Source organism: Eleutherodactylus coqui, chromosome 9 (assembly GCF_035609145.1).
Source record: "Eleutherodactylus coqui strain aEleCoq1 chromosome 9, aEleCoq1.hap1, whole genome shotgun sequence".
NCBI lineage: Eukaryota > Metazoa > Chordata > Amphibia > Anura > Eleutherodactylidae > Eleutherodactylus > Eleutherodactylus coqui.
Genome location: NC_089845.1, coordinates 100,290,234 through 100,361,853, shown reverse-complemented (window position 1 = coordinate 100,361,853; position 71,620 = coordinate 100,290,234). Strand labels below are relative to the sequence as shown.

General features: G+C 47.3%; 2 protein-coding genes across 3 annotated transcripts; one reads left to right on the top strand and one right to left on the bottom strand.

Moving 5' to 3' along the window:
- The first annotated feature begins 16,132 nt into the window (after window positions 1-16,132).
- On the top strand, window positions 16,133-28,300 carry ADCK5 (aarF domain containing kinase 5). Of its 2 annotated transcripts, XM_066578130.1 has the most exons (15): window positions 16,133-16,191; window positions 18,206-18,297; window positions 20,760-20,906; window positions 21,470-21,545; window positions 21,628-21,828; window positions 22,151-22,291; window positions 22,373-22,486; window positions 22,630-22,761; window positions 23,092-23,175; window positions 24,154-24,235; window positions 24,339-24,417; window positions 24,487-24,578; window positions 25,184-25,433; window positions 27,391-27,492; window positions 27,814-28,300. In XM_066578130.1, the coding sequence occupies exons 1-15, from the start codon at window positions 16,177-16,179 to the stop codon at window positions 27,917-27,919; spliced, it is 1,713 nt and encodes a 570-aa protein (XP_066434227.1). In that variant the 5' UTR covers window positions 16,133-16,176; the 3' UTR covers window positions 27,920-28,300. The 2 variants fall into 2 exon arrangements, with proteins under 2 accessions (XP_066434227.1, XP_066434228.1); XM_066578131.1 differs by lacking the exons at window positions 16,133-16,191; window positions 18,206-18,297; window positions 20,760-20,906 and having other exon boundaries at window positions 21,633-21,828.
- Window positions 28,301-28,971: 671 nt separating this feature from the next.
- Window positions 28,972-54,162, bottom strand: CPSF1 (cleavage and polyadenylation specific factor 1). Its single transcript, XM_066578132.1, has 37 exons — window positions 54,094-54,162; window positions 49,874-50,018; window positions 49,566-49,593; window positions 49,351-49,484; window positions 49,195-49,275; window positions 47,122-47,273; window positions 46,848-46,994; window positions 46,611-46,750; window positions 46,159-46,269; window positions 45,719-45,812; window positions 45,313-45,400; window positions 44,929-45,051; window positions 44,794-44,849; window positions 44,564-44,654; window positions 44,326-44,400; window positions 44,106-44,186; window positions 43,798-43,887; window positions 43,620-43,721; window positions 42,724-42,865; window positions 41,921-42,099; window positions 41,550-41,686; window positions 41,159-41,333; window positions 40,315-40,518; window positions 39,881-39,967; window positions 39,666-39,803; window positions 39,435-39,587; window positions 37,453-37,569; window positions 36,786-36,876; window positions 36,542-36,626; window positions 35,632-35,773; window positions 35,181-35,333; window positions 34,803-34,979; window positions 34,652-34,718; window positions 34,517-34,564; window positions 31,275-31,560; window positions 30,281-30,422; window positions 28,972-29,187 (listed from the first exon to the last, which is right to left on the bottom strand). The coding sequence occupies exons 2-37, from the start codon at window positions 50,015-50,017 to the stop codon at window positions 29,140-29,142; spliced, it is 4,308 nt and encodes a 1,435-aa protein (XP_066434229.1). The 5' UTR covers window position 50,018; window positions 54,094-54,162; the 3' UTR covers window positions 28,972-29,139.
- Between the last annotated feature and the right edge of the window lie 17,458 nt (window positions 54,163-71,620).

Sequence of the window (71,620 nt, the reverse complement as noted above, 5' to 3'; positions counted from 1 at the left end):
GACCTACAAGATCAGTGACCCGCCTACTAAGTGGGCTGTTCCGCTTGGCGCGGCGTCCGAAGCGTCTATAATTAGCGAGTTGGAGCAGGTCAGCAGGCTTGTAAGGCTGCCTGTCCACGGGTGAATGTTCATTGCGTTACCCGCTGCGATAATCCGGCCGCGGGTAATGCAGTGAACGCTTTCCATAGTGTTCCTATGGAAAGTGCAGCCGCGGTGTCCACGAGCAGAGAATCATAGCGATTCTCTGCTCATGGGATTCAAATCGCGTCATGCCACAATTTGCCGCGGTGAGCCTACCTTTTAGATAGGCTCACCGCAGAGAACTGACGGCGCCTCCTCCCCCGTGGTGAAATATCGCTGGCGTGCACAGGGGGCCTAAAGATGCTACTCAGCTGGAGCACATAGAGGGGCAGCATTTGTTGGGAGCATCTGAGGCTGACACTTTAGGGCATCCAAGGCCACAAAACCTATGGGGCATCAGAGAATGGCACTATAGGTAAATTTGAGAATCTGTATAGAGGCATCTATGGGAGCATACGAAAGATGTGTCTGTGGCAGGCACTATAGGGGCATCAAACACCTTGAGGCAAGCGTCTTTCAGGGGTAACTGTGACACGCTGTTACTACAGGGGCCAACAAGGTGTGCACTATTACTACTGAGGCCACTGAGAAAGGCATTGTTATTACTAGTCCCACTGAGAGGGGGTGCAATAACTATGGGGCCACTAGGAGGTAAAATCATATGTGGTGATAAGCTACACACCTAGCAATGCCTCCTGCCTTTTTTTTGTAAGTGTGACCAGCAGTAAAAAAAAATTTCCCAGGTGTGTCCCTAGGCTGAAAAGGTTGGAAACGCTGCTCTTAAGTTATTTGACTTTGGGCTAGATCTGACCCTAGACCGCTACGCTAGAAATGGTGAGAACCAGCTGATGCAACTTGGTCAGGAATACTATAACACGGTGCTAAAGGGTATAGACAGAGACATAGTCAAAGAATACAGCCGAGGACCGATGAAGCTTGTGTAGTGTAACATGGTGCTGAAGGTGTGAAAGCACAGGAGCCATCATTGCTGGGACGGCTGCCGGCCGCTTCATCGTCCGACAGTCATCCCGTGTAAAAGAAAGCCACTAGCGAGAGTAGCCATACAAAATGCAGTATAGGTAAGTACGGATCACATGCAAACACATCTCTGCATATTATAATGGAAGTGTTCTTCCAAAGTGCAGCATGTGCATTATAATACTAACATACTGCAGGTAAAAAGGATCTAAAGTGGAAGTGTTAGGGCTCTCTCACACATGCGCCTTTTACCGCGGCGTTTGGAACGCCATGGTATAATGCCACCATTGATTTCGATGAGGCCTCGCTGACACTGAGATCAATGTCTGCTTTATTTTGCCGTGTTTAGCACACCTCATCACCCATCACAGTGATGCGGTGCACTAAAAGCCACTGTTAGACGCAGGAACCTGCATCCGAAAACGAGAGTAAACTTGCAGCGTTTTGCCGAGCACATGTGTGAGTGTGGCCTTAGTATCCCACAACATCTAAGGCTAGGGAGAGAGTAGTCATCATGCAGCCAAACAATCAATGCGATGGTGACGCACATTTCACTTGAATCCTTCATCTGGAGATGATTTTCAAAGACGTGCTACTGCCAAATTTAAGTTCCAGGTAGCCAATGAATGTAAGTAATGCGCACCTGTTATAAGAAGCTGGCCTAATGTTGCTTAAAGGAGTTTTACCACAATTTAAAATTGCTTCACAAGCACTCTGTCCTTACTGGTTGCTTCTGACCAGGACATGTGACTGTTGCAGCCAATCACTGGCTATAGAAGGTTGTGAAAGAAATTGTCTAGAATCAAACCAGGGACCTCCTGCCCTCCAGTCAGTGGCTCTCACTACTGAGTAATCCAGTCTGTGGACAGTACCCTTGTATTACTATCAGCTTTGTTCCATGATCCTGGTTATTTAGTTCCTGCCTCCTGGTCCTGACCCCGTCTGTCCCTGCTTAGGGTCACTATAAAAGCCTGGCCCTGCAACTGCACCAGGGCGTCATTAATCTGCTTCACACCACAGTTTGATCAAACACCACGTTGCCTGCTCCTCCGCTATTTCTGCAAGACCTCCCGTTGCTGACTTCTGGCTCATCCTTGACTAATGTCCGGATCTGCAGCCATTACACCTGAGGCTCCAGCCTCACGCCCGAAACCATAGTGTATGTTGAACACAAACTTGTTTTCCTTCCATTTCGACTGATTTACTTGACATATATTCATATATTTTTGTAAAGAAGATTGCAAGGCCTGAAGATGAAGAAGGATCTGTCATTGACCTTTCGCTCACATAAATGTGTGGGCAGACAGATTGCTAAATATGGACTTTGTCTTAGAAATGTATTAATAAATAGAACTTTTTATGATCTGTTTTACTTCATTTGATCTTCTATACATTTAGACCTTGACTAATCTTAGGAGTACTTATAGATTACCAATTAATGATCTCAGACAGTGCGTCACCAAAAGACCAACATCCCTGCACGTGCTAAAAGGTGTAACAACTTATACATATGTTAAATCAGGTGACTTTGGGTCACCTGACTTTAATGTATTTGTCTTAAACAATTATATATTCTCTGGCTGTTTTTACAAATAAACAGAATCATTTGCGATTTACACAAAGAACCAGACAGAAGGTACTTGTGCCGCGAATTGCAGGATAAAACTGAAGGCAAACGGGAGGCCATGGGAGGGAAGGGAATCCTGCAAGAACAAGTTTTCAATTGCTGTGGGAGCGTCTCCCAGCTGGAAGGTATTTTTATGGAAAGTGAAAAAATCTGATAGTTGTCTGTGTTGGAACCAGGAGAGCGTCTTCTCTGGATGGCTGGCCTGGAGTGTGCGCAGTGAGGATAAAACCCCTCCGTGGGGGGGGATCTCTGGGCCTACTATACCTACTCCATACTCTCCCAGTCTACCTCACCTTGAAAGATGAAAAAAAATCAAGTACTTGATGCGCACATTTATTTGGAAGGGAGGGAGAAATGGAATACTGTTTGACATCTTGGGACAGCCAAAACTTAATAGTGGGCCTAAAGGGGTTGTCCCATTGTGTGAAGTGTATGTGTGCACTTCTGTACGGCCATTACAATGCACTTTGTAATATACATTGTGCATTGTAAATTCGCCATACAGAAGTTATATACTTACCTGCAGGGGTGCCCCCCCCCCCCCCCCGCGCGCGTTGACGTTCCCGTCATCCCTGAATACGACTATTTCTTCCAGCCAGCTTCTCCAGGAGTCACACACGAGCAGTAGAGATCCTCCATCCGTGGATGAGCCTGGTATTCTTCACTCATGTGCAGTAGCTCTCTTCATTCCAGGTCTGCTGCGGTGAGGATTACAAGTGTCCAGTGGTCCATGCGGGGGAGGGGGATACTGCTGTCAGCATGGCGGTTGGGTGACTGCGGGAGGGGGAAGGTGTTACTGTCAGCATGGTAGTCGGGGTGCCTGCGGGGGCAGGGCTGTCAAAGTGATGGTCGGGGTCCATGCGGGGGGGGGGGGGGGTTGTGGTGCTGTCAGCGTGGGGGGAAGGGGGGTGCTGTCAGGGTGGAGGTCGGGGTGGCTGCGAGAGGGGGGGGGGGGGAGGTGCCTGCACGGGGTACTATCAGTGTGGAGGTCAGGAAGCCCGCAGGGGCTCTGCCTTTGAAAGTAATGATAAAGATCACGATCTTCTGCTACTGCTTTGACAGCTGTAGCAGAAGATTCCTTCATCATCTCCCCAGCATGTCCCCTCATCACTGGACACTGTAACACTGCTCTCACGGTGTCCAGTGATGAGGGTACATGCCGGGGAGATAAAGGAATCTCCTGCTATAGCTGTCAAAGCAGTAGCAGGAGATTGCACTGCTCTCCCATTGCTCTGAATGGAGCCGGGCGGCTGCCGGCTCCATTCAAAGCAGTGAAGGGACTCGCGGAGGGAGAGAGCTATATTGGGCTGTCACTCACAGCTAGATATCGCTCTCCCCCTGACAGCATGCGTCTCTATAATGACGCCGGTCTTCTAGTCATGTGACCAGTGTCATCGGGAGCGCACACGCTTAGGAGAGAGAGACAGCAGTGCATCATGGAAACTACCGAGTGGCGCCATCTTTGAAAAATTCTTCAGGCCAGCTCTATAAGGGGAAGAAAAAGAATAAAAATGTTAGAAGAATATCGATTTGTATGTGTAATGCAGGGCATTAATGGGGAAAAAAAATTCAGTTTGGGCGGCGGGACAACCCCTTCAACCTTCCCAATATAAGACTATACAACGTAGCGACATTAACACGTATAATTATTGACTGGGTACAACATACTTCCCTATTCGGAGATATGGACATGGAACAGAAATTCCTCCATGGGATTGCACTTCCTAATTTTCTACATCTCACATATCAGAACATCCCGAGAGATAACCTGCAGAGATAACCCCCTATTGTTATTAACATGGCAGGCATGACAAAAATTACGAAAACTGACCTCTTCACATCCGAACTATTCTACGTTCTTAACATTACTAAATAATCCCAGTTTCCACATCAATGCACCTCGGGGAGAATTCCTACGATGGAGGGCTGGAGGTATACTGAACATAGGCTGCATATTACAAAACAAAGAAAGCCAAAAGATGCTAACCCTTTCAGAATTACAAGAAAAATACCCACAAATTCACATAACTCTTTTTTCATACCTACAAGCCAAAAGTTACATTGAAAAAGTGCTCTCTAATGTTCGACTACGGAAGGGATTGGTGCCTGATAATATTTGTCTGACCCATCCCCCATACGTGAGGAGACACACAACAAAAATATACAGTCTCCTCCATACGCCCATAGATCACACTACTTCCCCAACGGCCATTAATAAATGGATCGCTGATATTCCGGATTCGACAACATCCCGGTTATCGAAGGCCTTGAAATATAGCTTGCAGGTTCTCCCCTCAAGCTGATACGGAGAGATGACCTTACAGGTTTACCACAGGGCACACATCACCCCCTCAGGGGATTTAAGATGGGAGCATTCACAACCGATAATTGCTTTCGCCGCCGGGAGGCGGGGTGGGTCTCCGCCACTGTTTGTGGGACTGCCCTGTAGTTCAGACCTTTTGGATCAGAGTGCATAGATTCACTACTACACATCTAACGTCAGCCTGTCCATTTAACCCGACAAGGGCAATTTTTGAACACTTTAACCAGGACGAAATCAGATGTACATCAGGCAGTCGAAAACCATTACACAAGGTAGCCATGGCAGGGGTTAAAACAGTCCTACAGACGTGGGTTGACCCCCCCCCCCCCCCCCCCCCCGTTACGGCTCTTTATGGAAAAACTCTTTCCTCAGGCGCATGGATTGGACGGAGGCAACATTAGCAAAAGAAGCACAGGTCCAAAATTTCTTTGAAACGGGAAAGCTACATTGAGATGTTGCCTCGACGGGTAAAAGAAGCTATTAGGGAGTCCTTTAAACTAACTTACTGGTACTTGGAGAAAATGATGGTGGGAGACCCCCAATAAACACCACATAGGAGTGTTCTGTGACATGGGTCGGGAGACCTGGGCACCAAGGTGTGGTGGGTGTGTCTCCCCTATACCAAATTGGAGATAATAGCAAGAGGAGAGAAATAAAACACTCAAAAGACATCTAAGAATAATTTTGGTGTAAGGCAGGTCAATGGTTACTGGTTATTAGAGGCCTGGTTGAGGGCCTATGTTGTTGCCCCCTTCCCCAGTGTTCCACCCCCCCCCCCCCCCCCCCCCAATAAAGAAAAAAAACATCTCTTTTCCCTATATACTTCCTGATAAATCTTATATGGGGAGACTTTGGTATGTATGTATCTAAACTGGATTAGATGAGTTATATGGAATTATTCTCAGGCACAATTGTTATTTTATTGCGCATTCATACTCATAATGTCATTATAACACAACAAATATAATTCTAGTTTATTTTTGTAATGCCGAAAAGAGTTTAATAAAAACATTTAAATATAAAAACAGGCCAAAAGTATTTAGATACACTCCTAGGTGGCCCAAGAGTGATGCAGAACACCAAGAACCATGAAAGCTCTGTATAAAGCCGGCTTCACACGGGCGATAAAATTGTGCGAGATATCTGCATTTGGGGACGCAGAAATATGAACCCCATTCTTTTGAATGGCATCATACACATGAGCGATGTTTTCCCACATGGCAGCGAGATGCGACGCTATGCGGGTAACAAATCGCAGTATGTTCTATCTGGTTGTGTGATCTCAAAGCATCCATTGAAAACAACAGGAGAAACTCCACGATCCTCTGCCATGGCTGCGATAGCTGCGGCGGAGGTCCCCTTCATCCCCATATTGCAGTCCTATATCACGCTCGTCAGTGTGAAGTTAGCCTTACAGTTTGAGAAGAATTGGTGAAGTTCCGGATCAGTTCAAACAAATTATGGTTGTCCAACTGCAAGCTCAGACATGTTAATGCATGATGTTCACAAACACCCGTGCAGCGTGGCCAGATCTACCATCGGGACAAAAAATATAATAAGCCTCATTACTTTTCAATCAGTCTTTGTAATAAACTGTATAAGTGCACAAGAAGAAGTATACACAATACAACCTGGTGGTTAGCAGGGTGCCGATCATTAGAGAGTCCACAGATCAAAGTGTGCCTACTGCATAATACAGCTCACCCATTAGTATACTGAGGGGAGGGACAACCTGGAAACCTTCATCAGAAGGCTTAACTTGTGTAAGGGCCAATGAAACGCACCTGTGCCAAGTACTTATGTGGTACGGGTCCGCCATGATGGCATTCCCCATGGATACAGTGCACAGCATCATCACGCACAGACACCGAGCAGGTCATAGCACGGTAACTGCAGCCATGACTACCGAGAAAGTTTAGCAGTGCCAAACCAACCATATTGCAAAGTCAGCAGGCGTGCGGATTGCACTAATGTTCACGCACTACGATGGCTGAAGAAACTCACAAAGCACAATCAAGTCGGGAATTAATATAATGATCCGCTCATGTGCTGACTTTCCAACATGGCACACCTTCCTCAGTAGTCATGGCTACAGATGTCCTCAGCATCCGGGTGTTAAACCGACCTAATTGTGTTGACATTGGGGCTGTAGCACACGCAGTGAGGCTATCTTCTTCTGTAAAGCGAATGAAAAAAGTTGGCACATCGGAAGAAAACCTTTGAACGGCAGCAGTAAAAAGTAATAGATGGACTTTGCATTTTATTTTTGGATACCTCTGGTGTCTTGGACGTTTCTCCATAAATGACTATCAATGATGGTTTGGTGGGAAGACCAAGTAGCACAGAGCAGCATGTGGTGCGTGGGGAACAAGCTTTCTGGCTGCAGTAAAAAGAATATATGGCAATCGTTAAGGGGAGTTCCAGGGATAATACTATTGATGACCGATCTTCAGGATAAGACATCATTATTTAATCGGCCGGGGTCCACCTCTCATGACCCCGACCGATCAGCTGATTGTGCACCTGCTGACAGTGCGGCAAATACACTGGGGTTGGAATGGAAGCTGCTGCTCTAACCCCTATGTAGTGGGCGTTCTTTGTAATTGCAAGCGCAGCTCTAATTGACATCAATGGGAGCCGTGTGTGTCGTTACAAGCGCCGGCCACTACACAGGCATTGGAGCATCTGTGTATCTGCAGCGCAATCAGCTGCTATCTTGGGGTCCCGACTGGCGGAACCATGGCCAATCAACTATTAATTACCTATTCTAAGGATCAGAAATCAATAGTATTATCTCTGGAAAACCCCTTTAACCCTTTCCAATCCACTGTCTGACGTCTTTCAACATTCTGATTGAAGCCTGTACAGCTCCGATGTCGGAAAACGTCCGGCAGTGTATTCTTGCTGTATATTACTGGTCGCTCTGTTGTCGGGGGCCTCTCCGGCATGTCACATACTGCAGTACTGGCTGTAGCCAGCAGATGGCGCCATTGTAAAATGGCAGAAAGAAAGCCACTTAGGAAACCCTGAATCCAACATTGGATTGCAAACGGTTAATAAACTTTCCATTTTGTTCTGCATAGTGCTGAGAACAGACATATTTTGCCACACTCGATGTTGGATTTCCCACCTTGAAGGAGTTTTATAATCCTTTCCAATGGATCAGCAGACTACTCTCGTCAAGCCATGTTTTCAATTAGCCAAATTCAACAGCTCATTAAAAAGTTGCTTCACACCGGCGAGGGCGATATCGGGCAGTGTATCACGCCCTCGCCATCCATGTGAAACCCCTAGATGCGAGGTATTTTCATGTGAAAACAGCCTCGCATCACCGCGGGGAATCCCTTCACCCTTGCCGCGGCTGCAGGGATTCTCCACAGGGATGAAGGAATACTCTGCCGCGGAGTTCTACCACTGCTTTCAATGGGGCGGGCGCTGCTGCCACCAGCCCCATTGAAAATAATGGTCAATATCGCAAAAAGATTGAACATGCTGTGATTTTTTTTTTCACGCAACATTGCAGATTGGAATGAAACAATTGAAAGTCATTGGTTTCATAATTCTGCGTTTCCACTCAGTCTCGCGTTGCGCGGAAATCGTGCGATTTATTGCAAACGTGAAGGCCCCCTAAAGGGAATGTGTCATCCAGAGTTTAAGTTCCTAATTAAAGCTGAGGTGTATTCATTATTCTAATCTGTTTTTATCTTCTGACTTTTTTTACTTCTAGCCTCTCTGTAAGACTACAGGGGCGGCCATCTTGACTGAAACAAAGTTAAAGCGTATTTGTACTTGTACTGCAAGATGGGCTCAACGGAAATTCTATGAGACCGTCTTCAGCAAATGTGCGGAGACAGCACTCAGGGAAGAGACAACACAGGGCGGACAAAGAGGGAAACAGATGCGATGCAGGCGGAAGAAGAGGGGATGAGTCCCCATGAGGGATCCTGCAGAGGAATCCGACCCGATGCCCCCTGCGAACCTGTCTGCAGTCTTCTTTGTCTGTAATGCGGATGTGCCGCAGATGCACATGCGCAATACAGATAATGCTGCGCCGTCGCTAGGCGATTACACGGATTCTGCAGCCCATCTGCAGCTACAGCTGCGGACAGGCCACGGATCAGACGGCTTCCATTGAAGCTTCAATGGAAGCCGTCCGCGTGGAATCTGCACTGAAATAGAATATGCTGCGATTTTCCTTCTGCGAGCAGAAAAATCGCAATTAATTTCCGCTCGTGGACATGGAAAAGCGTGTGAAACATATGCAAGTAATACATACACAGTTTACATATGCCTGTTTGACTGAGTCCCTGGGGTTTATTCACAAAGGGAAGCTTAATATGCGGGTTTGCAAAGAAAAACCTCACAGCATGTCCTCACATCACCCACCAAAGTCATTGTATGCGTGAAAAAATAATGCACTTGCACGGCATGTATGTGCAGTTTCTTTAAGCCAAGTCAGCCACTGATGAGGGGCAAAACCCCCGAAATAGCCTGCCGGGACACGGTTACCTTTATGCCCTGGAGAAGACTCTGAGTTTGGCTTATATTCCTAGTCATTGTTACAAGACCTGTTGAAAGGTCTGACACTGACTTGTAGGAAAGCTGCCTTCCACTAGGTGGCGCTGTAGAGGCATTGTTCCATCTTTCGATTTGTAGTTTTTTCCCACACCCCCATTGACTTCAGTGGACGTTTTATATGACATTAATTAGGCCACTACTTTTTTTTTATTTTTTACACATTTGTAAAAGAAATTTCACTCAGATGAAACTCGCATGTTAAAAATGTGAAAAAGTTAAAACTGATGTAAAACACACTTATATTTGCAGTAAAATCGGTCAGTTTTGCACTGATAGAAATCGCACTGACCAGTGTGAATTAGGCCGCTTTCACGCAGTGGTGTAAATCGTGCGAGATTTGTGTGATGCAAAATGCACAAATCTCGCATGAATATGACCCTATTCTTATGAATGAGGTCATATGCAGCAGCGTTTTTTTCCTGTATTGCATCACGCTGCAGGAAAACAATTACGGCATGTCCTGTCTTTGGGCGTTCCCTCGCACCGCCTGTGAGGTTTCCCGTGGAAAACAATGAGAAACCCTTGCCGGTCCACTTTAAGCCGCGCCGGAGGATCGCAATTGTGCTGAAGTGATGGTTGGTGTTTTTGACACAAAACCGCCTTGTATCTGCGGGGACATCGCACGTGCACGAGGTTCACAGCCTGACATCTCGTTTGGCCGTGTGAAACTAACCTAAGGGTCCTTCTACATGGAGTGCGAAATCGTTGGAGCGAGCAAATGATGAGAAAGCCATTCGCTTAACACCGTCAATAGTTTACATGCGCAGATAATCGTTTATAATTTTTCCGTAATCCGTGCGATCATTCGGTCATCTGACTTTTGGGGGACGGTGCCAGGAAATGGGAACGGTCGCTTTTTACACGTAATGACTTGCAAACGACAATCGCTGGCCGTGTTTACACTGAACAATTAGCCGTCAGTTTCGCACAATCCAACAATTTTTTGAGCCCTTATCGTTCCATATAAAATGGCCCGAGGCCTCGCGGATTCCTTAGCGTGATGAACTAATTACCGAAATGCTGCTCCGGCGAGTGCCACGTCCCACAGCTAGTACTACAGATACCGGCAGAATTCTGGATCCTCATGTTCTGTTTAAAGCCAGCGTCACACAAACGTACTTGAGCTGTGTTTTATGCCTGCGATACGTAGTGAGCAGCGCCCATATGTAGTCTAGATTTTCAAATTATCGAGCCCTTCACAGTATAGACAGCTAAAAGTACCAATTTTTATTAATCATGTATTAAAATCTTAGGGCGAACACGGACGCACACACATATAACTTTATGGTGGGAAATCCCCCTCAGAGATGCATTGCCATGCATAAAGCTAGATGTTATACGGCATACTTTAATCTGGGGGGAGGGGTTTTTTTTCTTTCCACCATCAACCTAAAAGACCACTTCGACTCTTACAAGCAAGTCAATGATAGCTTGGCTTACTTGGTACCTTGGTTGAATTGGCACAGGGACACCTCAGTGGGTATATTACAGTATCACCCTCAGACTTGGGGAGGAATTAGTACCTCCTCAGGCTAGGGTCACATAGGGCGGATTTGTTGCGGTTTTGCTGCGGTTTTTCCGTTGCGGTTTTGACGCAGAAGAACTGCTTCTGCGGCAAAACCGCTTCAAAGGTTAATTTGGGCTTGCGGATTTTGCTGCGGAAAAATCTGCAAGCGTTTTTTTCCGCAGCGCTTTTTTACTTTTGTCGCGTATTTGGTGCAGTTTTGGCTGCGTCCATAGAGGTCTATGGACAAAAAAGCGCTGCGGAAATGACCAAAGAATGGACATGCTGCGTCTTTAGAAACCGCGCCACCGTTGCTTATCCGCATTGCGGCTCAGCGGAAAAAAAAAAGCCCTGTGAGAACAGCATTTTGACCAAACTCATTTGTGCTGCATTGCACTGCAATCGCAACGGTTTGGCCGCAATGCGGATATGCAACGGCAGACCGCAGCAAATACGGGCTAAATCCGCCCTGTGTGAACCTAGCCTAAGGGTTACAAGGTACCAGAACATGGGGCAGATATCGGCCTCCATGAGATGATGTAGGCAAAGGATTTATTCAGACGTTGGTGACAAGATGGTAAGTAACACCAGTGTCTACCTCTTGTAACATTAGACAAAACAGTGCAGGACTACGCAAAGCTTGGCAAGAGACTAAATGCTTAGGGTGCCTGCACACGGGCGGAATTTCTGCCACCGTATTTTAACCCCTTAGTGACGGAGCTTTTTTGCTTTTTTCCATTTTTGTTTTTTTGAACTCCCTTTTAAAAAAATCGTAGCTCCTTAATTTATCCATCGACGTCGCTGTATGAGGGCTTGTTTTTTGCGGGACGAGTTGTATTTTTCAATGGCACTATTTATTGTGCCATATAATTTACTGAAAAACTTTTTAAAAATTCTAAGCAGAGAGAAATGGAAAAAAAACGACATTCCACCATCTTTCGGTGCGTCCTGTTTCTACGGCGCAAAAACTGCAACAAAAACGACCTGATATTTTTATTCCATGGGTCAGTATGATTACTACGATACCAAACTTATATGGTATTTTTTTTGCTGTAGTACTTGCATTTTTTTTTTAAAGATATTTAATTTTTTTCAATTATTTTCTGCGGTCATTTTTGTGCGCACAATAACTTTTTTATTTTTCCGTCGATGTAGTTGAGCAAGGGCTCATTTTTTGCGGGATGTCCTGAAGTTTCCGATAGTATCAATTTGATCGCTTTTTATTGCGTTTTTTCTGGGAGACAGGGTAACTAAAAAAGTGTATTTCTGGCGTTCTTTTTTTTTTTTTCGGACGGCGTTCACCGTGAAGGAAAAATAATGCGCTACTTTGATAGATCGATCTTTTACGGACGCAGCGATACCAAAAACATATTTTTATTTTTTGATTTAGATTTTTTAATAATAGATATGGCAAAAGGGGGTGATTTAAACTTTTATAACTTTTTTTTTTTACCATTAAAAAAAACTTTATTCATTTTTTTTTTTTACTGTACTTTGAAGTCCCCCTGGGGGACTTTAACATGCGCAGCTTTGATCGCTCCTGCAGTATGACGTAATGCTATAGCATTACGTCATACTGCTATTTCACAGGCAGCCTATGAAGCCACCCCACGGGGATGGCTTGATAGGCAGTCTGTTAAGGCAGCCCTGGGGCTTTTCATTAGGCCCCCGGCTGCCATGGCACCTGCACGGCTCCCCTGATCTTACCGCAGGGGGGCCGTTCGGGGGATTTAAATGCCGCTGTCAGAATTGACAGCGGCATTTAAAGAGTTAATAGCCGCGAACGGCCGAGCGCGGCTATTGCCCGCGGGTGTCAGCTGTAATAAACAGCTGACGCCCGCGCTGTATGGAGGGAGATAGCGGCGCTATCTCCCTCCATACACGTCCTGCGACAGCAGGACGTAGAAAGACGATAGCGCCGTCACTAAGGGGTTAAGCACATTGTCCGCCCCTGACCGCAGCCAATATACTTCTATTGGGCTCCGCAGTTGTCCCCAGACGGACGGATTTGCATCACGGAATTTCACTCGCTAGAAAAAAAACGCGGCATGTCCTAATTTGGGTCGGATTCTGTGCGTGGAGACTCCAATACAAGTGAATAGACACGTTTTTTCACGCAGCACATCCGCAGTGCAGCTGCGGATGAAGGCACTGGTTGCTATGACATTTGAGGAAGATACGTGGTAGGAGGCTGCAGGTTTTTCCACGCGTTTTTTTCCGCAGCACATCCGCATATATCCGCGCGTGATTTTTCATGCATCCGAATCTATCCGCAAGCACATTAAGGCCGCCTGCAAACTAGCAGGTCGGATCCGGCGGCGAGACCCGACCCGAGCGCCTGCAGAGACGAGCGCGTACTCACCCGCGCCCGACGGCCCCGGCTCTTTCATGTGCTGGCTGCCGGTGCATGCGCAGACCGGAGCCGGCGGCCGGGTGAGTGACGAGCCCCGCACAAAAATAGGACATGCCGCAGTTTGTTTGCTGCGCGAGATTTCACGCGGCCGTCTGCATAGGAGTGCGTATTGTAATGCACTCCTATGCAGGCTTTGAGCAGCGGAAATCCCGCCGCAGGATTTCCGCCCGTGTGCAGGCGGCCTTAGGTGCCATACGCAGGTCTCCCGCGCTTGAAAATCTGCTGGCGTAATCCGGAACGCTCGTGTGCAGGCGGCCTTAGTAGCATGTTAGACGAGCCTAGTAGGTCGTATAGAAGTTCTAAGTTTCATAGATTCGTAGTTACTATGACAGTAAAGCGATACTCAGTTCAGAGTTTTATAGCCGTGCGACGCGTTTCTCTCTCAATGTGGACAGTTCATCAGGAGTTAAAGCTTTCTTCACGGGGAGAATTTTTCTCATGTATATACCTTACTAAGGCCGGCTGCACACGGCCGTGACGGGCTCCGCTGCGAAATTACGCAGCGGAGCCCGTCACGGCGCCCCCGAGGAGACCCCATACTTACGTGCGGATCCGGCGTCCTCGCTCCCGCATGACGCTTCCCCGCCCACCTCCGCCGCGTCATGTGACATGCCCACCGCGTCACATGACGCGGCCGGGTGTGTCATATGACGCGGCGGCGGTGGGGAAGCGTTTTCACGCTATCTTCCGCTGTGCTACAGTGGAAGATAGCGTGAACAGACGGCTTCCATTGACTGCAATGGAAGCCGTCCGCGCGTACACCCGCGGCAAATACAGCATGCCGCGGGTGAGGACGGGAGATTTTACGGTGCAGAATTCCGCAGTGGAATTCCGCACTGTGAGCCCTAAGCTATTAGGTTCAATAGAACCTAATAGCTGCGGGCAACGCAACGGATTTCCGCCGCGAATTACGCGGCGGAAATCCGTTCGTGGGAAGGAGGCTTACACCTTCAAAAATCTCAAAACTTAGTTCTATAAGAAAGATTAAATTAGGAGGATGCAGGGCATCTCATGATAGAATTCACTATGTCTGCCTTTTAAATGCCAGTACCTCTGTTTGTTGAGTTCCTGACAGACTTAGGCCTCCTTCCCACGGACGGATTTCCGCCGCGTAATACGCGGCGAAAATCCACCGTGTTGTCCGCAGCTATTAGGTTCTATTGAACGTAATAGCTCAATGCTCATGGTGCGGAATTCCATCGCGGAATTCCGCACCGTTAAATCTCCCATCCTCACCCGTGGCATGCTCTATTTGCCGCGGGTGTAAGCGTGGCCGGCTTCTATTGCAGTCAATGGAAGCCATCCGCTCACGCTATCTTCCGCTGTAGCACAGCGGAAGATAACATGAAATCGCCTCTCCGCCGCGTCATATGACACGGTCGGCCGCGTCGTGACGCTGTGGGCGTGTCTTGTGACGTGGCCGGCGTGTCACATGACGCTGCGGCGCGTCACGCCAAAGCGTCATGCGGGACCCAGGACGCCGGATGCACTGGTAAGTATGGGGTCTCTGGGGGGTGCAGTGACGGGCTTCGCCGCGGAATATTCCGCGGCGGAGTCCGTCACAGCTGTGTGTAGCCGGCCTTAAAGATTAAGGCCTCATGCCCACAACTGTGGCAGACTCCACTAGCGGAATATCGCAGCAGAGTCCGCCACGGCGCCCCCCAAAACCCTCATACTCACCTCCCGAATCCGCCGCTCTGTTTGTCCCTTGAGCCGGCGTGCATGCGCAGTACAGCGTGTGACACACCGCCAGTGCGGGATGGCGGGGCCGGCGGGGATGCTTTTTTTTATGCAATACTTCGCTGTGCTACAGAAGTATAGCGTGACGGCCGGCTTGCATCTACTACAATGGAAGGCGGCCACACATATTCCCGCGGCAATCAGAGTATGCCGCGGTTTGTTTCACGCTGCGGAATTCCGCAGCAGACAGCTTTTCTAATGCAGAATTTAGGTCTCCTTCATGCGGCCGTACGTGGATTAAAAATGCGCATTTATGGGGTTGAATATTTGCGAGCATGTGCGTATTTTACTGGGTTTTTGGCGTGCGCGTACTCTGCGTATTTACACACAAAAACCACACAAACGTGCTTTCCTTGATTTCAATGCAATTAAGTTTAAAGTGTGCGATTAGCGTGGGATCCCGAGCGCCGCCCTAACCGTGGTACAACGCTGCCACTGATTTAAAGCTACTCATGCGTTCAGAAAACGCGGCTTACGTGAGGGAGGTCTAAAACACCGCGATCAAAAGAGCATCGTTTACGGGCTCCACGTGTGAGAGCGGCCATAATCTTGCGGTTTGCGCAGATTTTGCCACGTATGTAATTTTGGCCCCATAGGGATAACATTGTGACACAAATGTCCGCAGACTAAATCCGTCCCGTGTGAAGGGTCCCCGAGACCCCCGTTATGGGGGTAATCCGCCGTGGAGGAGGGGGGTCACCGCGCCACACACAGCAGCGCCCGCCGCCTCCCGGCTGACAGTTGCCTCCAGTTACCTCACAGACTCATCTTTCCCGCCTCTTTCTAGTCTTCGGGCTTGGAGACAAACGCGCGGTCACGTGGTGCGGAGAGATCAACTGACTGCAAGGAGCGGTGTCCGACCAATAGCGGGAAGGGGGTGTGGTCACTTCGGAGAGCCTGCGCAGTCACATGACCAGAAGCTGCTAGACAGCATGTACCCAACACCGGTAAGTGCTGCTGAGCGCCGAGAGATAGCGGAGAGGAAAAGAGACAGCGGGCGAGAGATATAGAAGAGAGAAAGGCTTAGAGACTACGCGATGTAAGAGACATCTGGGGTGATTAGACTGCTGTGTTCTGTGTATGAGGGGGCTCCGTGCTGCAGATAGATGCTTATCCTGTCCCCAGGAGCTGACACTCTATGTCTGGCCGCACAGACGATGACTTATGTAGGGAGGTTAGCAGTTTGCACCCTTACCACAGATGTAAGAGGGGGGCAGTGGGGTCTGCAGAGGGGAGAGGAGGTCTGGAAGGTGGAATGGGGGGTCAGGAAAAGAAAGGGAGATGGGGGGGGTCTGGTGGTGGACGGCAGGATCTGGGGGGGGCAGAGTGCGGCCGGCTAACACGAACGGGCTGGATCCCAAATGCAGCTTTCTGCAGCAGAAGATCTGTGATCCACCACAGAGAGTAATCTCGGATGTACAGCGTACCGGAAGAAAGATCTCCCTGCCCCCACCCCCCTCCATTCTGGCTTTTCTATCTATTTTCCTATCCAGTTGCGATCGTTTCTGCGCTCATACCCAATGTGAATGGCTTTTGGGCTGCAGATCGCTGACATCCATAGACGTCCGCGTGGAATCCGCGCTAAAATAGAGCATGCTGCGAGTTTTCTTCTGCACGAGAAATCTGCAATTCCTTCTCGCACGGCTGGGCGCAACGGCTCATGCCTTTCGATGCCTGCGTATTATTGATCACGAAATCCGCCTGTATGTGCCCGGCTTAAAGCCCTATGCACGCGGCATGTGCGGATTTCTGCTGCGGATGACCTGCGAGTCATTGCGGAAAGTAATTTAAAATGCTTGGAGCGATCACGGATTAGATGGTTTTTCCGTGCGGATGTACGCAGATGCACAGCTGATTGTCCGCACGGGGGAAAAAAAACCACGCAAGCCCAATGGTGTCTCCCCCCCCCCCCCCCCCCCCCCCCGGTCTCCAAGCAAACTGAGAAGTGTCCGCCTACAAATCCGCAGTGGAATCAAATGCTTCCGCAGAGATCGATGCGGCCCGTCCGCATGTAATCTGCGCTAAAATTGGGCATGCTGCGGTTTATTTTCCGCTTGCAGAGTCATCGAATCTGTATGTGTCCGCGGAGCTGAGGACACTCCATGCTTTCCTATGGGCGACTCTAGCAGTGAATCTCCCATGCAGGTGCCGATCGTGGATTCCGCAATTCAAATCCGCCCGTTTGCGTGAGGCCTAAGACAGAGCGGTCTAGAGGGGAGGGTGATGGGACGGACGTCCAAATGGGGGACAGCAGTCCAGCAGTGGCGCCCCCTCCTCTCCCCCTTGTAATTCACCTCCAGAGACTGAGCATTCATGTTGGCTTTCGGAAGACTAGTCGCTGACCGCTTACTCCTGACAGTGATGGAAGGCTGCGTCATGTGACTAGTCGTCCTCCTCCGTCAGTAAGAACCACATTTATAGACCATCTCTGCAGCGGGGTTGTGTATAATATGGCGGCTGTGCCCTCCACTTTCTGTACCCTTGTTGTTGCGTATCCACGGCCTTGGATTGTTTCCTCAACATTGATGGGGTTGGTGGTATCTCTGCCCCTCGGTCATCTCGTGGCGCGAACGCTCCAGCGGGCAGAATCTCATCCTACACAGACTGCAGCAAAAGGTTCTGCATGTCCTGAATAGAATTCCATCACTTGCTCCTCAGCATCCGACTACCAGCAGTTACATGGCTTTGATACTTCCCATCAGATTTGCCATCAATGGGGAACATACCAGTATTCTGCCTGGATCCCCATGATAACACTTCCTGCCCTTGTGCTTTTAGTGTTGTCATGGGGATGTTAGACATCACTGGAACCAGTTAGATTCCAGATCGGATTTTTATTTTTTTCGTCTTGCATTGGGATGCTCCTGAAATACATCTGCGCAGGGGGCGGAGATTCCCCATGTTGGAGGCGGGGCCGAGGTTCGCATGTTTGTGATGTAATATTTGTTTTCTCTTTTGCAGCTTCTATTATGTCGATTTCACGTCTCGCAGCTGAGCAGATGTCACCCCAAGCTGTCCGTGACGGGGAGGAGACTGAGCGCCCACACCTCGGGGTAGGAGACCACCAGACCTTCACCTCTCACTAATGCTGCGTTTACACGCAACGATTATCGTGCAGACATGCAAAAGTGATTGATAAGCGTTTAGTTTGAGCTCAAGCTAAGCGTTTCTTGTTCGCCGTTCAGTTTCGGTCAGCGCCGGTTCGTGCCGTCTAAACACTGATTATTCATAGGAATGTGAAACGCTGAACGAGTATTGAGCGAGAACTGCAATGATAATCGCGCAGTCTATATAGGTCTCCAAGCGCAAACGAGCTGATGACATCACCGGCTCATTGGCTCTGGCAAATGAGAATCCTGAGGCTGTCGTTGTGTATAAAAAGGCCTTAATTACCCCCACCCAGGAGCCAACCAGGAAGGGGCAGAAGCTGATCACCCCTCCACACCATTCGCAACCTGATTGGTTGTTTGGATGAACTCATTCACGGTGATTGGTCATTTGTGTTGGCTGATTCATGGTGATTGGTTGTATATGCAGTCTGCTCGTGAGACTTCCGGTCTGTCTCTTCTCCATCCAAAATAGATGCTTGTGAGATTGCCTGACTGTTTTTTTTTTTCCCTCCATACACAGCACTTGTGAGACCTTCAGACTATCTTCTCCCTCTATACATAGCACTCTTGAGACCTCCAGACTGTCCCTTCTGCCTCCATACAGAGCGCTGACTGAGATACAGCTCCTCTCAATTACTCAGAGACCTCTAGACTGTCTCCTCTGCCTTCATACAGAGCACTCGTGAGACCTCCGGACTATCTCCCCTCCTGTAGCCCCCGAGGGTCCATGACTCTTGTGACATCCTTATCTGTGATGTGGAGGACAGATGAGGAGATAGTGGCAGTCAAGGCTGTCTCGTTATGTTTGGCTTTGGGCTTTCCTAACTCTTTCTTCGCTGTTTCTCGATGATTAATGTCTTTAGTGCATTTCAAGACCGGCTTTTAATTTTTAACGAGACCCCCCCCCCCCCCTCCTCCAAATCCATAATGACAGTCATGTGCGGCATGCATGTATGCGGGGATCGTGACATCTATATACATGCCCAGTCTGGGTTGGGCGAGTGTTTACATCGCTGGGCTGTAACATCGGATGTTCTGGATTAACAATCCTAGAACAGTCTATATGTCCAACTGTGACGGCTGGAATAGTCATTTATCAGTTAAAAGCCTCGTATATAGACTTCGGCCCTTTACGTGGCAGAGTTATCATGCGGATAATCGTTGGATTGAGTGGTTTGCACGATTAAGTGTTAAACGCGTCCAGCAAGCGAACAACTAGCTATAAATTGTTTATCGCTAATCGGATCTTTCATGCGGATCCAAAAAAATCATTGTTTCTCTGCTGCAAATCCTTTGGCATTAATGGGCGTCTTAAAGATTTGCTGAGTAGAAGCAGCGGCAGAACAGTTGACTAGACAGGTTGTTGTGATCCAATGAACAATCAAAACTACCCAGTTATTGAGTGTAAATGCGTGCTGAGCGAACGATATACAATGGCTGCTTCATCGCCGGTACCAAACTCATTCCAATTCATGCTGTGTAAAAGGACACTTACTGGAACATTTTTTTATCGCTCCGTTAATTGCTGGATCATGCAAAACTGAATGATAATCGTTTAATGCCAACACGGCCAAGGAATGAACAATAATATGTTCGTTTTAGGCAGGTGTAAAAACCTGCCAATAATTGGCCCATATAAACAGGCAGTCGCTCATCTATGAACAACTGCCTGTTCACTGTGCATGGAGGCGGCCAGAAGAGATCTCCAGCGCGTTCCACTGGATCGTTGGGGCGACTATCAGACGCCTAAGCGCCCGTCAGTCTTTACGTGTAAAGGGGTCCTAATGGATAACGGACTGCCCAAGATGGTTGCTTTTAGAATGTAAATGAAGAGTACATTTCTATGGGCTGGAAAACCTGAAATGTATTTTCCTGTTTTGCTATTGCCACGATAGAGCAGCTAAATTGAAAGCAAAATGCTAGTGTAAAATGGCCGTTATTGTGTCTCATTCCGATGGCGGCCCACTGTGGCCCCGTAACGCATAGATGTCATTGCACCTTTGATGTATTACACGTCTTTTTTTTTTTTTTAAAGGGATTGTACAAGAAGTGAGAAAACATGCCTGCCGTCTGTGCAGCCTGTGAGAAACCCATCTGAGAACGTAACACGGATGGGTGTGATGGGGATGGAGCCTAACGTCACATTTTCTCCTCCCTTTTAGGATGTATGGGAGTCCTGATAGGAATGGACATTGTGGTGTTGGGCTCCGCACCCAATGCCATTACTAGGATGCGGGCGCCTGGCCTGGTTACATTTGATGACAGGTAGCTCACAAGCTGCGTGAACAGCGGTCATATTTCTCACTTCTTATAAACCCCTTTAACTTCATGCCTGCAGCCATCTAAGCTCTTCAGAGCCGCGGCGCTCACCATAAAGATCTAATATCCTTTTGCTTTTCCTTCAGGACCCCCCCACGTAGGTGGTTCCGCATTCTCTGCTTAGGCACCTTGGTTGGGGCCCCATCAGCGGGGGCCCTTGTTTACTACAGCTCAGATGGGCCCAAGAGGAGGAGAATAAGGATCTCGCTGCAGGGGATTCTCCGATTCTGCAGGTAAGGATGTCACATTGAGTCAGGTGATTTACTTGCAGGTGTTGGGGCAATGTCTGCTCCATAGACCAGTATCGCCCTATCACCTGCGCTATGTGGTGCTGCATTTTAGGGGCGGGGTTCATACTTTATGGGGATGGTGGGTCATCACTACAATAAGATAGGACTGAGTGCACCCCTGTAGTGTCACAGATGACCTCCTTTGAGCCCCAATGCTGCATGTGTCCTCAAGATCGACTTAGCTCCAGGCTGTAGTATATGGTATACAGATCTAATATATGCACCCCTGGATCTGTCTACTGTATATTACATGCTATATACACCTCCGGATCTGTATACTGTATAATATGTAATATCTAATATACAGATCTAGGGTTGTTCCTAACTTCTGGAAATGACGGGCCAGGTTATCATGTATGCACAGTTCATCTCAGCAGATGATGGGCCTGGTGGATCTGTACGGATGGCTGATCACGGCTATGCGGACCCTGGGCAGGATGCCTTGGTGGGTTGCGGTGAAGTGTTGGGTTTTCTGTTGCACGTTACGCTTCTTGTTTATATCCCAGATCACTACAGATCGCCTCTCAGATTTCTGTAGATTACTGGTGGACAAAGAACGTGACTCTCCGTAAAGACGATGAGGTGAGGATGGCGATCACTCGCTATAGTCCCCCACACTGATGATTGATGACTGAGGGTGTCCTTGTTGTCCATCCTGTGGTAGAACAGTCCTTTGTATGAAGCCGTCATGTCCCAGTGTCACCAGCGGACGGCCGACAGATTAGTGGATGGAGCGTTAATGAATGGAGGTCTTTATATCAAGCTCGGACAAGGCCTGTGCACCTTCAACCACTTGCTGCCACCTGAGTATATCAACAGCTTACGTGTGCTGGAGGACCAGGCGCTGCCACGCAGGACAAACGAGGTTTGGATACGATGCCAGCATAAGTCATGTAACATGTATTTAACACCCCTCATAACTTTCTTGTTTTTCATTGTGTACCATCATTGGAAATCTATAGTGTAATCTACAACTAATAAACACAGAGTTAATGCATAAGTATTCACTCCCCCATGTCACTATGTAGTGGAGGCTCCCCAGTAGTTACAGCCTGACGGCTAGCAGTAGAAGGCAGAGGGTTGTCACGTGACGGGTAGCAGTAGAAGGAAGGTGGTTGTTGTATAACTGGTAGTGGCGGGGAGGAAGAGGGTTGTCGTGTGACGGGTGGTGGTTGTTTTCACTGCAGGTGAATGAGATCCTCTTGGAAGACTTTGGACAACCGGCAGAGTGTCTTTTCCAGCAATTCAACCATCAGCCAATGGCAGCGGCCAGCCTTGCCCAGGTTCACAGAGCGACGCTACATGATGGCACTGAGGTGGCCGTTAAGGTAAGATGCCCTCTAACCAGGTTATGTATCTCTACCATCGCCCATCAGGCTAGATGTTTAATCTCGCTTCTCTCACTACAGGTCCAGTACATTGATCTCCGGGACAGATTTGATGGGGATATAAAGACTTTGGAATGGCTCCTCTGCCTCATTGAGTTTATGCACCCCAAGTTTGGCTTCAGCTGGGTTCTAAAGGTGGGGTCATTTCTGCTACTCTTTGCCCTCAGCCCAAGTTACCCTGGATGAGTGGGGAGGTTCCTAGTACCTTGTGCTCAGTTTGCTCCGTTTAGTGCTGCGTATAGCTCTGCCGCTAACCGGGCGTCTCTCATCCTCTGCAGGACCTAAAACACACGCTCGCTCAGGAGCTGGACTTTGAGAATGAAGGGCAGAATGCTGAGCGATGTGCGCAGGACCTCCGAAAACTGCCCTATGTGCTGATCCCTCGCGTGCACTGGGATTACACCAGTAAGGTGAGGAGAGCCCCCTCATTACCCAGTGTGCACTGGGCTTAGACAAGTAAGGTTAGTAGAGCCCCTTGTTACCCAGCACACTCTGGGTAACATTAGTACTCGCATAACAAGCATGCTATGATCACATCAGTAAGGTGATGGGAGGCCCTGAACTCCCTCCCTAGTAAGTGCAGACTGCCCCACAATGTGTGAAACCCCCATAACTATAAGCCTATATGGATTAGATGTAGCCCCCACCTGCCCTGTGCAGTCTATGGCTAGCCGTTTCCTATATGTACTCAGGTGGAGCAGCCTATGTATGAACGTTCCTTTGTCTTCTACTTGTTGCAGCGGGTCCTGACGGCCGACTACTGCGAGGGCTGCAAGGTCAGCAGTGTGGAGGGCATCAGAAAGCAGGGACTGGAGCTGAAGGATGTGAGTGCCCGCTGTCCCGTGTGTACCAGGAGGGCAGGAGACTGCTGCCATCTGCGTGATGCACAAAGGGTTCCTGCTTGTGACTGGTTGCTCTTGGGGTTCATTACTTGTGAACTGGGGGTGTGAAGGAGGAAGATGATGGTTACAGCCTTTTCAGGTTGCAATGTGATTATGCTCATCAACTCCTTTTGTCACCATAATGTGTGCCCATACATTGCCTCAGTCTGCAGCTCCGCTGCCATTGGTTCCCGCTGGTTGTGCCAGTTACCATCATTGTCTTGGTTTTGGTCACGGTTGCGGGTCTCTCACATCACGTTTCCTGACACATATTTTGTGTCTCTGCAGAGGTGTGAGGACTTAAGCAATATCTGTTGTCTGCTCCCATTCCTTCAGGTCCCTACAAGCTGGTATTTTGTGGTTGGATCTTCAGTTAGGAGTTGACTGCTCATCATATTCATTCTGACTCCTAGGCTCGGGTCAAAGTAAAATCAGCTTTATTAGGGTAGGCCACAAACATGCTACAGGACAACCAACTAGGGGCTTGCATAGAACTTGCTCCCCCTGTTGGATGGTGCAGGAAATGGACAGAAAGAGGCTCTGAGGAGTAGTCAGATCTTAGCCTCGTTGAGAGAGAATTTCCAGATGTGTGGGGCATTATGTCTTCTGGATACCCGAGATTTCTAGTCTCTCTAGTATTGAAGACTGAAGTCATTGGTGGGAGTGTGTGCTTGCCTCCAATCCAGCAGATGAGGGCGGTGGGAATTAACGTTTTCTCAATTGAGCACAAGTAGCAGTAGCTTTAGGGTTCTGCAGCAGCTCCGGGTGAATTGACATGTCCATCACAAGTCGCTATCACTCCTGCATCTTTTCTCGGGTTCCTCCTCTCTGTGCCTTTTATCTGCCGCTTCTCCCATCCCCTGCTGTATGTAGTCTTGTGTTTTGCCCTTTTGGTGCCTTTTATCTGATGTTCTTTTCTAGGTGGCTGAGAAGGTGATCAAGGTTTTTGCGGAGCAGATTTTCTTCACAGGATTCATACACGCTGACCCCCACCCTGGGAACGGTAATGTAGAGCCTTCTAGATACTTTCTGCCTGGTGGAGGACATTGACCTCGCTGGATGCTACAGGAGTCAGTCCATATTCATGTTCCTTCCTTCCTTTTCAGTGCTGGTGAACGTGGGTCCGGATGGGAAGGCTCGACTGGTTCTGCTGGATCATGGACTCTATGAACACCTGTGTGAGAGGTAATATGTTGTCCAAGCTCAGTGTCTTCTGCATTGTGTACTGTGTCACCCTTGCATTGTCTCCTGCAGGGACCGCACAGCACTCTGTAAACTGTGGAGGTCTATTGTATTGCGGGACAGACAACGGATGAAGGAATACTCCGCTCAGCTTGGAGTCAAAGGTCAGTACAAGTAAATGGAGAGACCGTTATATTGCCATGGCTGCTATTGCCTGGTGCAGTTCATCAGCTCCAGAACCAAGAGCAGTAAAAAGGCAGCACTCAATAATCCACAACCTGCTGTACTAATCCAGTATTTACGTCGCACCTGACAGTGGTGGATCATTGGAGGTGGTCTTATCTTTCATATTAGTGCAGGGGTACATAGGGATTGTGGTCATGTAGAGCGGTGCCACTGCCATATTAATTTTAACATATAATACACTGCAGCCAAAAAGGATTGTTAATCACCCCGTTCCTGCTAAACTCCACCCATTTATCCCACCATTTTTGACAAATGGCAAGAGGAGGGTAAAGTTGCAAATTATTGTGCTAGTACAGTGTGTGCCATAAATTGGCCCTCTTCTAAGTCTTAAAAGTGGTTGAAAATACTCTTTGAGGCAATTTTTTTTGTCATTTTGTTTTTCTGGTGCACGGACTACCAAAAGCTGCACCAAACTTATTAAAAGGCTTACATTTGTTACTGAGTGGTGCATTATCATCCAGTGTAGATTATAAAATGCCAGTCTTAGTTAAATTACCATTTTGTGTTTTCTTGTCTCCCACAGATTACTTCCTGTTCTGTGAAATCCTCCTGCAGCGCCCCCTGTCGCTCACCGGAACACTGGGCAATGCGCTGACTCTAGAAGAGACGCAGTACATGCAGGAGATGGCTAAGGAGCACTTTGATGATATCATGCGTGTACTTCGTGCGTTACCACGACCCATGCTGCTCGTCTTCAGAAATCTCAACACTGTCCGGGCTCTTAATATAGGACTGGGGGCTCCAGCCGACCGCTATCTTCTCATGGCTCGCAGGTATCTTCACACAACATGTATCTGCTGTGGAGTTTCCGCAGTGGAAAACCCTGAAGCGTCCAAATCCACACCTAAACGCTGCATATTTATTTGTGGAAATTCTGTGGCTTTTAACCCTTGCGTTTTGAAATCTGCAACAGAAAGCCACAGCATAAATAGGCATTCTCTGGAGATTTTCTACATCATCTGAAGGAGGTTTTATAAATCTCCTCCACATGGCTTGCACTGCAAATGCTACAGCATTTCTGAAACTATTCATGCAGCATTTTTACAGTGTGTGAAAACAGGCTTGTATTTGCAGTATGTACAGATGTATCTATTGCTGTATATTGTATATAGACTAGGGCTGGCGCCCACAGCGAATGGGGTTGGAAAGATTGTGTTGTGGGCAGAGGTGGGAGGAATGTAGATCAGATTGAGGTTTGGAGAAAAGAGTTCAGTACATCTGAGTTTGGAGACTAAAGCCCCATTTACATGGGATGAAGATCCGGCAAACGATGCCTGACACTCGTCCCCCACATGTACTCGCTCCTATGCTGCTGAACAGGAGTATCGCACTGGCTCTCTGACAGAAAGTCCAGCAGGGAACCGAGGTGGCCGGAGATTTCACTCCTCGCTCTCCCCCACCTCTCTCCATTCACTTAACACAGTGGCCATTTAGTATTGAATGCCTGCTGTTTACACTCATCAGTCAGGCTTTTATGCAGCCTGAATGTTGATCGCTCAGCGTAAACAATAGGCGTTCAGTACTGAATGGCCGCTGTGTTAGTAAATGAAGAGGGGAGGGGGACAGTGAGGAGTTAAAGCTCTAGCTGCCCTGCTGCGAGCCGATACATGCTCCTGTGCAATAGTACGGGAGCGAGTACATGCAAGGATGAGTGTTGGGCATTGTTTGCCCAACAGTCGTCCTGTATAAAAGGAGCTTAAAGGGGTTGTCCCGCGATAGCAAGTGGGGTTAAGCACTTCTGTATGACCATATTAATGCACTTTGTAATATACATCGTGCATTAAATATTGGCCATACAGAAGTTATACACTTACCCCCTCCGGTGCTGGCGTCCCCCGTCTCCACGGCGCAGACCAAAGCCGCCCTCTGCCTGGATTAGACGCGCTTGCGCTGAAGGGGCCGCTCCGGTGCGCTCGCGCCGCACAGGTCTTCTGAGCATGCGCAGAAGACCTCTGCGGCGCGAGCACACCGGAGCCGGACAGAAGAGGGCAGACTGCGCAAGCGCGTCTAATCCAGGGAGAAGGCTGCTTTGGTCGGTGTCATGGAGACGGGGATGCCAGCACCGGAGGGGGGTAAGTATGGCCAATATTTAATGCATGATGTATATTACAAAGTGCATTAATATGGTCATACAGAAGTGCTTAACCCTACTTGCTATCGCGGGACAATCCCTTTAAGGGCTCCAACAACCATATTTTGCCTGTATATTACATGCACAATATGCTGTATGTATCACGTTCATATTCACTGCATATGTTGCAGAATGGGGTTCATATTTGTGCGTCTTGCGTGATTTTATCGGCTGTGTGAAAGCGGCCTCGGGTGCTTTTAGATAGGATGACTGTTAAGCAGCCCTCCCATCGACTATAGCTCCTATGCTTTTACACAGGACTGATAATCATTCAGTGAAAGGGAGGTAGAGAACGCCAGAGCTCTCTTCTGCCTGACCATCTCTATTCGCTGTGAACAGGCAGTTGGTCAAAGATGCACTGCCTCTTTACATTGATTGAGAAGTTGCTCTGTATGAAGTGACAGGGTGCTGAGTGAAAAATTGCTCATTAGTCAAGTCCTTTTTTTTTTACATGGCACGAATGTTGGTCAAAATTGCTTGTGGTTTTTTTGGCCGATAGTTGGTCCTGGTAAAAGTACTGTTATTGATCTGTTCGTATTTTGTGTGTGCATAAAGGATTCTTCCCTGCTGCATATTTGTACTCTGCATTCTTCCCTCAGTGCTGTCCGAGCGTGGAGGCGTCTAGCCAAGCAGAATTCCTTTGGAATAATGCGGTGGATCTCCGTGATGTGGGAACACCTAAAGTTTGAAGTTGCTTTGCGGTGAGTCTAGCCTCTAACAGCTCAGGGAAGTTCATGTTGGATGATATTCGGACTTGGCCATTGATATCACACATATTTATTTCTTTATCCTTGGTAACCTCATTAGCAATAGTATCACATGTGGGTGCAGCTGTTAACGTTGCTCCTCAAGCAGCAGTACCCACTGGAGATGATCATCAACCTGTGTAGGGTTGGGCTACAAAGGGGGGGGGGGAGCGTGGCAGATATTACATCTGGTTTGCGCCTCTTGCCCAAATCTGGCACTGTTGGTTCATGGGTAACTAGCTTCTTCTCTTCCTTTCACTTGCTGTATTTGCACAGGTGGGACAGCACGATCCAGTGCTTCACCTTCTTCGTCATCCGGCTCCTGCTTCGCTTTGACTTTCTAGAGGAGAATGAACATATCCGGCAGTTTCTGCAGTCATAGACTTCTATTGCAGCTGAGGTCTTCTGTGCAGTGGTGGCTTAGAAAGCCAGTGCCTGGACCAAGGAGCAGGGGATCATTTGCCAAAGCACTGAACTCCAATAAGGAATTCCTTTTATATTTCTCCACATTATCTTTATGGAGCACCAGGTGAAAACAGGACTATGTCCTCTCTGCGATGGCCACAGCTGTGTGGTGATATTGTGTCAGATACATACAAAAAAAAAAAAAGATACGAGATTGGCCCAGGTGTGTGAGTGTGTTTCAGATAGGAAAGCTTCTGTGAGCCCCCATGGGGACTAATATCAATGAGGAAAATATGTACAGAGTTGAGGAATATGTTAGTACTATATCAGCATGAGAAATAAACCTAGTGCAATTTAAGACATGATGTATTGCTGTGGTTCTGCAAGCCAAACAAGGTCAAATGTGCTACTCAGTGGGGATCTCTAATAAAAGGGACTGCAATATATGCACATTCTTTTAGGAGAAGTTCTAGTAAGGGAGCTGGACATTCTAGGACAAGATACAGTGAAGTTGCCACTGGCTATGGAGGAGTTTGTAGGGGCTGTTTTGGACAGGAGTGGTGGAGTTGCATCATAACCAGAGCTTTCACTTTACTTGTAAAAATCTGCCACTTACAGCTATAGGCTTGAGCTTAGAGGAGATGGCACAGGAAAGCATTAGTCCTGGGGCAGCACTTACACAGCCCTGTACATGACTTCACTATTTCCTCTGAGTTCAGGGGTAAGTTTCTGGTAAGAAATGGCTGCACTTACATTGTACAGTACACTTTACCAGAGGTGCCAGCTGGATCTAAAAGTAAAGCCTAGAACTATTAAACTCTCCTGCTTTTGGGAAGACGGTCTATATCTCACATCAGAGATGGCACCATGCTAGGCCACATGGCCGGTAGTGCAGTTTAGCTTTAGTTATCAAACCCTGGAGATCAGGATAGAAAAATCTCCATGCTGCCAACCGTTGGCTGTGTTCAACAAGATGAACTGAACATAAAGCACTTCTATACAGACATGATTTTCAGTACTGGCAGCAGATGTGTGAAATGACAGGTTGTATTTACAAAAATAACTCTAAAACATGTGGCACAGGGGCCATCCATCAGGCTCCAATGTGGTCTGCAGCTACAGAGATGATGAAACTCAAATAACGTCGAGAATATTCACAACGATTAAAAAAAATTCTGTACAAAATGCCAAGCAAACTTAGAAGTGCGACGTCACCCTTTCGATCTCCAGTAGGTCATCCAGAATCTGGAAGAAATAAAGATATTTAGACTTAAACGTTGAATGCCCAATAGTGGAGACTGGATCACACCACGGAAAGTGTTACGGTATGTTCATACATTACAGATTTGTTGTAGAACTCACACTGAAATTGCACAATAAACAGAAGGACAGGAGAAGAAAAGATCTGCAGATTCTTGGCATGCTGCAGCTTTCCAAGCCACACACGGACTAAGGCCTCATGTCCACGGGGTTAAAATCCGCAGCGTTTTTCCCGCAGGCGGATCCACGCCCTATAGGGATGCATTGGACACCCGCAGGTAGTTAAATACCTGCGGATCCGCGTGTGGGAAAAAATCCGGACATGCTCCATTTTTTTAGTGCGGGTCTCCCGCAGGCTTCTATTGAAGTCTATGGAAGCCGTCCAGATCCGCAGAACACCCGTACCATAATTAAAACTCACCTGTCCTGGACGCTGCAGGTCTCCCTTCCTTCCCAGCCAGATCTTCTTTCTTCAGCCCAGTGGATGTGCCCGGCGCCGGCGGGCCGAAGAAAGAAGCGCAGCGTCCAGAGAGGTGAGTTTATTATTTTTTGTCTTCATGTCCCCGGGGCAGGAGGGACCCGCTACGGATTCTCCATGAAGAATCTGCGGCAGGCCTGATTCTCCCCGTGGAAATGAGGCCTCAGACGGCCTGTCCACGGGCGATAAATCGCCCGCAGATCACACTCTCTCTGAAGCTTTCCATAGCGTTGCTATAGAAAGTGCATCCACGAGAGATTCTCCACTCGCTGGATTTAAATTGCAGCATACTGCAATAAGCCTATCTGTTAGATAGGCTCCCCGCTCAGACGTGTCAGCTCTCCTCCCCCGTGTCAGAATATCGCTGGCAATATTCCGCCTCGCCCGTGGATAGGGGGCCTAACTGTTGCAGAATTTCACTATAGATTGCAATGAGTGAAATTTGACTATATTGAAAATTATGTGCAGATAGACCTTGAATTTTACTATGATCACATGGTGATACATCATCAGTACTGACAGGACAGCAAGACAACATTCCTCCTCCGCAGGTTCAGATGCTGCACTGAGAATTTTACCTTTGTGTAAAATCAGACTTACAATATCAGTGGAGTTAATTCCGATCTTTTTGGCCACCTCACTGCGCTCATTGGTGCTCATGTAGAGGTATCTGTTGAGGAGTTCCCCATCCAGCACGTTCCTCACTGCGTTCTGCAGGGTTCGGCGTCCAGCGTGCAACATTCTAGAAATGAGAGATTGCAGAAAACACTGAGCTTGTCCTCTGATGTACACAGAGGCAGGACACACAGTGTAAAAAGCTGACATACATTCCAGGCGGTGTTCACATTTATGCTGTAGCCTCAGCCAGTAATTCCATCAGTATGCAGTGCTGTACTTGTGCTCAAAGCGATGGAACCCAGCGGACCATTCCGGGTCAGCATCCTGGCTTCCAGTATTCATCAACGCATATGTGAACAGTCAAAAATCTATCAATTTGCAGACTGATGGAAAATAAGAGGAAACCAAAACATAGCGAATATGGCTGACAATACTAAGGTCCATCTGTTAATTGACCTCAACAGCGCAGAGCAGGCTGTCCGAGTGGCACCAGGCCACAACACCTCAGGACTACGCATGTGGAGATCTGCTAATAACCTCAAGCTGGGTGCGTTCTGCAATGTCTGGTTTAAGGGGTGATGCAGGAAAGAAAAGCTGTCAAAAAGGCTGAACAAGAAAGAAGCCAAGCTACACTGCAACCAATCACAGGCTCCGTTTGGGAAGTGAAGATCAATGAGGCACCGGGGGTAGGAAAGTGTGGTTTTTGTTATTCTGCTACCTTGAAATAAAAGTCCTTCCCTGAATGACCTCTTTAAATGCAGGACAAAAGTTGGAAAACAGTAAAATGAGGGGAGAATACCTTACCCCAGCAACCGCGTTCTGGAACTCAAATTCTACACCACTGTATATACTGACACTTCTCTAGTTTATCTGTAGCAGCACACAGATCCCCACGCTAACACAACTATTATCTCTAGATGTAATGTCCACTTAAACTGTGCTCTACCCTTTCATCTTGTGTAGAACAACCACCCACCTGAAGGCTCGGGGGTTGAGTCCAGCATGGTGCTGTATGTGGGTGATCAGGGCATTTTGTAACATCAGCAGTCTCCGGTAGGTCTTCTCTTGCATTGGGAGCAGCAATCCAATTCCTCCATCCAAAGTGGCAAACCACGTGATGTGTTTATTGTCCCACAAAGCTGTTTTACGGCTTGTGACCTCACTGGCACCACGACATGGTGTTCTCCAGAAAGCGTTTACATGGGATCCTGCATGGAAGTCTGCACGCCGCAGCAAGCGGAGCCCGCCAAAACTTTCTTTTGCTAGAAAGGAAACAGAATGTAAGAAGAGAAATGTGAGCTAATTACAGAATGAAAAGTGCTAATTGTAAAAGAAACAAAATTATGGACCATAGGAGCAGCCCTAGTAATGTAAAGCACATTTAGACAAAAGGGATAAAACCAGATTCTTCATTAATTAATTGTTTAAACAGCCAACACATTTATAACGTGTTTCGAGGACACTGCCCCTTCCTCAGAAATGCCTGGATGGAGTACTATATAATATAAACATACAAAAGATGAAGAAAAACAACAAGTTAGGCTACTTCACATGGCGAGTGCGATATCAAGCCATGAATCACGACCCGATCTCGTGCCCGCCACCATGCAATTTACTCAGGGATGCGAGGCGTTTTTACACTGCCCCACATCACTTTGGAGAAGTAGCGCTCCTCCGCCGCCGGCTCCATCGAAAACAATGGGTGATACGATGGCACGCCCAAAGATAGGACATGCTGCGATGCGGGAAAATATCGCTCATGTGTATGACCCTATTCAAAAGAATGGAGTTCATATCTGTGCATCTCGCAACGCAAAAATCTTGCAGTTTGAAAACAACATTAGGGGAGTGGGGAAGCAAAAAATAAAAAATTGAAGAAAAATTAAGAACAAAGGCATTTTGATCAGTATGTACGATGGTCGTAATAGCTGGCCATTGTAACATGTAATAGGGAGACATATTGTCAGTAGTAATGAAAATTTCACCTCAGTGGTGAAATGAGTAATACATGCAATTAATGAATTCATAGGAGTACAGACCGCTAATATTTACAGGAAAAAAAAAAATATCATGTAATTAATAACATTTGCGTAAGATGCATCATGGGAACATAGGATAAATAGATGGGATATTTTCAGAAAATGCTAGATGTATTGGATCTATAAACCGAATACACTGGCCCTGCTAGGATTAAATGAAAGTTTGGAAAACATTCACGATTAATATGCGACTAAGATTGTCCTTCTCTGACAATTTCCAAAAATAAGTTATTAATTTTTGTTTTCTTCCTTACCAACATCTCAATCAACTGGACCACAATCTATTCAAAGATATCATCAGAGTTAATATATGACTATTTTTTATATACATACAATTTTTTATTTACCTTTAAAAAAAAAAAAAAAAAGAAAATACCATTCCAATAATGGTTTTAAAAAATGTTTTTTTTTATTAGTTACAGAATCAATTTTATGCTTTCCATATAACCCAACGCTTCGTGCCCATAATAAATCATCATTAGAGATAAGCGAGCACACTTGGATAAGTCAGTTACTCGAGCAAGTCTTGCTCTTCTCGAGTAACTGCATTCTTGTCCGAGCGTGCTCAGGGAAGGAGGGGGGGGGGGGGGGCGGGCGGAGGGGAGAGAGAGAGATCTCTCACTCTCTCCCCCACCGCCCCCCTAGCATGCTCGGACAAGAATGCAGTTACTCGAGAAGAGCAAGACTTGCTCGAGTAACTGACTTATCTGAGCATGCTCGCTCATCTCTAGTTTTAGCCCTTTATCTTAATGTGCTTTACATAAGTACATATGGCCTGTGATTTTCTTTCACAAATATTACTTTTATGCTCCATTACCCACTGTGACTGTAATTGGACTGGCAGCACCCTACTATCTATCTTACAAGAACTACCTTACTGTTTGGATGACACCCCTTGATAGTAGTCGCTCCATCCTTTTTTTTGAATCACAGAATAAAGAATCAAAAAGGTTTCCACAAAAATGAAAAGTTAAAGAAACACTGGCCTGAAAACACATTTTTCCATCCCTGCGTCCCTCACCCGATTGCCTATCACACTCTGTAGATCTCCTCTGTGTATTGTACTGTCTTCCCTACAGTAAAGTTTCCCATCCGATGCTTATCAGGCACCATCTTGATGTTAGTTTCACTTTCACATCAATCCCATGATGCATAGCCACTAGGTAATGCTTTGTAGACACCTTTTCTGTCTGCTGGGTGGACAGTGTAATCATCATTAACCTCTATCTTCACCTAAATAAGCTAAAGACCATAAGTATACAGTTAGAAGAATAAACTACCATCTTCTTCATTAGAACTGTGTGGACAGGAGCCTCTAATCAGCAGCAGTAATGTATGTGGAAGGACAGCTCAGTAGAGTGCAGGTGGGCGGCAGTCAAAGGCGGAAACCAAAGGATAAAGTCCAAGAGCAGGCGTGACCTGCATTTATTTCAGTCCAGAATAGTTAAGACAAATGCAGCCTTAGCTTCAGGCACAAAAATAACAGTCCAGCAATAACAATAGGCAGTCCCTGCCTGACCAGGACACACTCCGCAGGTGCACACACAGCAGGGTTTTCAGCTCTTAGCAGGTATCACAGACCTCGCCCACAACCTGGAGTGGAGCAAGTGGAATGGATGGCCCCACTACCAACCTGACATCCATTCCAAAAAACCCGGCCCAGATACTTTTAAAGAAAAGACCTCCAGCAAGTACTTGCTGGAGATTACATGACCCTCCTGGCTTTTTCATGTCGCAAACAGCGGGACATGCACTTCCTCCAGCCCTACGAGGCATAATAGCGGAACCTAGGGGCGATGTAGCGACCATCTACTATCACTCCCCTCAGTACCTCACATGTGATCGGCATTACTGTCCTCCCTGAGAACAGCATGTGCGGTACAGGCCATCCACAGGATGGATGTTCTAGTAGTGACCCCCCTTCAGAGAACAATCGGGTTAGAAATTCTCAGGTGGGTCACCATGAGATCACATGACGTACTATAAATGGATAACAAAACAAGCTAATAGCTGATTTATAGATAATGGCTGGCTAGGTAGATAACGGGGGGGAAAAAACATGGTGCTACTTCTTTAAAAGTTAAAAATGAAAAAAAAAAAAAAAAAATAGAAAAGATTCTGTCCCCACCAGCTCAGCAGGAATGTAAAGGAGAGGAATTACTACAAACCGTGATCTCACCTGCTGGGAGGTACATGTACAGGATCAGGTTTCTGTCTCGATCGGACACTAGAACATAAAGAGAGGAGTCAGATATAAGAACAGTCACCACCCACTACCACGGTCATCGTGTGTGTACAGTCACCAATCTCCTACCTAGGAAGCCGAGCTGAGAATTATCTACCAGGAACTCTATGCTGTAAACCTCCAGAGGCTTCACATCCTGTGTAAAGGGAAACCTAATCAGAACGTGGCTATAGGATGGGCCTCATCATTCGGACCAAACTCTTGGGGTCTCTATACTCACCCTGCTAACCAGAGACAGGGTCTTGCTCTCCTCCTGGTAGCGCAGAAGAGAGATGCTCTTCATTAGATCAGCAGCCAGGATGAAGTTCTTGACGCTGATCATTTGGTGGATGTACAGCTGGGTGTCTATAAACGCCATTCCTGTCAGGTCGTTGTCCTTCAGACTCCACAGGAAGATCTGAGAGTTTAGAAAGTAATTGGTTCCTTACTGTAAATTGTACCTCAACAGCCATACCACCAGGTCAACACACATCCACCCCACCAGGGCTCTACTCTATGACTAGGTGGCAAAGTGAATAAACAATTAAGGGACTGGACACTGTAAAGCAATTGTGTGCAGATTGATGAGCTGTCGTCATGATCAACAAGGCCATCTTACCTTCTGGCCAATAGCAGTCACTAGGTACCCGTTACAGTGACACAGTGCAGTCACCGGACCCTTCTGCTCCTTCTCATACAGGACCTTAAACTTATTCTTAGTCAGCGGCTGTCCAGGCTCCGGTACAACCTCAATGATATCCATGATCAGGATCTAGTAATAAGAGACAATGAAGAGAGGAGAAGGAGGTTCAATAAACAAAAATCATCAGTTACCTCCACTACACTGTAGGAAGGGGTGAGGAGAAACCACCAACTAAACGGGCAATACTTCCATTAATTACCAAACACTGGAGCAAAAAGGTGCATCAGAGAACACATAAGCACAGGATACTTTTAAATAGAGCTGCACAAGTCTCCATTGTACAGCATGGCCAATCACATGACCAGTACCCCTAGCTTGCAGCACATTTTCTTGTGTGCCAGACATACCACCAACATCGTACACTTACCCGACCTCGGCAGGTCACCTCCTCCCCTTGCATAAGGCACGTTCCCACAGCAATGTACCCCTTCAGTCCAGACACAGTCTCCTCACTTTTTAGGTTGACCGTCTTCATACATGTCACATGCTCCCACTCCTCTAGATCTATCCTGCAACACAGAAAGGGGAAACCTCAGGGCTAACACCTCAGTGTGGAACATACAGGCATGTTGGACCATCTCTTGGGATACACTAAAGATAGGTAGCGTGATTCGTCATAGGCGGACACATGCTGAAGAAATTGTCAAAACTCAAGCTTAGCAGCAAAAAGTCCAAATACCATCTCAAGGGAGATTGGAATCCTCTCCATGTAAATGAAGACTCCATATGTGAGAGCCCTGGACACCAGGATATCAAAACAGACAAAACATCATGAAGATTGACACCAACTGCCCTGAGAGAAAATAATAGAAGGCGACAGTCAGGAGTCACCTGATCTCAGAAGACGATTTTCCTGTCTGATAAAAGACCCAGAAAAAGTACAATGAAAACAAGAGCCATTGATCTATCCTGGATGACTCAAAGGAAGGGGCACCACTAAATACCCTGACCATCTACTACCTGCACTGCTGCCCCAACTTCCGTCATAATGGTTTCCACCACCCCGATATCTCCACAACCTAGGCTGATGGTCTCCTAATCTGCTGTTTTGGCCTTGTCAGGTAATAAGTTCCCAGAGAAAGAGGGTGAGGTACGTGAGCCGAGGGATACAGGAGAAAACCTGAGATTAAATCCTAGAGCGGACAACTGGGGAAAATCGATTACCATTAATAATGTCACAAAGTCAAACTTGTGCAAGGATTTTACGGATCACGAGAGAGAACATGGAGATTCTTCCATCACTGGATGTGGATGACGGAAGGTGGTGGACACAATACCTGGTATTAGGAATGGTTTCCCAGCTGACAGGTGAGATGAGCTGGATGGAGAAAGCCTCCTGGAGAGGCGCAATGTACCGATCATCTGCAGAGAGAGATAACATAGCTGAGGTCAGACTCCATCTTTAGCACTTCACATAGACATGAATAATGGAGACATTATAAGCGTCTGGGAATGATACTCCAGCCGACAGATAAATGGGAATTGTAGACTATAGGTGCACAACACTGCAGAACACCTCACCTCTCTCAATTGTCTCAAACTCCTTCTCCTCACCAGTCATGCGGGGGATTCGAGTACACGTGTCATTCACACTGGTGACCACGGCATAAACCTGAGGGGAAAAAAACAAAACAGTGATGTACTCTGTGCTGATCCACAAGTAACATGGAACGATGGCTACTCTGTCAAGGATAATGGGTGTAAATGTCATTATGTGGCCAATTATAAGAGCTGGGGCAGAGGAGATGGGAGCAGCATCCCAATAATGGTCTTCTCACTGGGGGTTCACTTATTGGGAGATCTTATAGTAGGTGTTCTGACCAGTCATCAGGATCATGGATAGAGGGACAGTGAAGTGCGACCACCACATGGACCTCATATGTAGTGATGGATCACAGTACTACAGAGGTCACCAGGATTATGGACAGTGGCGTGTGACCACCTCAGACATTATATACAAATAGCAGCAAAACGGACGGGGGGAGAGGTGGGGGGGGGGGGCACAGATAAAGGCTTTAGGCTGTAAATTAAGAGATTATTAATACACTCCTCCCCAATGAAAGATGTGGGAGAGATGATGTGCTGCCCACTACAACTTCTATAATGATTGTATTCTGCAGAGCTTGTCCGCATTGAGACCAGAAACCACGATCCGTTGGGCAGAATTGGAGGAAGGGCGATGTCTTACTTTAGATTCCACATGGTAGGACACATAATGAGCAGTGCAGCGCAGGGGAATCTTCCTCACAGGCCAAGGAGCATCATAGGATAAATATGCTGGGAGGACGCTGATCCGCAGCTCACCCTACGGAGGTAAACACTAACTGTAATCGCCTGCAATCAGCCTCCCAATCATTAGTGCTTCATAACATTATGGATTACATACGTGTGTACACACACACACACACACACACAACGATCACTGCATTAGGAACATCTACTCATTAACAGGTTGGTCCACCTTTGGGCAATGATGGTTTTCAGACATCAGGGAACAGGTTCCACAAGGTAGTGAACATTCTCCATACTCCTCTCGCCCCATGCCCACTGCAACAGCTGCATCAGTTGGTGCACATTTTGCAGATAAGTGGAAGTAAATCTTACAGGACTTTCCAGCTTATCACTGGGGTTACAGTATGGTGATTTTGGGGGCCAAGACAGTGTAGAAAATTCATTGTCGTGTTCTTCCAACTTCTCTTTAGTAATACGAACTTGATTGCACAGTGTTGTCCTGTTAAAATATGACACTGATCAGGGATGACTTCCTGAAGATACAGGTGCAGATGGCTGGTTAACAGGTTCCAGTAGCATTCACCATTTAAGGATTGTGGCATGATGGCCAACGGCCCTAGGCCATGCCAAGAAAACACTCCCCCAGTCCACAATACGATCATCGGCCTGTTGACCCCAACTGTGCATCCACGGGATACGGCTTCATGAGGTTTACGCCAGTTACAGACACAGCCATTCGTACGTTTCAGCAGGAAATGAGACTCGTCACTTCAGACTGCCTTTTGCCATGTGTCCAAGCTCCATTGACGTCTTTCCTGGGCGCATGAAAAGTAATGGTGGGGGGGTCATCAAGGGCACCCTTACCTGTCATTGTGTGAATTTGTCTAGCCTCTCCGCTGTTGTACTACTGGGTCAGTTGGTCCACTGTGGCATGTCCACAGACATTTCAGCTGACACTTGCCTCTGGGATCAGCCATGTGCAGCCTGACGCTTTGTGATCTTCTGTCTGATGTCTGTCCATGCTTTAACATTTTTGGTACATTCTTGATACTGTTGTTCGGGAACAGCCAACCAATGTGACCACTTTAGAGAAATACTGGCACCAAACCTCCTGGCACCAACAAGCTGTCTGCCATCAAAGTCACTCAAGTCACCACGTTAACCCACGTCTGCCAATTGTTGCCTTCTTAGAGATTAGCACATTATCTGAGAACAGATCATAATTTGGCCATCACGTGGTAACACATTACCGATCAAAACATGACAAGCACCAGCTATTAGTGCTGCAGAATAAGTTGGTGCTATGCAAATAATAAGATTTATTTGGAACAGGTTACCACAGGAGGTGGTGAGTTCTCCTTCAATGGAAGTATTTAAACAGAGGCTGGACAGACATCTGTCTGTGATGATTTAGCGATCCTGCACTGAGCAGGGGGTTGGACCCGATGACGCTGGAGGTCCATTCCCACTCTACTATTCTATGATTCTAATGCAGTGATTGTTCAGCATATTATGTATACATACACATATAGATGCATATATGATACCTTCCTCTATCAATATATCTATGTATGTATATATTACATACATTTATAACATATCTAGCCATCTATCTCACACACACCTGCTACCTAGTGACTCCCAAAGATCACAATGAAGTCCTTGATGCAAGGGTCACCATTGTCCTACATGTGCTTCAATGCTGCAGGTCAAGAGCTTCATCATGATCTTGAAGAAACACCAGGGGGTTGCCGTATACTCAGTGCTGGGCAATCAGGCAAATTTCTGATAAACCGGCATTACTTGTGTGGTGTGGCAGATTTTCAGGATTTCCATCCCATCACGGACAGGTCTTCCTGTGCAGAGCTCTAATCATCACGAGGACATTATGTAGTCTTCCTGTATGAGGTTTGAGTACCTGATAAGAGTTATTCCTACCTGTCGGTTAAAGTAGAGGAATCCTCTGGGGCAGTTGACATTATGGAAGGGAGCAAACGATTCAATACTGCCATCGATGGTCATGGGGTGAAGCCGCAGGGCTCCGCGGGAGGTGACTATAAGCCAGTGAGGAGACGGTCCGCAGATGAACACCTGCCAGCAGAAGGTAAAAGTGAGACAAGAATCGTCGATGTGAGGAGGAATACGAGGAGCTTGCAGAGCTGCACTCACCCCAGAGTATCCATAGATATCCTGAAAGTAACGGAAGCGAGCCACACGACCTCGAGCTCCAAAATCCTCACTCGACCCCTCACACTTCTTCTTGGATTGCCGCTGCTTCTTCTCACGGAAGTTGATATTGTGTGGAACCTGGGTGTGGAGGCAGATATGAAGACCAAGACCAGAAACACACAAGAAAGCCGAACACAGCGTTCGTCAACTCTCACCTTCTTAAACCGAACTTTCAAGTTCCCCGTTCCCCCTTGAGAAAGTGGAAACGCCTCATAAATCATCAGCTCAACATCAACAAGGACCTGAGGGATGGACAGAAACAGCACTAGGTTAAAGGACTACAGTAAACACCACGTAATATAGAGGAGGGTGTCTACCCATGATGGCTGGATGACATCAGAAATAGTTGATGGATAGTAGGTGACAGGGGAGGGTAAACTGGGTGACATCAGTTATAGACCTAGTTCCAAGACAAGAGGTGACAAGGTTGGGATGGCTGGGTGACATTTGATATAGCTGTTGGACAGGAGGTGAAGGGAGGGACAGCTGGGTGACATGGGCAGAGCTTGCTGACAGGAGGTGCCAACTAGGTGACCTCAACATAGCTGACAGAAAGGAGATGACATCACGGGCCATAATTACCACTTACCAATAAATATGGACGACTTTGGCGATTTCCAAGCCCAACAAGCAGCACCTCTTTCACCAGAGGCATCTCATCCTGCCGGGTATCTTCTTTCCGGGTCTCTCCTTGGACACACGTTTGCCCAGAAGACGTATCCACGAGGACACGCTGCCCCATGGGGAAGTTCTTCACTAGAAACACCAAGCGCCATTCAGGTAGCTGGTAAATCTGTCAGGCAGGGGAGACAACGTGAGACCGAGGCCACAGCTCAATGACACCCTGATTGATGAAGACATTACTCCCCAGACTTCGCCAACCATCCCCATCATAATGTGAGCAAGGGAGCAGCACGATTGATAGTGTGTTGTGTTACAGCGATGTAGAAGGGAACACGACGCCATACTGGGCACATAATACATAACTACAGATTGTGTGGAGATCTGTGAGGAAGAGGCTGCGCATGTATATGAACCACATGTGCAGGACAAGGGACAGATCTTTCTGGGATCTGTATAATTGATCATTTTCTTTTATGTTCCTACACATGACCCTACCTCATCACAAAGTGGGACGATGAAGTAAAAGCAGATTCAAACTAATTTTTCAACCTCCTCAAGAAACCAGGAAGTTAATGACGAGGTAGTGAGACAAGACCCCAATAGCTTATCATTCCTATACATCATCTGTGAGACAAGTGACAGGAGGAGTAATATGTGGGGCAGACGCACAGCTCCTGGGGTTACTGGATGAAAGACCGTTGTCCGAGTAGGAGTAACTTGTGGGGCAGACGCGGAGTTCTTAGGGTTAAGTGCATGAAAGACCGCAATCTGAGGAAGTTTTCAGACAAAACATGATAAGTGTCTCTCACCTCCATTACGCCGTTCTCTCTCACCAGAACACACCAATGGGTCGGATCAGTCTTGTGCTGAGAGGAATCTCTCTCGGTAAAGGGTGCGCTACTCCGGCGTGACTCCTCCTTACTGGGGCTGGACGGCAATCCAGAGTCACCATAAAGCATCTCATCCTCATCGTCCACCGACTGACTGTTAGACAGGAGCAGATACCACAGCACGAGTGTCACATATGGTACACCGATGACGTGACCTCCTAAGCACAGGCCAAGTGTCACACATGGATGGTGCAAGTGTTGTGAGCTTCTCAGCATAAGTCAAGCATTTCACATGGCTTGTACAGGGAACATGCCCTCCTACGCACAAGCCCAAGTGTCACAGATGGCTGGTACAGTGAAGTGGACTCACCCCAACTCTGGATTCGCACTGTCCACCTCAGACATAGCCTGGCCAGCGTTCTCTTCTTTTACTGGAGATGAGCGAGTCTCTGTGGTGAACATGCCACTCACATCCCGATACAAGCATAGAGCGATGACCTTAGATTGCTGCAGCAAAGAGAGCAATATAAACACCAATAAAATATGCGGGACCCTGAGCCATATCTAGTAACCAAACACAAGGAAGAGCCGTAATAAGACTCAAAAGGTGTCTGAAGAAGAATTCTGGCCAATGGGGACGGAGGACAAGCATAAAAAGCAGCCCCCATATGCGAGTAAGATCTGTGCATGAAAAAGGGGGTGCAACACCAGGCCCTGATGGGACATCCCCAGAATACTCACATAGTGCAGGTTTGGCTTTTGAAGGGCCAGTCTGTGAGTTTTGCCTCCATATGTGTCGCTTTTCAGCTGGAACATCGTTACTTGACCTTCTGCACTAAGTATCACCACGTAAGGATCGGCCACGGCACAGTGTACGATGGGGGAGCCAAGGTCCACGGGGATGAAGTGCAGCTGATTCACTGAAAAGAAGAAAAACACATATGAGCCCATTATTCCCCTCCGAGTGGCTGACAACTGTAATGTCCATCATTGCTCACACAAATTGATGGCTCCACTCCTTCTGGAGCTCAATGTCATCATAGAAACTTATGATACTAAGATCTGGTTACAGGAGACACCCCGGTGTATGGGCAGACGGGGGTCCTGACCTGTCCGTCTGCTCTGTTAGGTTATTAATCTTTATACAGCGACAACATTCTGCAGCACTGTACAAATCACAGGAAACATGTACAGATGGAGTAATAAACAATAGGAGTGAAGGTCCTGGCCATAAGAACTTGCAATCTATGAGGAAATAGGGTGACACAAGAGCTTACAATCTATGAAGAGATACAAGAGGTAGTGGATGAGTAAAAGTCCTGACCACAAGAGCATACAATCTATGGAGGAATAAAGGAGTTTTTTTCTACATCTGTTTGACACTCTTATATGCTGCTGCGGATCGATTTATGGACATAAGAGCATACATCTATGATGTAGAGGAGAAAGATAGCATTGCTGCAGACTGTCGATGTGCTGTATAAATAGTGATAGTTTTTCATAAGTACAGGTTATGCCCCCCACAGTGATCCCCTAGTATTCACCTCCTTCAAGAAGGCGGATCCCCTGTGGCGACACCTGCACAATATATTTATTGTCTCCGATATTTCCAGCATACACGGTGGGGCCCTGGGTGGAGAATCCGCTGGTGTCCAGCTCCATGATCTCCTGTCCGGTCTGGAGAATCTAGAAAATCAAAAAACATGAAGAGGACAAAATGGAAACCTGCCTCACAGGAATACAAAACTTTTTCGCCAAGTACAATTATTAGAGATGGCAGTCAGAATATTAGAAGGCATAAAACGCGACACGTCAGCACATATTACAAATATAAGAATCGCGTGTACATGTCAGAATAACGCAATGCTTCCTTCATTACGGCCACAACTCAAAGAGACAGAGGAAAACCTCCATAATCCTGGCTGTCCCACAAATACACCAATTATGGCTCCAGACAGTGTGTAAAACAAGTGCCAATCTGAACTCAAACCGTCAGCCTAAAGGTCAATAGTCTCCAAATAGGATTAAAGCCCCAAAAAGTAAATTAGTTGTTGAGGCTTCTAAAGCGCAGAGCAACCACATCAACATTGTAGCAGCCCAGACTGGTAGTGCAAGCATAGCTCCTATTGAATTAAATGGGAGCTGTATCTGTAGTAGTAAACTGAACCACTGCAATACAGATAGCACTATCTGCTTCCAGCACTGTCCGCAATGACAGCTGGTCCAGGGATCAGTTGTCTGATGCGAGTTCCGAATGGTGGAGTCCTGCCAATCAACGACTGAGGATAGATCATCAATAGTAAAAGTCCATAAAAGGTGCTGGACAACATCTTTAACATGGGAATGAATAGCAAATCATTGAGGAAGAGAACCGCATGGACAACAGAACACCATCACTCATGTACAGGGTCATTATTACAGCAGATGCACCGTCCCTCACCATAGTGGAGTCTTCACGGCTCAGGATGAGGAAGCCATGGCGGTTCTTTTCCTCGTCATCATCTGGTTGCACGGTGCACGCCTCCACCTCCATGTTCTCAGACTGGAAGAGAGGACAAGACCATGGTTACAGCAGCAGCAAGAAATGAGCGGCAGGCTAGGTAAATGAGATGACATACCACCTCCTTCTTCTGAGAAGAAATCACCGTCCACATATCGTGGCATCCAGGAAGTTCAAATGTGGTCACCACCTGTGGGCGGATGCTCTTCTGTAGAGGAGAAAAAAAAAAATAAGAGTTTATAAAAGATCTGAACAGAAAGAAAGAAACTTAATATCATTCCCCTTCTCACTCTGCAGCATATAATCATTCTGTTTCTGGGGTAATTTCTTCTTCAAGAGTTCAGGAGGTATCACTGAACCTTACACCCCAATTTGTCCTCCAGGCTAGAGACTGTACAAAACAGAAGGAGACCGTAAAGCACTCACCTGAAGGACAGACAGAGCCCCGTTCTTTCCATATCCAGAACACAGGACGATTTCCAGGTCAGGCTCCGGGCTGTTCTGAAACTACAATATAAGAACTGTTACCACCCCCATCATCCACAGTTTATGATGTCCCAGCTGTATGGTGGGTTACCATATTGCGGTTAGGTATTATGGGGTACAGAGTGATCAACTACAACCGGGGTGCAAAAGTCTGGCTCACCTCCTCAGACAGAAAGGCCGGTTCTCCCATTGACGCCATAGCACAGGGTCCAATGTTTAGGATGCTATCACACACCTAGAAGAAACACAGCTGATGTGTGATCACTACAACCCATAACGTACTGAGACAGGGAAGGGATATCCTGTTATTACCAGCCCACCATTATTAGTTATAGATGCTGGAACTCACTTGTAGTGAATATCACCACTGCATCTCCAGCTCCCTCATCACTACTTACCTCAAAAGAGTACGTGGAGAGCTGAGTGCCTGACTGCATCTCGTTCCCATACACCTCAATCTCATCAATCTCATCCACCATCACCCCCTTACTGCCTGCAAAGAGAGAGAGGGGTAACTACAGGGGGCAGCACAGAGCACAACAATGTGATGACTGGAGAGGGCAGTACAGAGCATAGTCCTCTAACATCTAATCAGTACAGTGAGCCCCATACATTAGCAGCTGCACACTCGCCTGGTCGGGTTAGAGAAGCGTCCACTCGTTTCTTCTTATTTGGAGGCTCATCCTATAAGACAAACGTATCACAGTCATAACCAAGTGCCTGCGGCTTGAGCAGACATTTCGCGGATGATCCCGATACTCACCTGGTTCTCGGGGTCCTTGCTGAGGCCCGTGGGGCTGTCCTGGACTTTCTCTGTGTAGCGGAGCAGCAGCGAGTTCCCTAAACGTGATCCCAGAAACAGATATCCAGACTCCATCACAGTCATCTGTGGGTGCAAAATATGGTCAGCCAATACCCAACTATGTAACCTCCTCAGAGGATCCCCATATCTGCTGTCACTCATCCACCTCAGATACAACGCTGCTACGCACAGCTCTCCTGGATGAGCTGCTGCCTCCCACCTACCTTCACACCTCTGACAACCCACTAGAAATTCAGAATCTCTTCCACCAAGATTATAGTCTGCCCTCCTCCATTTCCATCCCAATGCCCCATGTGGCTTCTGACTGCCCCTCAGGATACTCACGGATGTAGTTAATACACTTGCTGCCGCCTTGTCGAAGTGAAACGAGCGAACGCTTCTCATCCCATCTGTGATCAGAGTCAGGACATAACTGAAGAACAGGAGAAACCTTACATCAGCTGCAGCAAGTAACACTCCAACAGAAGGCAATCTCAAACTAGGCATAACGATCAGTGCAGGCTGCTTCCAGTATGTTACACATGGCAAGGGGCTCGAAGTGACACACAAAGCTCTGCTGCACAGATGTGGAGCAGCCTCTATAGGAAGCAGCAAGGCCTGTGGCATATGATGACTGGTGGAGCAAGACTGAGGGCATATAACGGGTACAGAGGCTGGTACAGCAGCAGATCAGAATCTCCCATCCACCATCCCTGCACTCATTTCAGCCCTTGTTCTTCCCTGTACTCACATCTCACCACCCTTCAGGGATATCACCATCTTGTCATACGAAATGAACGTCGCCTGACAACAGTCCAAAGATATCCGGACGCTTTCCTGAGGCTCTATGAAGACAATAGATTATAAACATGGATAAGCAAGACAATGAGACTGCGGGGAGCGAGGCAGAGACAGGTAATGGCATCATGATGCTGGGGTTTGGTCAGAAGGACGGTACAGAGGTCCGTCTGTACATGATCAGGAGGATGGTACAGAGGTCCGTCTGTACATGATCAGGAGGATGGTACAGAGGTCCGTCTGTACATGATACAGGGTGTGATCAGGACGACGGTACAGAGGTGCAGCTGCACATGATCAGTAGGACAGTACAGGGTTTGATCAAGAGGACAGTACAGAGGTCCGTTTGTACACGATACAGCGTGCGGCGAAAGAAAAGCATACAATACTTACTTAGAGGGAATGAGGTGGTCCCATTAGTCAGACTATTGAGAGAAACGCCATATGGGGGAACACTCTGATTCAGATAGAGCAACGAGTTCACAGCAAAGATAACAACTCCACCTACACACAGAAGAGAAGCTGCTGTGATTATGTGAATACAAGTCCATTGCACAGAGAACACATACACATATTAAATCAGGAGTAACCCCGATCCTACTACCCTAAACCTTACTAACACTTCAGATTCTTACATTAAACGTATTCTAACTTACTGACTAAAACTGGAACAGTACTACCCCTACTATATCTGTGCTTGCTCAGCCGAACTCGAGCAAAACTTTTTACCTTACCTTCTCACTCTGACCCTAATCAATCCCCTTGCCCTACTAAATCGCAGCAACCCTAACCTAACTATTCTCTAGGGAAATACATTTTGTAAATATCTCTAGAGATGCACTCACCAATGGGCTTGGGCACAGCCAGGGCCTGGGTGCAGTCATAGGGCAGGCTGGACAGTGACCAGATGACTGGATGAACTTTCTGCAGGATATTTAAAGAGATGGCTACAATACTGCACGTGTCCTGACGCACTGCCACACGACTACAAACACAGAGAGATGGATTGATCAACTGATCCTTATAGGAAAAGCGGAATTAACCCCTGACCACCACAAATACTGCTGTCATGCGCCACCTACCCAGGCCACGTCTGGTTTGGCTCAAAAAGGATGAGCAGAGTGGGCTCATAGTATCCATGGAGGAACTGCATGTCAATAATGTTTAATAGCTTCTCATCCAATTCCCGAATGTCGATTATGTAACTGGGGAGGAAGCTGGACTTCTGCCTGCAAGAAATGCATGAACAATCAAATGTGGTGGGCCCCCTACTCATACACAGGGAATCAAACAGTGAGAGGAGGTCCCCTCCCACACTCAGGGGTCAACTGCTAAGGAGAATGCCACAGCACTTACCCCTCTGGCATTTGCCCATCATGCTCCTCTGACAGCGTATCTCTCCGGAAAGGTAACACCACTAGCCTAGTGCCATATATTAGCATTACAGCACAGCGGCCACTGGGGTCCACCCGAACCTTGGGGATGTGCACATTCTGTACAAAACCGTCCTGTAAAAGGGGAACAATAATCCTATATTATAACATTCACTGCACTGATCTGGTGTATACTGTCCTCTGATAGTCCATGTGAACCCTAGTTGGTATAAGCGATCTCAACCGTATGTATACGGTCATCTGATGCCCACTGTGATCCCTATCGGGTGTAGACTGTCCTCCAATACCCGCTGTGATCCCCATAGAGTGTAGACTGTCCTCCAATGCCAGGGTGGTCCCCATCAGGTGTAGACTGTCCTCCAATGCCCAGTGTGGTCCCCATCGGGTGTAGACTGTCCTCCAATGCCCAGTGTGGTCCCCATCGAGTGTATACTGTCCTTTGACGCCCAGTGTGGTCCCCATCGGGTGTATACTGTCCTTTGACGCCCAGTGTGATCCCTAGCAGGTGTAGACTGTCCTTTGACGCCCAGTGTGATCCCTAGCAGGTGTAGACTGTCCTTTGACGCCCAGTGTGATCCCTAGCAGGTGTATACTGTCCTTTGACGCCCAGTGTGATCCCTAGCAGGTGTATACTGTCCTTTGACGCCCAGTGTGATCCCTAGCAGGTGTATACTGTCCTTTGACGCCCAGTGTGATCCCTAGCAGGTGTATACTGTCCTTTGACGCCCAGTGTGATCCCTAGCAGGTGTATACTGTCCTTTGACGCCCAGTGTGATCCCTAGCAGGTGTATACTGTCCTTTGACGCCCAGTGTGATCCCTAGCAGGTGTATACTGTCCTTTGACGCCCAGTGTGATCCCTAGCAGGTGTATACTGTCCTTTGACGCCCAGTGTGATCCCTAGCAGGTGTATACTGTCCTTTGACGCCCAGTGTGATCCCTAGCAGGTGTATACTGTCCTTTGACGCCCAGTGTGATCCCTAGCAGGTGTATACTGTCCTTTGACGCCCAGTGTGATCCCTAGCAGGTGTATACTGTCCTTTGACGCCCAGTGTGATCCCCAGCAGGTGTATACTGTCCTTTGACGCCCAGTGTGATCCCTAGCAGGTATAGACTGTCCTTTGACGCCCAGTGTGTTCCCTAGCAGGTATAGACTGTCCTTTGACGCCCAGTGTGTTCCCTAGCAGGTGTATACTGTCCTTTGACGCCCAGTGTGATCCCTAGCAGGTGTATACTGTCCTTTGACGCCCAGTGTGATCCCTAGCAGGTGTATACTGTCCTTTGACGCCCAGTGTGATCCCTAGCAGGTGTATACTGTCCTTTGACGCCCAGTGTGATCCCTAGCAGGTATAGACTGTCCTTTGACGCCCAGTGTGATCCCTAGCAGGTATAGACTGTCCTTTGACGCCCAGTGTGATCCCTAGCAGGTATAGACTGTCCTTTGACGCCCAGTGTGATCCCTAGCAGGTATAGACTGTCCTTTGACGCCCAGTGTGATCCCTAGCAGGTGTATACTGTCCTTTGACGCCCAGTGTGATCCCTAGCAGGTGTATACGGTCCTTTGACGCCCAGTGTGATCCCTAGCAGGTGTATACTGTCCTTTGACGCCCAGTGTGATCCCTAGCAGGTATAGACTGTCCTTTGACGCCCAGTGTGATCCCTAGCAGGTATAGACTGTCCTTTGACACCCAGTGTGATCCCTAGCAGGTATAGACTGTCCTTTGACGCCCAGTGTGATCCCTAGCAGGTATAGACTGTCCTTTGACGCCCAGTGTGATCCCTAGCAGGTATAGACTGTCCTTTGACGCCCAGTGTGTTCCCTAGCAGGTATAGACTGTCCTTTGACGCTCAGTGTGATCCCTAGCAGGTATAGACTGTCCTTTGACGCCCAGTGTGATCCCTAGCAGGTATAGACTGTCCTTTGATGCTTTCTGCAGGGTTTGTACCCTACTGTGCAGCTCTTCAGACTATGGTGCTACTATAGATTAGAAGTATACCAGCTAAACCCAGTCTGTGTCTTAATTGCCAGTAACATACCCGCAGCTCCGGCTCTTCAAAGTAATGAAGAGACAAGGTCTTTAGGTCGTGGGTTTCAGGATCGTACTCCACTACAGACAGCTAAAGAAAACACAAAAGGCATGAGGTGATGAGCGGCACACAAGACACCGTAGACGTGCTCCACCACAATCCCACCTTGGCATCCTTGAAGCTGAGTAACAGGGCATCCCTCTTGGCTCCTGCCAGTTGAACACTCGCCATGGACATGACATTACCAAAAAATGAGAATGACGCCATCAACTCCAGCTTCTCCTTGTGGCCTTTCCCATCTGCAGATACAAGCAGAGCCAATTATCAGCAGGGGCCAGCTACGGTATAATTGGGGTCTGCTGTCCAGAAGGCCATCTTACCTGATCCTTTATCCCCTTTGCTGAAGCTCTGGAAGAGAAATACACAAGTTAGCAGTAAGTCTCATCAGAGACAAACATGAGGCCGCCTCATGCCTCAGCGTCTGAGTGCAGGATACTCAGAAGTGGTGGACTGGGAAACTTACATAGGGTCGGAGGTCGGAGCATTTACTGTGTAACAAGCCTAGGGTATTTTCTTAAAGGGGCAGTGGGGATAAGCACTGTGGGAAGGGCCAGACCTCTGCACTCCCCTCTCCCTTTATAGATGTAGCTCTTATTACAGATCGAGAGCGCACAAAGAGAGCACAAACCTCGGCATCATGGTTGAGTCGATACACATACAGCTGAGATGTTCCGGCGACCACAAGGTTCTTTTCAGCATTCGAGAAGAAATTGCAGTACATAGAAAACTCCAGCCCAGTGGGGGGGTGGGCCTGCCGGTACACAGCATACATCCTGTAGGGAGAAAGGAAAAAAAAATCAGCAAGTGGACATGTGGACCACGTTTACATGTAACGATTATCACTCAGATTTGGTTGTTTGAACGAATTATGAGCGATAATCGTTGCGGGTAAATGGGCCTTTAAGAACATGTGCTATACACATTGTATGGAATTATAGGATGCCTTTGTAAGGCACTGTATTAGATATAGACAGACAGGTAGGTATCATTAGAGACATTAGAAATGAATAGAGTTATTATATAAATGTTCTATTAATACGCATATATTTACAGGAGTACAAACGATCTTCCGGATGTGATGCACTCATAACTCACGTTACATTTTCAAAAAAATTGCTAATAAATCATTTTTGTGTGTTTCTGCTGAGTAATTCCAAGGAATCCACAAGGCACTTTCCCATCCAAAATAAATTAGAGCTGTGGAGTGTGCGGGTGGCAGGGAAAATGGATTACAAAGGGTTAATGCATTGATGGCCCAAAGATACGCCAAACGAATTTAAAGGCATGCAACGCATTACATTTGGTGCACTTCACACCACTGCAATGTTTACTTAAGCAGGCATCTAAAACGCCAATATATGTAAATCCATCTTTTTTCGTGCTGACATTTAGGCTTTTTGAAAGAGATCTATCTATCCATCCATCCACCCACACAGAAAAAAACAGCACTGACCCCGTAATGTCAAAAACTGAGGCCCACAGATATTACTTACTCTATGCCAGTTCCTAGGGTAATCACAACACTCACCAAAAGCTGAAAAAGCAGGTGGAGTTTATCAAGGCAAGAAATAGCACAAAACTAAAAGGTGTTGTGCCAAGATGCACCATGATCAGCCGATCACCTGGGTCCGGCTCTTAGCGACCCCAGCAAACAGCTGGCAGAAGGTCACTCGTATGGCAGGTCCTTACTGACTGGCTCTCCATTCTGAGACTTAGAGAGCCCCGAGCAAAGGACGCCGCTGTGTGACGTTCATATGCTCCAATAGGTCATATGATCAAGGGAGGCCATCTTGGCACAAACCTTTTAAAGGGGTTTTCAGGAGTATACTGCAGATGACCCCACCCTCAATATTAGACAATGCCCGGGACCCTCACTAATCAGCTGTTCACCGAAGCAGCCATCAATCCAAGATATCAATGGAAAGAGCTGCAGTACCATGACAGGCCACTGAGTTAAGTACAGTGCTGTGCTACGTCCGGCAAACAGACAATTAATTGTGGGGGGGGGGGGGGGGGTGCTGAGCATCGGACTCCCACCATTCTGATCCTGAGGACCTGTCCTGCATTATACGCTTTGTAAATTCCACTAAAACTAAAGCAAAAAAAATAAAAATAGCACAAATCTTCATCTGCTCTGTCTGACTTTTCAGTCTAAAATGCAGCCCTTACTAAGAAGTGTGCAAATTTTAATAAATTTGACGCAATTTACTCCAACAATATACAGGGTTTTCTGTTCAAACCTCCCACATTTCAATCAGTCAATCAATAGGATACAATTATGACGAATGATGGACTGCAATGTGTGCTGGATGAAGAATTTATCAAACTTCACTAATAGCAAAACTGTCTTTGTGGCCCACAGCAGCCAATCAGAGCGCAGCTTTCATTTTACCACAGCATTAGGAGAAAAGAGAAGCTGTGTTGTGATTGGTTCTTACAGGCAACAAATACAGTTTGACTTTTAGAGGTTTTTGATGAAGGAGGCCCTTAGTCTCATGAATTTAGTCTCATTTTTAAGTTCTCGCTCACGACACAGCATGGCGGCTCCGCAACAGCGTGCACAAACCGTTTGCCATGCTGAAACTAAATCAATAATTTCCATGCAAAGAAAGTCCTGACAAGAGTACAGAACGATGTGCCTAATGGAGACACATAAGCGGTGCTGTCAGGAGTGTTATAAAACAGTCGGGAGATCGCTGAAGTGTTTCCAATAGAAAAGCAGAAGAAATTTAGGTGAGGTTCCATAGAAGTCCACCGGCATCAAGACAATTCAGCGTACCGCGAACGGCAGCGCAGCGATAGTGCACAAGTGGCCTTGTAGGTTTCCTTATAAACTACAAATTGTCCAACAATGGAAGCCGGCCGACGAGCCGCAGAGACAGGAATCGGGGACAAAAACCCTTCATTGTATCAACCCCGACAGTCACTTTCTTAGACACGTCTTGTTCTCAGACGAGGCCGCGTGTCATCTGTCAGAAAATCCCCACGTCTACAGAGAACATGTGCGAGAGGGCCCAACGCTGAAGGTTTGGTGCGGTATAATGCAGGACAGGATTATCGGTCCCTTTTTTCGGTGATCATACAGTAACTGCCCCGTATACCGTGACATGATGGAACAGTTCTTCTGTCCCCAACCAGCTGATCTGCAACCGATCATCATCTTCCAGCAAGACAGGGCCTCCACATTGGAGTATGGGTGTTCGGAGTTCATATTATCATGGACTGGTAGAGTTGGAAGGGACCTCCAGGGTCATCGGGTCCAACCCCCTGCTCAGTGCAAGATCACTAAATCATCCCAGACAGATGTCTGTCCAGCCTTTGTTTGAAGACTTTCATTGAAGGAAAACTCACCACCTCCTGTGGCACCCTGTTCCACTCATTGATCACCCTCACCGTCTAAGGTATTAGTGTATCTTGACGCCACCAGAAGCTAGGGGTTTGACAGGGGAAAACGCCCCTGTCACACCCCTAGCTCCCGATTGGCTCAATAATACCGCTGCTGCTGGCAGTTTAGTGTCTCCATCGCTGTTACCCCGCTTACCCTGCCGCTCCTGGCTGCTTACTGTCCCCAGCCAAGTGCTGCCCTCCGGTTTTACCCTTCCGCCGCTGTCTGACTGGGCGCTGGAGCTCCGGGCAGTCACTCCTTCCGTCACTGTGTCCCGCTGCTGTCAGACTGTGCGCTGAAGCTCAGGTCACTCCTGTGCTGGGGCTTCAGCCAGTGCCGCTGCTGACGCTCCCCGCCACTGATCAGTGACTCCTCTGCTGGGCCTTGTGCTGGTTGGTGCTGCTGACGCTCACCGGCGCTGTGTCCCGCTGATCCTGCTGTGGCACTTGCATGCCCTCAGCTGTCAGTGGGGCCGCCGCTCTGCCTTCACTCCGCCATGCTCCCCCACTGTCTCCAATGATGGCACAGTGGACAGTGACAGCGCAGGAGCCAGCAAGGGAACAATGGCGAGCGGCGGAGAGGTATGTCAGGGGAGTCAACGGGGGAGATAATGGCCACCCATTGTCCTGGGCAGCCAATCCTGGTGGGGGCGTTGGTTCAGGGCGTGTCTCTTATCTCCACCCATCCTTTTGGTGGTGTCAAGATACACTAATACCACCGTCTAATATCTAATCTGTCTCCTCCCTTTCAGTTTCATCCCATTGCTTCCAGTCTTTCCTTGTGCAGATGAGAATAGGGCTGATCCCTCTGCACTGTGACAGTTCCCTCAATAATAACTTTCCATATCGCTGGGTTGGACGCGGCAGACCAACATGGTGGCCGCCTGTTCAACAGATCTCACTCCGCTGGACTTCTTCCTCTGGGGTTACATGAAGCGTTGTGTATTCCCAACTACAGTGAATGATCCCCCAGGTTTGCGATCCCTACTGTACGATTACTACTGTAACAGCCGACATGTTGGAGAGAAGGTGGCAATAAAGTGAGTACAGATTGGGTACTGCTCAGGTGACCAGCGGGGCGCGTGGAGAGGGTTAGAACACCGGCCAAAATAAAATACTGCGTTGTTCCATTTCTTGTAGATTCGTATTTATTTCCCACCATTCAGATTTCTGCTGTTAACTGATAGAACATGGGAGGTTTGAACATGTTTTAGACTTTAGGACAGACATGAACCTGTGCGCGGCCCCGGAGTGCCCCATCGTCATATACTCCACACACACCTGACAGGGTGTGACATACTATAACGGCGTGATAACTGCAGCCCTGTCCCCGATAATACCTCCCCCCTCAGCGTATCCATCACTCGCTGTATCCTGTACTGTCCCCCGATAATAGCACCACATGTGGAAGCAGTGTGGGCAGCGGGGCCCGGATACCGGTAGTAGGGGCGCAGCTGTTCTCACCTCCAGTCATATATCCTCACGCCGCCGGCGGAGACAAACCGGCCGGATGTCCGGTTCAGCAGCCATAGAGTGCTTGGACTAGACCAGACCAGACTTCCGCTGTCTCCATGACAACTGGTCAAAACTAAAAGCGGAAGCTGCTAGCGGCCATCTGTGTACTCCTGTTAGTCATGTGATTATCCCGGAAGCCATCTTGCTACTCCCACCTGCTGGTGACAGAGCTCTGCAGGTACATCCTCATCCTGTACAGTAATACCTTATAATGTTACAGGAGGAGAATGTCTGACACACATGATTGACCCTGAATGTTTTGTTTCCACGTAATCCTCAAATTTCCACAACCTCAAATATCGACAGTGTGACCTATGAGACCCGGAGCTTCTCAGAGCTACACGGTGTGAATAAGTGACCCCATGACAGCTATTACAGAACCACAGTGTCCCAATAACAGCCAAAGTGCCTCCATTACAGAACCACAACACTACCATAACAGTCAGAGTGCCTCCATTACACAACCACAACACTACCATAACAGTCAGAATGCCTCCATTACAGAACCACGAAGCCCCCATAACAGTCAGAGTTCCCCCATTACAGAACCAAGGTGCCCCTATAGTAGCCAGAGTGCCTCCCTTACAAGAACACAGCACCCCCATAATACCGGTAGTCAGAGTGCCCCCATTACAGAACCACTGTGCCCCCATAATGGTCAGAGTGTCTCCATTACAGAACCACAACACTACCATAATAGTCAGAGTGCCTCCATTAAAGAACCACAACACTACCAAAACAGTCAGAGTGCCTCTATTACAGAACCACGATGCCCCCATATTAGCCAGAATGCTTCCATTACAGGAACACATTACCCCCATAATAGTCAGAGTGCCCTCATTACTGAACCACGGTGCCCCCATAACGGTCAGAGTGCCCTCATTACAGAACCACGGTGCCCCTATAATAGCCAGAGTGACCCCTATTACATGAATAAAAATGCAATATGTCAACTAGTATTACCAATAATACTACTATACTAGATTGAAATAATACCACCACACCATGAGTACTATCATTACCACTACAGGGTGACTGAATAATATAACTAATGATGACACTATACAAGACACAAATAATACGGCCACATACTGACTGAATAATATTACCGTGCTGCTACTAAATAAAAAACACTAAAAACTAACTATTACCAATAATACTACTGCACAAGGCCCAAATAATACCACATCACCATGACCACTAGTATTTCTAATACATAGAGACTAAATAACAATATTACTATACTGTTGTTGAATAAAAAAAGTTATACGAAGACCAATATTACAAGTAAAAGCACTATACAAGACCCAAATCATACTGAAGCACCATGACTACTACCACCATCTATCGCAGCGTAAAAAAAAACCCGCTAGTGGGCAGAAGCCCTTAGGCTAATTTCACAGTGGTGAGCGTGATATCGGGCCCTGAAACACGGCTCAATATCGCGCTCAGGAAGTGTGATGTCCCCATGGATGTGAGGAGTTTTTGTGTCAAAAACGCCTCCCATCACTTCAGGGAAGTAGCGATTCTCCAGGGAAGGTGGGGGCGGATTTCAACCGCGCCAGGGGTGCAGCAGGTGTTTCCCATTGTTTTCAATGGAAAACCTTGCATGGCACTCGCGCGCATATCTCACACTATGCAATGTTTTTTCCATCCCTATTAAAAACAAGGGGCGATGCATTCCGAGGGAACGCCCAAAGATAGGACATGCTGCTCACAATCGCTCATGTACATGACCTCATTCAAAAGAATGGGGTTCATATTCGTGCAAGATTTGTCCATCTTGCAATGCAAAAAACTCGCACGTTTTTCTTGGTCGTGTGAAAGCGGCCTTAGTTCTACGTTTTATGCTAAGTTTTGATCACTTGAAATTCCAGGCCCAAAGCCTGAGGTGACACTACTGAGACACTCAGTCACACTATCATGAAACCCTCGTGTGGATCTAAGGCCGGCTTCACATGGGAGTAAGCGTATTTGCACACGCCTGAGTGCTGCGTTTTTGCGGAATGTAATATACTTTTTCGCAGACGCATCGGTGTATATTTTACTGTACTTTCTGCACCCACAGGGCATGCTCATTTCCACGCAGCAAACAAAGACACATCAATTAAAATGCCTAATTAGTTCCAGATATGTTCTTTTTCCAGCGGCATTGCGCAGTGTTTCACACATCTCCTTGCGCACCCCACATTGACTTCTATTGAGACCTGTGAACACAAATACGCAGTGAAATAGAACCTGTTCTATTTTTTTTGCCCAACCAAAACGCATGCGCAAAATACAGAAACATGACTGAACCCATTGTAATCAATGAGTTCTATTCTCTTGGTATTGCGCGCGATAATTTGGCACGTGCAATATACACCCATGTGAAGCCGGCCTAAATGATGATCTACATCAATATCTACATCCTGCCTGAGTGGATAGTGATATTTCTATATATGAGCGGACAGTGATGCAGATGGTGATTACTCAAGATGGCAGTGGTCATGTGGTGTATCTACCCTCCTGTAGATGGCAGTGTTGTGCCAGTGACAGCGGGAGTTTTATATCCTTTGCATGGAATGTAAATGTTGTCATATTTCCATATGTGACGGGTGATTCTGGCGGTGGGTGCAGCGGCTCACAGTGTCCTGTACACAGGGCTGGTCCTGTTTACTGTTCCGTCAGCTTGAGATGTTGTAATGCTGAACGCTCCACCAGAAGTAATTGTTATCTGCTCGCCAACATGTGAGTCAATAAAGGTAAGATGTAATAGAAGGGGCGGAGACTTCCTGCAACTGAGACAATGAGGCGGAGTTACTCATCCAGTCTGTTACACAGTCTTAGGGCACTTGCCAACTATCTGCCGAAAATTCGCCCAAACAAGCGATTCCCAGTGATAACTGTCCTGTATAAACCCTAGATCCGACAGGGTACCGAGCGAGAAATCGCTCATTAGTTGCTAGCTGCTACGTTTCAGCTCACTGAAACAATGATTAGCGAGTGAGTTTTCGTTCAGTGTAAATAGGCAGTTGTTCATCTGTGAGCGACTGCCTGTTCACAGTGAATAGAGACAGGCAGTCGGAAGTTAACTCCAACACGCTTCACATTCACTGAACGGCTATTACCCCTGTGTGAGAGCAAAGCAGCAATAGTCATTGGGACGACTGTCAGGCGCTTCTGCTCCCCACAGTCGTCCATATAAAGGAACCCTAACCTTACACCAAGAAGTCTAGCTCATCTCAGTGTCACATAGTAACATAGTAACATAGTAACATAGTAACATAGTAACATAGTATGTAAGGCCGAATGAAGACATTGTCCATCTAGTCCAGCCTGTCTATCCTACTGTGTTGATCCAGAGGAAGGCAAAAAACCCCAAGGCCAGAAGCCAATTAGCCCTTTTGGGGGAAAAATTCCTTCCCGACTCCCTAATGGCAATCAGACTGTTCCCTGGATCAACCCCTAATAGTTCCTACCTGCCTATATACCAGGATTGACCCTTAACCTAATATTTATATCCTGTAATATACTTCTTCTCCAGAAAGACATCAAGTCCCCTTTTAAACTCCTCTATGGATTTTGCCATCACCACTTCCTCCGGTAGAGAGTTCCACAGTCTAACTGCTCTTACAGTAAAGAACCCCTTTCTATGTTGGTGATTAAACCTACTTTCCTCTAATCGTAGCGGATGTCCTCTTGTTACCTTTGTGGTCCTGGGTGTAAACAGATCACGGGAGAGATCCATGTGTTGTCCCCTCATGTACTTATACATGGTTATTTGGTCGCCTCTTAACCTTCTTTTTTTCTAGAGTAAATAGTCCCAATTTGGATAGCCTCTCTGGGTATTCCAGTCCCGTCATTCCATGTATTAGTTTAGTTGCCCTTCTTTGAACCCCTTCAAGCACTGTGACATCTTTCCTGAGCACCGGTGTCCAGAATTGTACGCAGTATTCCATGTGAGGCCTGACAAGTGCCTTATATAGTGGAAGGATGATGTTCTCGTCCTTCGCCCCTATACCTCTTTTAATGCACCCCAAGACTTTATTTGCCTTTGCAGCAGCTGACTGGCATTGGTTACTCCAGTTTAGTCTATTATCCACTAATACCCCTAGATCCTTTTCCATATCACTTTTCCCCAGCGGTACCCCATTAAGTGAATATTTGTGACATCCGTTCCTCCTGCCCATGTGCATAACCTTACATTTTTCAACATTGAACTTCATTTGCCATTTTCCTGCCCAAGCCCCCAGCTTATCCAGGTCCGTTTGTAGCCGCACATTGTCCTCCGTTGCATTAATTATATTGTATAATTTTGTGTCATCTGCAAATATTGATATTTTGCTGTGCAGCCCCTCTATCAGGTCATTAATAAATATGTTGAACAGAGTGGGGCCTAATACTGAACCCTGTGGCACCCCGCTAGCGACTGTGGTCCAATCAGAGTACGCACCATTTATTACCACCCTCTGCTTTCTATCGTTGAGCCAATTTTTTACCCACTTACACACGTTTTCGCCCAGTCCGAGCTGCCTCATTTTGTATATTAGCCTATTATGTGGCACGGTGTCAAAGGCTTTAGAGAAGTCCAGATATACAAGATCAATAGATTCTCCCTGGTCCAGCTTAGAGCTTACTTCATCGTAGAAACTGATCAGATTTGTCTGACATGAGCGACCCTTCATGAATCCATGCTGGTGAGGAGTTATTCCCTTAATCTCCTTGAGGTACTCATCAATGGCGTCTCTCAGAATCCCCTCGAAAATTTTTCCCGTTACTGAAGTGAGACTTACTGGCCTGTAGTTACCAGGCTCACTTTTGCTCCCTTTTTTGTAAATTGGAACCACGTTGGCAATGCGCCAGTCCAATGGTACTACTCCGGTCTTGATAGTGTCTAGAAATATTAGGTATAGCGGCCTAGCTATCTCGTCACTTAGTTCCTTTAGTATCCTTGGGTGTAATCCATCTGGGCCCGGTGATTTATCAATTTTAGTTTTCTTTAGACGCTTCCGCACCTCCTCCTGCGTTAGGTATGAGATATTTTGTGAGGGGTTCGTTTTATTCCCCTGCATCTCGTGTGGCATTTCCTTTTCTTTGGTGAACACACTTGAGAAGAAGCTGTTTAGTAGATTTGCTTTCCCTTCGTCATCATCAATGATTTCTCCTGCATTGTTTTTTAAAGGGCCAGCGCTCTCCCTGCAAATCCTTTTGCTGTTTATGTAGTTGAAAAATAGCTTCGGGTTGTTTCTGCTCTCTTTTGCGATCCGTCTTTCTGCTTCCTCCTTGGCAGTTTTGATCGTATCTTTGCATATTTTGTTTTTTTCCCTGTATGATTTTAGCGCTTCTTCGCTGCCTTGTTGCTTTAGTAGTTTGAACTCTTTCTTCTTTTCATTTATTGCCCCTCGTACCGTCTTGTCGAGCCACATTGGTTTCCTTTTAGCTGAGTTTCTTTTATTTTTAAAGGGAATGAACTGCTCACATGAGGTGATTAGGATCCTTTTGAACTTTTCCCATTTTTCCTCCGTGCTGATATTTTTGAGGATGTTGTCCCAATTAATGTTACCGATAGTAGTTCTAAGCTCATCAAATTTTGCTTTACTAAAGTTTAGTTTCTTTGCCACTCCCTGATAAGGCTTCCTATTGATTGACAGCTGGAAGTTGATTATATTGTGGTCGCTGTTCCCCAAGTGCCCCTCAACCTGCACCCCCCTTATACGTTCCGGTTTGTTAGTTAGTACTAGGTCCAGAATGGCCCTCCCTCTTGTTGGTTCCTGCACAAGTTGGTTCAGGTAATTGTCTTTAATTACTCTCAAGAACTTATCACCCCTGTGAGATTTGCAGGTTTCGTTCTCCCATGTTATATCTGGGTAATTAAAGTCCCCCATGATAATTACTTCGTTTCGTTTTGACACCTCTTCTATCTGCCTTAGTAGTAAGTCTTCAGTTTCTTCTGTTGTTTTTGGTGGTCTATAGAAGACCCCTATCAGGATTTTGTTATTTTTTCCTCCCTGTATTTCTACCCACAGAGATTCCACCTGTTCGTCTCCTACCCCTATATCCTCCCGTAGCCTCGGCTTCAAGTTCGATTTGACGTACAGACATACCCCTCCCCCTTTCTGGTTCCTTCGGTCTCTTCTGAAGAGATTGTACCCCTGCAAATTCACCGCCCAATCGCTCTTATCATCAAGCCATGTTTCAGTAATTCCGACTATGTCATAACTTTCATCAGTCATTCTTGCTTCAAGCTCGCCCACTTTACCGATCAGACTTCGTGCATTCGTGATCATACAATTTATATCATTTTTTTTGTTTTTTAAATTTGTTTTGTTGCTATTCGTACTTATGGCTGATCTATCAGTTCTAACTGTACTAACCCCACCCCCTGCTCGTCCCCCATTCCCTTTGCTTGGACCCAGATCGCTAATTACACTGGCTACCCCACTATTTCTCATTTTGCCCTCCCCCCCAGTCCCTAGTTTAAACACTCCTCCAGCCTTCTAGCCATCTTTTCCCCCAGCACAGCTGCACCCTCCCCATTTAGATGCAGCCCGTCCCTACGGTAGAGCCTGTAGCCGACAGCAAAGTCAGCCCAGTTCTCCAGGAACCCAAATCCCTCCTTCTTACACCAACTCCGGAGCCACTTGTTTACCTCCCTAAGGTCCTGCTGCCTTTCTAGTGTGGCTTTAGGTACAGGTAGTATTTCCGAGAAAACTACCCTGGAGGTCCTCGCCCTGAGCTTGGACCCTAAGTCCCTGAAATCATTTTTGAGGGCCCTCCATTGACCTCTAACTTGTTCATTGGTGCCAACGTGCACCATGACCGCTGGATCCTCACCAGCCCCTCCCAGTAATCTGTCAATCCGATCCGCGATGTGTCGAACTCGAGCGCCAGGAAGACAACACACTGTTCGACGATCCCGGTCTTTATGGCAGATTGCCCTCTCTGTCCCCCTAATAATTGAGTCCCCCACCACTAGAACCTGTCTAGCCTGCCCTGCGCTCCCTGTCCCCGTCTCACTGGAGCAGTCATCCCCCTGGCGTTCAGAGGGCGTGTCGTGCTGCAGCGGTGCTGGCTCTGTAATGGCATCCCCCTCATCTGCCAATCGTGCAAACTTGTTGGGTTGTGCCAGTTCAGGACTAGCCTCCCTGGTTCTCTTCCCTCTATCCCTCCTTCTTTCTGTCACCCAGCTGACTGCCTGCTCCCCCTGCACTTCCGTACTAGCGTCCGCCCCCGCCTCTACCCCAGCGAGTGCCTGCTCAGTGAGCACCAAACTCCTTTCCATGATGTCAATGGCTCTCAGTGTTGCCAGTTGCCCATTTAGATCCAGAATTTGGGCTTCTAAATGTTCGACGTGCACGCATCTTGCGCAACAGTATGCACCCTCGATCGGCTGATCAAGGACCGCATACATTGCACAAGTAGCACACTGGATGACATTGCCAGGCATGGAGCTCATCCTAATGGGGATCTACAATTTACTTGTGGAAGTAGTGAAGATAGACTTGTTCACACTCCGCTCACGCACTGCTGCAACCGCTCAACCGCTGACCCGCTGCTGCAACCGCTGACCCGCTGCTGCAACCGCTGACCCGCTGCTGCAACCTCTCACACCCTGCTGCAACCGCTGACCCGCTGCTGCAACCGCTGCTGCAACTGCTGACCCGCTGCTGCAACCGCTCACACCCTGCTATAACCGCTCGCCCGCTGCTTCAACCGCTGCTGCAACCGCTGACCCGCTGCCGCAACCGCTGACCCGCTGCTTCAACCGCTGCTGCAACCGCTGACCCGCTGCCGCAACCGCTGACCCGCTGCTGCAACCGCTGCTGCAACCGCTGACCCGCTGCCGCAACCGCTGACCCGCTGCCGCAACCGCTGCTGCAACCGCTGACCCGCTGCTGCAACCGCTGACCCGCTGCTGCAACCCCTCACCCGCTGCTGCAACCCCTCACCCGCTGCTGCAACCCCTCACCCGCTGCTGCAACCCCTCACCCGCTGCTGCAACCCCTCACCCGCTGCTGCGACCACTCAACTGCTCACACGCTGCTGCAACCGCTCACTCGCTGCCGCTCTCGCGCAAACGCTTACCCGCTCACATGCTGGACGATAAATTTGGCGCTCTTTTACACACTTTTGTCTAAGTGTGTACTGTATTTTATGTGTATTGTATGTGTTTATACATGTATGGTCTATGTATGATATGTGTATGAACCACGTATATGGCTTTTTACATGTACGATATGTGTTTGTACATGTACAAAGGTGTACAAAAGAAAAAAAATTGCACTCCATTACTAAAAACAGTAATGCTGGGTTCACACGGGCGAGAAAATCGTGCGGGATGTGTGCATTGCGAGACGCACAAATGTCGCACAAATATAAACCCCATTCTTTTAAATGGAGTTAAATACATGAGCGATGCTTTCCTGCATCGCAGCAGGTCCTTTCTTGGAGTGTGCTCTCGCATCGCATCTCCCATTGCTTTCAATGGGGCCAGGCGGCAGCATTGCACCATGTGCTAGGTAGGTGCACGTGATGCGATGCGAGGTTTCCCCATTGAAAACAATGGGAGAAACTCTGCAAAGTGATCCGAGGTGGCTTTAAAATAATAACGCCTCACATCCGCGGCGAAATCGCATGTTGGTGACCCTGCGGATGCAAGGCGTTTTTCTCGAAACCACCTTGCGTCATTTCAGGGAAGTCAGCCGCAGCGGAGGATCGCAAAGTTTCTCCCTTTGTTTTTAATGGGAGACCTCGCATCCCATGAACCTAGCACGTGGTGCAATGCTACCGCTGACCCCATTGAAAAAAATGGGAGATGCGATGTGAAAGCACTCACAAAGATAGGACAGGCTGCGGTGCTATGCGGGGAAAAATTCCTCATCTGTATATTTTGCAGACCTGCGGACATGAATTACCCTGAGAATAAGCCCTAGCCTAGTTTTCAGGAGGCTTGAATTATAAGCCCTGCCCTGAAAATAAGCCCTAGTTACACTACACTAAAAAAAAAGTATACATTTCCTAGCAGGCTCGATCCAGGTCCCTCCCGCTGCTCTAGAGGTTCAAAGCGGTTCCCGCAGTCCTCAGTCCCTCGTACAACATTACTTTCTGGTTACGGGATTCATAAATCCCACCACCAGAAAGCGATGGCTGTGATTGGTTCTTCTACCGATGCTTAGCCAATAAATGCAGCGCTGGATAAACCAGTCACAGCCATCTCATTGATTCATTCAGCGATGCATTGGTTGGCTGAGCAGCAGTTGAACAACCAATCACAGCCATCGCTTCCTAGATTTATGTTTCACGTAACCAGGAAGTGATGTCGTATGAGCGGCTGAAGATTGCGGGAAGCGCGTCGGAGCTGTGGAGAGCAGTGGGAGGGATGTTGACCGAGCCTGCTAGGTAAGTAGAATAAAACCTTCCTCCAAAAATAAGACCAAGTGCCTCTTTTGAGGCAAAAATTAATGTAGGACAGAGTGTTATTTTCGGCGAAATACGGTATGTGCCGGCGCTGCATGATGGGGAAGGAAAGGGGAGTTGACCCGACCAAGCTGTACTTTGCACCATACCTTTAGTTATGTACCTGGTGAAACCTGCTGACAACTTCGCTTTCAAACCGAGGTTACAAGTAGCTGTGCATTATTCCGGTTGGCTAATTACTACCTCTACTAGAGCACAATTATATAATAATGGACTGTCTAGCCACTGAACTGCATTCCTTCATCTGCATCTACGTCACAGCAGTCTAAAACAACATAATTTCCATACATGCTGCATTAGGCCTAGACTCCACAATACATACATCAAATATTGTGGTGTCTGACTGGGGTAAGGCGGTAATCCGCGGGCACATGAATTTACATGAACTTCTACCTGCCTGTTCATTTGCTAGCGATTTGCTGTAACAGTGATATTTATTACATTGATGACATTGCGAGCGCAAGAAGCGGCGGTGACTATTATCTGGTGAAATTACAGATGGAGGGGAAGTGGTATGATGGCTGCCTTAGCCTGTAACTTCCATCCTATGCAACATAAGGCTCAAATCCAAACATAGGTCATATCCATACTTTACATTGTCGCTGGATTATATTAACCTCGTACTGATTACCCCAAGCTCTGTTAGTTCAACAGGATACTACAAACAGCTGTAACTCCGGTTCTATCAATGCTGCAGTCATGCTTTTGACCTAATTTTAAAGCCAAGTATGTTGACTTGAAAATGAGACCAAAAGCATGTCTATAGACACGTGTCTAGCCTTTTGAAGAGCAGAACTACTGGATTTACAGCTATCATGTTAGTCAGTGTCAGGTTGTGCTGCTGGACTCTGTGTTGTATTTCAGGGTTCCAGGAGTACACCTTCACAGGTAGGGGTTAATTGAGCTGGCTGGGTGTGCTTGTTCTGGTCAGCCAATTCCCTGGGTTTGGGGGGTAGATATATATTCCAGCCTCTCTGCAAGAGGAAGCTGTATTTGCTCAGTCTTGTCTGCCTGTGTTTGTGTCATGTCAGCTTGCAGCTTGCTGTGTATGTAGTGTCTTGTCAGCTTGTAGCTTGCTGGGTGTTTTGTGTCCTGTGCTGCCTGTTTTGTGTCTTGCTAGATTAGTGACCGCAAGACATGAGGAGCCTTGATCGCAGCATTGCGACTTAAGTTAATTGACCAATGTACGAAGTAATCCCTTGTTTTTATATTCAGCTTTTCCATCTGCTTTAGCATGCGAGGTTGAGCGGTAAGTGTGTTTATCATCTATCAATTACCAGTTTGTGCATTGGGTTTGTCTGTACTTATCCTGGTTCTGTGTACCATCTATTCTGGGAAAGCCAGGGCCGAGGTTCCAGCGTGGGGCCGCCTTTATCGAGGTGATCTCTCCGCTTGTAGGTAGGGCCTAGTCATCTTCCCTGCAGCATAGGGTCAATTTCCCTAACCCATGTCCTCGGGTCACATTCGTGTTGGCCCGGTGCTTAGTTGCCCACACGAACATAACAGTCTGCATGCAGAGCATGGGGGATGCAGCCGAGAATGATCGATCTCTGATTGTCCTGTCTGCCCCCTGTGCCAAGTGGCAGTCGGTGAGAAGATGAGCACTTACTGATCTAATCACTCCTCTTTATCTTTTACCCCCTAAAAAACGCAGCATTTAAGTGGTTTTACAGAGAAAATTATTTTAAAAGTTCTGTATCCCCTTCTACAATATTAAATATTGAAACAAAACTCACATAATTAGTATCGCCACATCCATAACAAGACGTACTATAAAGCATTACACTATTTATCAAGCACATTAAAATCTATAAAATAAAAAAAACTTTAAAAAAAAGCCCAAATACTTGTTTTATATTCATTTTATTTCCCCAAAACTGAATAAAAAATAATCAAAAAGTCATATAAACCGATGTGTATATATAAATACACCTCGAAATGGGACCAAGAAAAACTACAAATATCTACGTCAGATTCCACCTACTGAACATATGCTAACAGAAGCCGCAGAGGACATCCACTCGCTTTTACATGTATGTTGTGAATTTTCGTATATGCAGTCTGGCCTTCCTGTCACAGATTTCTTCTACCGGGGACGTCATCCATTGCGATGCACAATCTCAAATCTGTATCTTAATAACATGCATTTTGCTGCAGAGTCCAGGCTATTCCTGTAGTGGACATTATCAGCCACGTGTACACAAGGGCTTACTGTGCAAGGTGTCTGGACTTTGTGATGGGGGCTTATTATGACGGCACTCTATGATTGTGTTATTGATTGAGGTGCTGAGCCGGCCAATAGTAGAGTGATGTACATTAGACCGTTCCACCTGCGGACGTCTTCTTACCAGCCAGAGGTCACATGAGGGCAGATATGGTTATTATCAGCAATAAAAGCATTTCTCTTCAAGGACATGAACTTTTTTTCAGGAGCATGCTGATAAGACGATAATCAATAACTGTCCACATGGCGACGAGAGCGTACAGTGAACAACGGCGATTAACGCTTAAACCGTAGATGTACAAGAACATAAATCCGGGTGTACGTGTTATATATACAGAATATATAGAGAGGGTGATGGAGATACTGAGATGTTAGTCCACGGCATGGGAGTCACTAATCACTAGATGGTCCATCAGAGAGCAGGACCAGTGGTGGCTATAGAAAGGGAGGCATGTGAGGCCACAGTGCGACAGTCATGAATCTCCGTAGATGACAGGGAAGGGAGGTGACAGGATCTAACCGAGTCTAAAATACTCCAAGTAGCTTTTACTTATCCAGCATAACAGAAGTGCAACTTTGCAAACCGCATTGTGGTCTGTTTCAGGCATTTTGTAGATGGTCCATCAGAGAAGAAGGTGGTTGCACAGATACATACATACCGTGTTTCCCCGATAGTAAGACACCCCCGATTGTAAGATGTATCGGGGGTTTCAGGGGCGTCGGCCAATGTAAGCCGTACTCCGAAAGTAAGACATATGTCTTACTTTCGGGGAAACACGGGGGTATTGCCGCCTCCCTCTCATCTAGCTGCGCGCCGCCTCCTGCCCACGTCCGCACCGTCCCCCTCTCCATACGTCGCCGCGTCTGCCACCTCCCTCTGATCTTAACCCCTTCCCGCTCCAGGACGTACCGTTACGTCCTGGGAGCCTGGTACTTCCCGCAACAGGACGTACCGGTACATAAGATCCCGTGCTATCCCGCAGCGGGAGCCGGCTGTCACTCACAGCCGGCGTCCCGCTGCAACAGCGGGGGGGCATCAGAGATGCGCCGCCCCACTGTTAACCCCTTCCCTGCCGCGATCTAAGTAGATCGCGGCAGGGAAAGAGTTCACAGAGGAATCGCGATCCTTCTGTGTCTCCGGCCGGCTTTCGCGATGTCATCGCGAGAGCCCGGCCTGTCGCCATGGCAACAGGACGCCAGACACTGGCGTCCTGTATTGCCTGTGCCTATAATCGCTGTATATATAAGACATACCCCGAAAGTAAGACATAGTGGGGCTTTTGGGGATAAAAAGAAAGTAAGACACTGTCTTACTTTCGGGGAAACACGGTAGGATCTGAAGGCAGACACTGGGGGGCTCTGCTAAAGTTTAGAAGTTGGGGGACTCCGTGATGGAGGCAGATTTTGGAAACTCTCTGATGGAGGCAGATGTTGAGGGACTCTGATAAAGGCAGATATTTGGGGCCTTTGATAAAGGCCGACCTTGGGGAACTTTGATGGAGGCAGACAGGGGATTCTCTAATGGAGGTGGACAGGGGACTATAGGATGGAGGCGGATGTTGGTGAAATCTGGTGGAGGCAGATGTTGGGGAACTCTTTTTGAAGGCAGATGTTTGGGAAATTTGATAAAGGCAGATAGGGGATTCTCTGATAGAGGTGGACAGGAGACTGTAGGATGGAGGAAGATGTTGGTGGACTCTCTATTAAGGCAGATTTTAGGAGACTTTGATAGAGGCAGACAGGGGATTCTCTGATGGAGTCTGATGGGGGACTATAGGATGGAGGCAGATGTTGGCAGACTCTGATGGAGGTAGATGTTGGGGAAATCTCTGACTGTATGTAGACAGACGTTGGGGGACGTTGATGAAGATAAATATTAGGGGACTCAATAATGGAGCTAAACACTGGGGGACTCTATAAATGTTGGATCCCTTCGGAATTGATGGACAGATCACCTTGGTGTTGTGTTGTAAAGTTTACAAAACCTTAAACACATACACAGTAATTAGTTGTAAATGAGAAAACGCCTAACAGAGAGATTAATTACCATTACCAATTACTGGTAGTCATCTCTACCCTATATTTAATCGTAATAATTACCCTCTATTAGCCGTTTACAGGTTAACTCTATACCTGACCATATACTATTAATCATGTCCAAACCTAAAAATGGAAAGGTGAAATTATATCGAAAGTACATCTCCTCTGCAGGATTCACAGCAACTTGGTAAATAGTCTACAAAGAAAGGGGGTTGATAATAATGATAGAGGCTGCTGGGAAGTGTGGACACGTGCAGTATGGTGCATGAGTGCATATTGGTAAACACAGGAATTCACGAGAGCATGGGTGCTCTACACCCTCAATGGAGATACGCCAGTGGAAGTACAAGTGCGGTTGTTTAGCGCAAACTCTGCCAAGGGCAGGAATTCTGCCCACTGATGATCCTTTTCGCTAGCAAACAACTGTAAATATTACACTAAATCCTGGTTCTTCCACTCAGTCTGACCATTAGTTTGCGGGTGGTATGCTGACGGGAAGGAAAGCAACGTTCCCAGGTTTCTACAGAAAGCTCGCCAAAACTGCGCAACAAACTGAACCCTGCGATCAAATACAATGTCCTCGGGAACCCCATGTAGATGAATGATTTCTTTTACAAAAATCTTGGAAAACTCTATCGCAGAAGGTAGCTTCTTTAGCGCCACGAAATGTGCCATTTTTGAGAAACAGTCTACAACAACTAGGATAGTGGTGAACTTCTGAGACTCAGGTAGATCGATGATAAAATTTACCAATAAATGCGACCACGGACGAGAAGGCACCAGTAACGGTCTCAGAGGCCCCTCTGGACGCCGACTTTTACTGCGTGCACAGACAGAGCATCCCTTAACAAAGCTGGTGATCTCCCGAGGCATGCCTGGCCACCAGTAGTGTCTAGTACAAAGATCCAGAGTCCCCTGAACCCCCAGATGGCCTGTGAGAACAGATGAGTGAGACTCTTCAATGATGCAAGGTCTCTGACACAAACCATCTGCCCTCCGGCAGCCCCGAGGGAGCGTCCTGCTGACAGTTTTGTAGATGAGGAACGGGATCAGATTCTACAGCTGCCACCACCACCCCAGGGGCCAAGATATTCTCAGGAGCCACTGTCTCACTTTCCAGCGAACCGAAACTCCGTGAGAGGGCATTCGCCTTCACGTTCTTCTCCCCTGGAATATATGTAATGACGAAGTTAAACCTGGTGAAAAACAACGCCCACCTGGCTTGACGAGCTGTGAGTCTCTTAGCATTAGCGAGATATACCAAGTTTTTATGATCAGTATACGCAGTATTGGGATGCCTAGCCCCCTCAAGATGGTGACGCAACTGTTTCAGAGACCACTTAATCGCCAATAACTCACGATTACCCACGTCGTAGTTAAGTTCCACCGAACTGAACTTCCGCGAGAAGAACGCACATGGGCTATACCCAGATCTCCCGCTGACTTCCTGAGACAATACAGCCCCCGTCCCCACCTCAGACGCATCGACCTCAATAAAGAATGGTTGCCGCGCGTCAGGCTGTACAAGCATCGGGGCAGCAGTAAACGCCCTTTTGAGATGACTGAAAGCCTCTAGGGCCTCTGGCGACCATCTTACCAAGTCGGCCCCCTTCTTGGTAAGATCAGTCAGGGGTTGAGCAATAACAGAATAATTCTTAATGAATTTACGGTAAAAATTTGCATAAACTAAAAACCACTTGAGAGCTTTCAAGTTATCTGGTCTGACCTATTGGGAGATTGCTGCTACTTTATCAGACACCATTTGAATCTCCGTGGGAGAAATCACATAACCAAGTAAGACACTTGTTTAGTACCAAAAATGCATTTCTCCAACTTGACAAAAAGTTGGTACTCACGCAAATGGGTCAGGACCAGCCTCAGGTGCCGCACATGTGAATCCCAGTCTGGGGAGTACACCAGAATGTTGTCGAGATATATGACCAAAAATACCTCCAGGAAGTTGTGGAAGACCGCGTTCATAAATTCCTGGAACACAGCGGGGGCATTACAAAGTCCGAAGGGCATGACAAGACATTCAAAATGTCCTAACGGGGTGTTGAACGCGGTCTTCCACTCATCTCCCTCTCGGATGCGAATTAAATTGTAAGCCCCCCCTTAAGTCCAATTTGAAAAACCAGTGGGCCCCTACCACCTGATTTAATAAGTCAGGAATTAGGGGCAAGGAGCACTGGTTTTTCACTGTAATTTTATTCAAAGCCCAATAGTCCACACAAGGCCTCAATGTCCCATCCTTCTTCTCTACGAAGAAGAGACCTGCCCCGGCAGGGGACCTGGACGGCCTGATATGACGTTTGGCCACAGACTCTGAGATGTAGGACTTAAGGGCTTCGTACTCACGCCCAGACAAATTGAAAATGTCTCCCTTAGGGATGGGACTGTCGGGGATCAAATCAATACCACAGTCCCACTCCCTATGGGGAGGCAAAGTCTCAGACAGTTTCTTGGAAAATACGTCATGAAAATCAGACAAATACTCCGGGATAAATACGGTAGCTGCTGAACACATGGATATAGTAGCTAAGTGACTATGACAGGACAACTCCCAATGTGTCAATTCAAGAGTGGAGCAATCAAATTGGGGATTGTGCAGTGCCAACCGGGGCATGCCAAGCACTACATCAACGGACATCCTTTCCATTACCAAGAATGACAGATTCTGAGAATGGAGAACACCCACAGTGAACTGTAACATGGGAGTCCTCCATTGTACAACCCCTGCAGACAGAGGGGTAAAATCAATACTAGTGAAGTGAACACTCTTCTTGTTGTCATTTATATTTCTTTTTTTAATAGATAATAAAGTATTTAGTTTTCATCTATACCTGTGAAGGTCCTGTATACAGACAAGTGACTCCAATGCTCTGCATGTGGTATGCTAATTAGTTGTAAATCATATCATACGTGGTTGCTGGACTGGTCCTTGCCCTCTCCTCCTCCACCAGCGCCAGCCATGCCACTTGGCTAATGATTAATGTCTCCAGCTCCCTTGAGCTGAGATGCTGGGCGCTCCAGATATTTTGCTTGAGCCGCACTTTTGGAATTGGTGCATGTAGTGATGTCAGAGGACAATAAAAAAGTCAGGGTATGTCTCACCGCCGGATCTAATTCCTGAGGTGCAGCTCAAAAGCACTGGTCAGAGTGTACAAGTGAGCTGGAGACATCAATCATTAGCCAAGGGGCATATGATAGAGGCTGGGAGAGCCCGAACCAGTCCTGCAAGTCCACTGCCCATTGGACTCTTTACAACTAATTAGCATCCTGTGTGCTCCTTGTAAACACATAGATTTCAGTGCATTGGAATCACTGTGAAAAAAAACCTATATGGTTAAACTTGTCTCTATACCTACATTGCTGGTTAGACTTGGTTTACGGGGCTGATTGTAGATGACAGATGACCTTTGAAAGGTAGTTTTCTATTATGGCAGTTAAGTAATTGTTAGGGTCCTTCTACACTTAACAATTATTGTGTGAACGAGGAAATGACGTCCTTGTTAGCTCGTTCGCTCGTGCAGCCTGTTTAGACAGGCAGATACTTCGTTTGCTCATTTAAATAAGAAATCGTTCTCAATTGTTCAGTCTTTTACATTCGCTGTGAGAACAACTGAACGAGTGCTGTTTAAACCGAACGATAAGCGAACGAGCCAATGATGGGTTTTTATGCTGCATAAAATGAAGGACGACCGAAAAGTGAAAAATTATCGTTTAGCATTGCTGCGTTTAGACTGAACGACT

What these genes read in the sequence shown, in the direction of transcription:
- ADCK5 (XM_066578130.1), top strand. An exon ending in ACTGGGATTACACCAGTAAG is followed by an intron (nt 22,762 to 23,091) that starts GTGAGGAGAGCC and finishes TACTTGTTGCAG; the next exon opens with CGGGTCCTGACGGCCGACTA. An exon ending in CGCTCAGCTTGGAGTCAAAG is followed by an intron (nt 24,579 to 25,183) that starts GTCAGTACAAGT and finishes TGTCTCCCACAG; the next exon opens with ATTACTTCCTGTTCTGTGAA.
- CPSF1 (XM_066578132.1), bottom strand. Translation starts at nt 50,017, where the DNA reads ATGTATGCTGTGTACCGGCAGGCCCACCCCCCCACTGGGCTGGAGTTT. An exon ending in TCAGCTTCAAGGATGCCAAG is followed by an intron (nt 49,276 to 49,350) that starts GTGGGATTGTGG and finishes TGTTTTCTTTAG; the next exon opens with CTGTCTGTAGTGGAGTACGA. An exon ending in CTTCTCAGAAGAAGGAGGTG is followed by an intron (nt 43,722 to 43,797) that starts GTATGTCATCTC and finishes CCTCTCTTCCAG; the next exon opens with TCTGAGAACATGGAGGTGGA.